The following is a 72,089-nucleotide window of genomic DNA, read 5'->3' as shown; positions in this document are numbered from 1 at the left end:
TCCTTCCTAAGAGTGGAGCACGTGCCCTGCCCTACTCATCCCCTCCTCTCTCCGTAGCTGCCAGGCTTCCGTCTCACTGCGCAGGGATCGGGTGACACTTGTATTGCCACCGGCCGCTGTGCCTGCCAGGGCCGGCTCTCCTGCTTCGCAACCGTTTCCAGACCAGAAGGCCAACGGCTCCTGCTCTTCTCCCTGGGCAGCGTGCTGCACCTTCCACAGACATGCTCCTGGGGAGCGCAGTGAAAGACGTGTCCCTTTCCTTAAGCCTCTTTCCACAGGGGCAAGCGCGCTTCTCTCTCAGGCAGAGGGGTGCTAGGGCGAAGAGGATTTCGCTCCATGCGGGTATCTTCCACCATGCTGCAGAGACGAGCTCAGGCATTCAGCTGCAGCATCGCACACATCCGATTCTGATTTCCCAACGAATGCTTTGCCTTCCCAGAGGAGATGCCCGGGCAAAGAGTCTTTCGCTGTATGCGGGTTTCTCCCACCGCGAGACTGAGCTCAGGCAAGCAGCAGAAGAGACCTCAGAACTGATTTCCCAGCGACTGCTATGTTTTCCCAGAGGTTTTCAGCTTGGCGCGAACCACACTTCGCTGCTGCTTCCTCAGCAAGGCTTTGGTCGTTCGCTCTGTCGCGGCAGGGAAGAAAAGCCACGGGAGAGCTGGTGCCTCTTGGGCCTTGCTTTCCCGGGGTCCAAGTTTGCGCCCCGGGTTCACCTTGCTAAGCCGATCTAAGCAGGCACAGTCCCAACCCTGCAGCAGCGTGCGTGGCCTAGCATGGCACTCTATGCCTATTACCATCTCCTGGGGTAGGTAAGGCTTTGCCTTTTGTTCCGGCGCTCAGGCAGACTCAGGGTCTAGGCCAGTGCCTTCACCACAGGAGAGAGGAGGCGACAGGATCCCTGTACACGGCCCGTACACTGGGATGGGGAACTGTGGGGGAGAGTCTCCACTCCTTCCTTGGCACACTCCCAGCCACCCACATAGCTGCCACATCTTGGTGGAAGACGGCATCTGACTGCCCGTTTCTCCATGGGGTTGTTTCTGCGAGTTGCGGGTATGGCACCTGGTGGCAAGCCCAAGTCTGCCCTTGGGACAGCTGGCAGAGGAGATGCTGTCCCCTTGGAACCAGAAGCACAGGACAGGCGTGACTTCTTCCCAGACTCCTTCCTCAGAGTGGAGCACACGCCCCTGCCCTAGTCTTCCCCTCATGTCTCCTTAGCAGCCAGGCTACCATCTCTCCGCACAGGGAGCGGGTGACACTTGTCTTGCTACCGGCCTGCTGTTCGGGCCACGGCAGGCTATCCTGCTTCCCGAGCATTTCCCGACCGCAAGGCCAAGGGCTCCTTCTCTCCTCCGGGGCAGCGCGCTGTGCCTTGCCCACACCTGCTCCTGGGGAACGCGGTGACAGACGTGTGCAACCACGCTTCTCTCTCAGGCAGAGGGGTGCAAGGGCAAAGAATATTTCGCTCCATGCGGTTATCTTCCACCGTGCTGCGGAGACAAGCTCAGGCAAGCAGCAGCAGCATCCCCAAACCCAACTCTGATTTACCAACGAATGCTGTGCTTTCCAAGGGCCGATGACAAGGCAAAGAGGCTTTCGCTCTATGCGGCTTTCTCCCACCACGAGACAGGGCTCAGGCAAGCAGCGGCAGCCCTCAGAACATTTCTCAGCGAATGCTGTGCTTTCGCAGAGGCTTTGGCTTGGAGGGAACAGCACTTCGCCCCTGTTTCCTCAGCAAGGCTTCAGTCGCGTCAGGGAAGAAGAGCTGCGGGAGAGCTGGTGCCTCTTGGGCCTTGCTTTCCCGGGCTCCATGTTCGCGTCCTGGGTTCACCCTGCCAGGTAAACTAAGACACAGCCACAACCCTGCAGCAACGTGCGTGGCCTAGGATGGCACTCTATGTACACTACCATCTCCCGGTGTAGCCAAACCTTGGCCTTTGGCACTGGACCTCAGGTGGACTCGCGGACTAGGTCAGTGCCTTCCTCACAGGAGAGGAGAGGCGACAGGATCCCTGAACACCGCCCGTTACTGGAATGGGGAGCTTTCAGGTTTTGTTGCCACTCCTTTCCGGCACACCCCCTGCCACCGATAACGCTGTCACATCCTGGAGGAAGATGGCATCTGACTGCCCGTTTCTCGAGGGAGCTGTTTCTGCGAGTTCAGGGTATGGTGCCTGGTAGCAAGCCCACGTCTGCCCTACGGACAGTTGTCCAAGGAGATGCTGTGCACTTGGGACCAGACGCACAGGACAGGCCCGCCTTCTTCCCAGACTCCTTCCACAGAGTGGAGCACGCGTCCCTTCCCTAGTCGTCCCTTCATGTCTCCATAGCAGCCAGGCTTCGTCTCTCCGCACAGGGAGCGGGTGACATTTGTCTTGCGACCGGCCTGCTGTTCCTAGAAGGGAAGGCTGTCCTGCTTCCCGACCGTTTCCCGACCACAAGGCCAACGGCTCCTTCTCTTCTCTGGGGGTGGCGTGCTGCGCGTTTCCCAGACTTGCTCCTGTGGAGCTCGGTGACAGACGTGTCCCTTTCCTTAAGGGCCTTTCAGATGTGCAACCATATTTCTTTATTAGGCAAAGGGGTGCTAGGGCAAAGAGTATTTCGCTCCATGCGGGTATCTTCCACCATGCTGCAGAGACTAGTTCAGGCACTCAGCTGCAGCATCCCACACATCCGATTCTGATTTCCCAACGAATGCTGTGCTTTCCCAGAGGAGATGCCCGGGGAAAGAGGCTTTCGCTGTATGCGGGTTTCTCCCACCGCGAGACTGGGCACAGGCAAGCAGCAGAAGAGCCCGCAGAACCGACTCTGATTTCTCAGCAAATGCTGTGCTTTCGCAGAGGCTTTGGCTTGAAGCGAACAGGACTTCGCCGCTGCCTCTTCAGCAAGGCTTCAGTCGCGTCAGGGAAGAAGTGCTGCGGGAGAGCTGGTGCCTCTTGGGGCCTTGCTATCCCGGGCTCCAAGTTCACATCCTGGGTTCATCCTGCCAAGCTGAAATAAGCAGACACAGCCTCGACCCTGCAGCTGCGTGCATGGCCTAGGATGGCACTCTGCTCACAATGCCATTTCTCAGCGTAGACACGGCCGGCCCCTGTGCTCAGGCATTCAGGTGGACAGGGGACTAGGCCAGTGCCTTCCCCATACTTGAGGAGACGCGAGAGGATCACTGCACACCGCCCGTGCCCTGGGATGGGGAGTAATGGATAACTGTCCCTGTTTCCCCGGGACACTCCCTGCCTCCGCCAATGCTGCCACATCCTGGAGGAAGACGGCATCTGATTGCCCGTTCCTCCAGGAGGTGTTTCTGCGAGTTCAGGGCCGGGAGCTTGGTGGCAAGCCCACGTCTGCCCTCTGGACAGGTGGCCAAGGAGATGCTTTCCACTTGGGACCAGAGGCACAGGAAAGTCCTTACTTCTGCCCAGACTCCTTCCTCAGATTGGAGCACGTTCCCCGCCCCAATCGACTTCGTCTCTCTGCACAGGGAGTGGGTGACACTTGTATTGGCACTTGCCCGCTGTTCCTGCCAGGGCCGGCTCTTCAGCTTTGTGACTGTTTCCCGACCATAAGGCCAATGGCTCCTTCTCTTCTCCTGGGGCAGCTTGCTGCACTTTCCCCAGACATGCTCCTGGGGAGCGCAGTGAAAGACGTGTCCCTTTCCTTAAGCCTATTTCCACAGGTGCAAGCGCGCTTCTCTTTCAGGCAGAGGGAATGCTAGGGCGAAGAGTATTTCGCCCCATGCTGGTATCATTCACCGTACTGTGGAGACTAGCTCAGGCAAGTAGCAGCAGCATCTCCAAACCCAACTCAGATTTCCCAACGAATGCTGTGCTTTCCAAGGGCAGATGACAAGGCAAAGAGGCTTTCGCTGTATGCGGGTTCATCCCACCGTGAGACAGGGTTCAGGCAAGCAGCAGCAGCACGCAGAACATTTCTCAGCGAATGCTGTGATTTCGCAGAGGCGTTGGCTTGGAGCGAACACACGTCACCGCTGCTTCCTCAGCAAGGCTTCAGTCGCGTCAGGGAGGAAGAGCTGCAGGAGAGCTGGTGCCTCTTGGGCCTTGCTTTCCCGGGCTCGATGTTCGCGTCCTGGGTTCACCCTGCCAGGTGACACAGCCACAACCCTGCAGTAGCGTGCGGAGCCTAGGATGGCACCCTATACACGCTGCCATCTCCCGGTGTAGGCATCGCTTCGCCTTTTACTCTGGCGATCAGGCGGACTCGCGGACTAGCCCAGTGCTTTCCCCACAGGAAAGGAGAGGTGACAGGATCCCTGCACACCGCCCGTGCACTGACTAGGGAGCCTTGGTTGACTGTCCCCACCCCTCCCCTTAAACCCCATGCCTCCTCCAACGTTCCACATCCTGGAGGAAGACGGCGTCTGACTCCCCGTTATTTCAGGGCGCTGTTTCTGCGAGTTCAAGCACATGTCTGCCCCAGGGACAGGTGGCCAAAGAGCTGCTCTCTCCTTGGGCACAGAGGGTCAGGACATGCATGCTTTCTGCCCAGACTCCTTCCTAAGAGTGGAGCACGTGCCCTGCCCTACTCATCCCCTCCTCTCTCCGTAGCTGACAGGCTTCCGTCTCACTGCGCAGGGATCGGGTGACACTTGTATTGCCACCGGCCGCTGTGCCTGCCAGGGCCGGCTCTCCTGCTTCGCAACCGTTTCCAGACCAGAAGGCCAACGGCTCCTGCTCTTCTCCCTGGGCAGCGTGCTGCACCTTCCACAGACATGCTCCTGGGGAGCGCAGTGAAAGACGTGTCCCTTTCCTTAAGCCTCTTTCCACAGGGGCAAGCGCGCTTCTCTCTCAGGCAGAGGGGTGCTAGGGCGAAGAGGATTTCGCTCCATGCGGGTATCTTCCACCATGCTGCAGAGACGAGCTCAGGCATTCAGCTGCAGCATCGCACACATCCGATTCTGATTTCCCAACGAATGCTTTGCCTTCCCAGAGGAGATGCCCGGGCAAAGAGTCTTTCGCTGTATGCGGGTTTCTCCCACCGCGAGACTGAGCTCAGGCAAGCAGCAGAAGAGACCTCAGAACTGATTTCCCAGCGACTGCTATGTTTTCCCAGAGGTTTTCAGCTTGGCGCGAACCACACTTCGCTGCTGCTTCCTCAGCAAGGCTTTGGTCGTTCGCTCTGTCGCGGCAGGGAAGAAAAGCCACGGGAGAGCTGGTGCCTCTTGGGCCTTGCTTTCCCGGGGTCCAAGTTTGCGCCCCGGGTTCACCTTGCTAAGCCGATCTAAGCAGGCACAGTCCCAACCCTGCAGCAGCGTGCGTGGCCTAGCATGGCACTCTATGCCTATTACCATCTCCTGGGGTAGGTAAGGCTTTGCCTTTTGTTCCGGCGCTCAGGCAGACTCAGGGTCTAGGCCAGTGCCTTCACCACAGGAGAGAGGAGGCGACAGGATCCCTGTACACGGCCCGTACACTGGGATGGGGAACTGTGGGGGAGAGTCTCCACTCCTTCCTTGGCACACTCCCAGCCACCCACATAGCTGCCACATCTTGGTGGAAGACGGCATCTGACTGCCCGTTTCTCCATGGGGTTGTTTCTGCGAGTTGCGGGTATGGCACCTGGTGGCAAGCCCAAGTCTGCCCTTGGGACAGCTGGCCGAGGAGATGCTGTCCCCTTGGAACCAGAAGCACAGGACAGGCGTGACTTCTTCCCAGACTCCTTCCTCAGAGTGGAGCACACGCCCCTGCCCTAGTCGTCCCCTCATGTCTCCTTAGCAGCCAGGCTACCATCTCTCCGCACAGGGAGCGGGTGACACTTGTCTTGCTACCGGCCTGCTGTTCGGGCCACGGCAGGCTATCCTGCTTCCCGAGCATTTCCCGACCGCAAGGCCAAGGGCTCCTTCTCTCCTCCGGGGCAGCGCGCTGTGCCTTGCCCACACCTGCTCCTGGGGAACGCGGTGACAGACGTGTGCAACCACGCTTCTCTCTCAGGCAGAGGGGTGCATGGGCAAAGAATATTTCGCTCCATGCGGTTATCTTCCACCGTGCTGCGGAGACAAGCTCAGGCAAGCAGCAGCAGCATCCCCAAACCCAACTCTGATTTACCAACGAATGCTGTGCTTTCCAAGGGCCGATGACAAGGCAAAGAGGCTTTCGCTCTATGCGGCTTTCTCCCACCACGAGACAGGGCTCAGGCAAGCAGCGGCAGCCCTCAGAACATTTCTCAGCGAATGCTGTGCTTTCGCAGAGGCTTTGGCTTGGAGGGAACAGCACTTCGCCCCTGTTTCCTCAGCAAGGCTTCAGTCGCGTCAGGGAAGAAGAGCTGCGGGAGAGCTGGTGCCTCTTGGGCCTTGCTTTCCCGGGCTCCATGTTCGCGTCCTGGGTTCACCCTGCCAGGTAAACTAAGACACAGCCACAACCCTGCAGCAACGTGCGTGGCCTAGGATGGCACTCTATGCACACTACCATCTCCCGGTGTAGCCAAACCTTGGCCTTTGGCACTGGACCTCAGGTGGACTCGCGGACTAGGTCAGTGCCTTCCTCACAGGAGAGGAGAGGCGACAGGATCCCTGAACACCGCCTGTTACTGGAATGGGGAGCTTTCAGGTTTTGTTGCCACTCCTTTCCGGCACACCCCCTGCCACCGACAACGCTGTCACATCCTGGAGGAAGATGGCATCTGACTGCCCGTTTCTCGAGGGAGCTGTTTCTGCGAGTTCAGGGTATGGTGCCTGGTAGCAAGCCCACGTCTGCCCTACGGACAGTTGTCCAAGGAGATGCTGTGCACTTGGGACCAGACGCACAGGACAGGCCCGCCTTCTTCCCAGACTCCTTCCACAGAGTGGAGCACGCGTCCCTTCCCTAGTCGTCCCTTCATGTCTCCATAGCAGCCAGGCTTCGTCTCTCCGCACAGGGAGCGGGTGACATTTGTCTTGCGACCGGCCTGCTGTTCCTAGAAGGGAAGGCTGTCCTGCTTCCCGACCGTTTCCCGACCACAAGGCCAACGGCTCCTTCTCTTCTCTGGGGGTGGCGTGCTGCGCGTTTCCCAGACTTGCTCCTGTGGAGCTCGGTGACAGACGTGTCCCTTTCCTTAAGGGCCTTTCAGATGTGCAACCATATTTCTTTATTAGGCAAAGGGGTGCTAGGGCAAAGAGTATTTCGCTCCATGCGGGTATCTTCCACCATGCTGCAGAGACTAGTTCAGGCACTCAGCTGCAGCATCCCACACATCCGATTCTGATTTCCCAACGAATGCTGTGCTTTCCCAGAGGAGATGCCCGGGGAAAGAGGCTTTCGCTGTATGCGGGTTTCTCCCACCGCGAGACTGGGCACAGGCAAGCAGCAGAAGAGCCCGCAGAACCGACTCTGATTTCTCAGCAAATTCTGTGCTTTCGCAGAGGCTTTGGCTTGAAGCGAACAGGACTTCGCCGCTGCCTCTTCAGCAAGGCTTCAGTCGCGTCAGGGAAGAAGTGCTGCGGGAGAGCTGGTGCCTCTTGGGGCCTTGCTATCCCGGGCTCCAAGTTCACATCCTGGGTTCATCCTGCCAAGCTGAAATAAGCAGACACAGCCTCGACCCTGCAGCTGCGTGCATGGCCTAGGATGGCACTCTGCTCACAATGCCATTTCTCAGCGTAGACACGGCCGGCCCCTGTGCTCAGGCATTCAGGTGGACAGGGGACTAGGCCAGTGCCTTCCCCATACTTGAGGAGACGCGAGAGGATCACTGCACACCGCCCGTGCCCTGGGATGGGGAGTAATGGATAACTGTCCCTGTTTCCCCGGGACATTCCCTGCCTCCGCCAATGCTGCCACATCCTGGAGGAAGACGGCATCTGATTGCCTGTTCCTCCAGGAGGTGTTTCTGCGAGTTCAGGGCCGGGAGCTTGGTGGCAAGCCCACGTCTGCCCTCTGGACAGGTGGCCAAGGAGATGCTTTCCACTTGGGACCAGAGGCACAGGAAAGTCCTTACTTCTGCCCAGACTCCTTCCTCAGATTGGAGCACGTTCCCCGCCCCAATCGACCCTCATGTCTCCTTAGCAGCCAGACTTCGTCTCTCTGCACAGGGAGTGGGTGACACTTGTATTGGCACTTGCCCGCTGTTCCTGCCAGGGCCGGCTCTTCAGCTTTGTGACTGTTTCCCGACCATAAGGCCAATGGCTCCTTCTCTTCTCCTGGGGCAGCTTGCTGCACTTTCCCCAGACATGCTCCTGGGGAGCGCAGTGAAAGACGTGTCACTTTCCTTATGCCTATTTCCACAGGTGCAAGCGCGCTTCTCTTTCAGGCAGAGGGAATGCTAGGGCGAAGAGTATTTCGCCCCATGCTGGTATCATTCACCGTACTGTGGAGACTAGCTCAGGCAAGTAGCAGCAGCATCTCCAAACCCAACTCAGATTTCCCAAAGAATGCTGTGCTTTCCAAGGGCAGATGACAAGGCAAAGAGGCTTTCGCTGTATGCGGGTTCATCCCACCGTGAGACAGGGTTCAGGCAAGCAGCAGCAGCCCGCAGAACATTTCTCAGCGAATGCTGTGATTTCGCAGAGGCGTTGGCTTGGAGCGAACACACGTCACCGCTGCTTCCTCAGCAAGGCTTCAGTCGCGTCAGGGAGGAAGAGCTGCAGGAGAGCTGGTGCCTCTTGGGCCTTGCTTTCCCGGGCTCGATGTTCGCGTCCTGGGTTCACCCTGCCAGGTGACACAGCCACAACCCTGCAGTAGCGTGCGGAGCCTAGGATGGCACCCTATACACGCTGCCATCTCCCGGTGTAGGCATCGCTTCGCCTTTTACTCTGGCGATCAGGCGGACTCGCGGACTAGTCCAGTGCTTTCCCCACAGGAAAGGAGAGGTGACAGGATCCCTGCACACCGCCCGTGCACTGACTAGGGAGCCTTGGTTGACTGTCCCCACCCCTCCCCTTAAACCCCGTGCCTCCTCCAACGTTCCACATCCTGGAGGAAGACGGCGTCTGACTCCCCGTTATTTCAGGGAGCTGTTTCTGCGAGTTCAAGCACATGTCTGCCCCAGGGACAGGTGGCCAAAGAGCTGCTCTCTCCTTGGGCCCAGAGGGTCAGGACATGCATGCTTTCTGCCCAGACTCCTTCCTAAGAGTGGAGCACGTGCCCTGCCCTACTCATCCCCTCTTCTCTCCGTAGCTGCCAGGCTTCCGTCTCACTGCGCAGGGATCGGGTGACACTTGTATTGCCACCGGCCGCTGTGCCTGCCAGGGCCGGCTCTCCTGCTTCGCAACCGTTTCCAGACCAGAAGGCCAACGGCTCCTGCTCTTCTCCCTGGGCAGCGTGCTGCACCTTCCACAGACATGCTCCTGGGGAGCGCAGTGAAAGACGTGTCCCTTTCCTTAAGCCTCTTTCCACAGGGGCAAGCGCGCTTCTCTCTCAGGCAGAGGGGTGCTAGGGCGAAGAGGATTTCGCTCCATGCGGGTATCTTCCACCATGCTGCAGAGACTAGCTCAGGCATTCAGCTGCAGCATCGCACACATCCGATTCTGATTTCCCAACGAATGCTTTGCCTTCCCAGAGGAGATGCCCGGGCAAAGAGTCTTTCGCTGTATGCGGGTTTCTCCCACCGCGAGACTGAGCTCAGGCAAGCAGCAGAAGAGACCTCAGAACTGACTCTGATTTCCCAGCGACTGCTATGTTTTCCCAGAGGTTTTCAGCTTGGCGCGAACCACACTTCGCTGCTGCTTCCTCAGCAAGGCTTTGGTCGTTCGCTCTGTCGCGGCAGGGAAGAAAAGCCACGGGAGAGCTGGTGCCTCTTGGGCCTTGCTTTCCCGGGGTCCAAGTTTGCGCCCCGGGTTCACCTTGCTAAGCCGATCTAAGCAGGCACAGTCCCAACCCTGCAGCAGCGTGCGTGGCCTAGCATGGCACTCTATGCCTATTACCATCTCCTGGGGTAGGTAAGGCTTTGCCTTTTGTTCCGGCGCTCAGGCAGACTCAGGGTCTAGGCCAGTGCCTTCACCACAGGAGAGAGGAGGCGACAGGATCCCTGTACACGGCCCGTACACTGGGATGGGGAACTGTGGGGGAGAGTCTCCACTCCTTCCTTGGCACACTCCCAGCCACCCACATAGCTGCCACATCTTGGTGGAAGACGGCATCTGACTGCCCGTTTCTCCATGGGGTTGTTTCTGCGAGTTGCGGGTATGGCACCTGGTGGCAAGCCCAAGTCTGCCCTTGGGACAGCTGGCCGAGGAGATGCTGTCCCCTTGGAACCAGAAGCACAGGACAGGCGTGACTTCTTCCCAGACTCCTTCCTCAGAGTGGAGCACACGCCCCTGCCCTAGTCGTCCCCTCATGTCTCCTTAGCAGCCAGGCTACCATCTCTCCGCACAGGGAGCGGGTGACACTTGTCTTGCTACCGGCCTGCTGTTCGGGCCACGGCAGGCTATCCTGCTTCCCGAGCATTTCCCGACCGCAAGGCCAAGGGCTCCTTCTCTCCTCCGGGGCAGCGCGCTGTGCCTTGCCCACACCTGCTCCTGGGGAACGCGGTGACAGACGTGTGCAACCACGCTTCTCTCTCAGGCAGAGGGGTGCAAGGGCAAAGAATATTTCGCTCCATGCGGTTATCTTCCACCGTGCTGCGGAGACAAGCTCAGGCAAGCAGCAGCAGCATCCCCAAACCCAACTCTGATTTACCAACGAATGCTGTGCTTTCCAAGGGCCGATGACAAGGCAAAGAGGCTTTCGCTCTATGCGGCTTTCTCCCACCACGAGACAGGGCTCAGGCAAGCAGCGGCAGCCCTCAGAACATTTCTCAGCGAATGCTGTGCTTTCGCAGAGGCTTTGGCTTGGAGGGAACAGCACTTCGCCCCTGTTTCCTCAGCAAGGCTTCAGTCGCGTCAGGGAAGAAGAGCTGCGGGAGAGCTGGTGCCTCTTGGGCCTTGCTTTCCCGGGCTCCATGTTCGCGTCCTGGGTTCACCCTGCCAGGTAAACTAAGACACAGCCACAACCCTGCAGCAACGTGCGTGGCCTAGGATGGCACTCTATGTACACTACCATCTCCCGGTGTAGCCAAACCTTGTCCTTTGGCACTGGACCTCAGGTGGACTCGCGGACTAGGTCAGTGCCTTCCTCACAGGAGAGGAGAGGCGACAGGATCCCTGAACACCGCCCGTTACTGGAATGGGGAGCTTTCAGGTTTTGTTGCCACTCCTTTCCGGCACACCCCCTGCCACCGATAACGCTGTCACATCCTGGAGGAAGATGGCATCTGACTGCCCGTTTCTCGAGGGAGCTGTTTCTGCGAGTTCAGGGTATGGTGCCTGGTAGCAAGCCCACGTCTGCCCTACGGACAGTTGTCCAAGGAGATGCTGTGCACTTGGGACCAGACGCACAGGACAGGCCCGCCTTCTTCCCAGACTCCTTCCACAGAGTGGAGCACGCGTCCCTTCCCTAGTCGTCCCTTCATGTCTCCATAGCAGCCAGGCTTCGTCTCTCCGCACAGGGAGCGGGTGACATTTGTCTTGCGACCGGCCTGCTGTTCCTAGAAGGGAAGGCTCTCCTGCTTCCCGACCGTTTCCCGACCACAAGGCCAACGGCTCCTTCTCTTCTCTGGGGGTGGCGTGCTGCGCGTTTCCCAGACTTGCTCCTGTGGAGCTCGGTGACAGACGTGTCCCTTTCCTTAAGGGCCTTTCAGATGTGCAACCATATTTCTTTATTAGGCAAAGGGGTGCTAGGGCAAAGAGTATTTCGCTCCATGCGGGTATCTTCCACCATGCTGCAGAGACTAGTTCAGGCACTCAGCTGCAGCATCCCACACATCCGATTCTGATTTCCCAACGAATGCTGTGCTTTCCCAGAGGAGATGCCCGGGGAAAGAGGCTTTCGCTGTATGCGGGTTTCTCCCACCGCGAGACTGGGCACAGGCAAGCAGCAGAAGAGCCCGCAGAACCGACTCTGATTTCTCAGCAAATGCTGTGCTTTCGCAGAGGCTTTGGCTTGAAGCGAACAGGACTTCGCCGCTGCCTCTTCAGCAAGGCTTCAGTCGCGTCAGGGAAGAAGTGCTGCGGGAGAGCTGGTGCCTCTTGGGGCCTTGCTATCCCGGGCTCCAAGTTCACATCCTGGGTTCATCCTGCCAAGCTGAAATAAGCAGACACAGCCTCGACCCTGCAGCTGCGTGCATGGCCTAGGATGGCACTCTGCTCACAATGCCATTTCTCAGCGTAGACATGGCCGGCCCCTGTGCTCAGGCATTCAGGTGGACAGGGGACTAGGCCAGTGCCTTCCCCATACTTGAGGAGACGCGAGAGGATCACTGCACACCGCCCGTGCCCTGGGATGGGGAGTAATGGATAACTGTCCCTGTTTCCCCGGGACACTCCCTGCCTCCGCCAATGCTGCCACATCCTGGAGGAAGACGGCATCTGATTGCCCGTTCCTCCAGGAGGTGTTTCTGCGAGTTCAGGGCCGGGAGCTTGGTGGCAAGCCCACGTCTGCCCTCTGGACAGGTGGCCAAGGAGATGCTTTCCACTTGGGACCAGAGGCACAGGAAAGTCCTTACTTCTGCCCAGACTCCTTCCTCAGATTGGAGCACGTTCCCCGCCCCAATCGACTTCGTCTCTCTGCACAGGGAGTGGGTGACACTTGTATTGGCACTTGCCCGCTGTTCCTGCCAGGGCCGGCTCTTCAGCTTTGTGACTGTTTCCCGACCATAAGGCCAATGGCTCCTTCTCTTCTCCTGGGGCAGCTTGCTGCACTTTCCCCAGACATGCTCCTGGGGAGCGCAGTGAAAGACGTGTCCCTTTCCTTAAGCCTATTTCCACAGGTGCAAGCGCGCTTCTCTTTCAGGCAGAGGGAATGCTAGGGCGAAGAGTATTTCGCCCCATGCTGGTATCATTCACCGTACTGTGGAGACTAGCTCAGGCAAGTAGCAGCAGCATCTCCAAACCCAACTCAGATTTCCCAACGAATGCTGTGCTTTCCAAGGGCAGATGACAAGGCAAAGAGGCTTTCGCTGTATGCGGGTTCATCCCACCGTGAGACAGGGTTCAGGCAAGCAGCAGCAGCACGCAGAACATTTCTCAGCGAATGCTGTGATTTCGCAGAGGCGTTGGCTTGGAGCGAACACACGTCACCGCTGCTTCCTCAGCAAGGCTTCAGTCGCGTCAGGGAGGAAGAGCTGCAGGAGAGCTGGTGCCTCTTGGGCCTTGCTTTCCCGGGCTCGATGTTCGCGTCCTGGGTTCACCCTGCCAGGTGACACAGCCACAACCCTGCAGTAGCGTGCGGAGCCTAGGATGGCACCCTATACACGCTGCCATCTCCCGGTGTAGGCATCGCTTCGCCTTTTACTCTGGCGATCAGGCGGACTCGCGGACTAGTCCAGTGCTTTCCCCACAGGAAAGGAGAGGTGACAGGATCCCTGCACACCGCCCGTGCACTGACTAGGGAGCCTTGGTTGACTGTCCCCACCCCTCCCCTTAAACCCCGTGCCTCCTCCAACGTTCCACATCCTGGAGGAAGACGGCGTCTGACTCCCCGTTATTTCAGGGAGCTGTTTCTGCGAGTTCAAGCACATGTCTGCCCCAGGGACAGGTGGCCAAAGAGCTGCTCTCTCCTTGGGCCCAGAGGGTCAGGACATGCATGCTTTCTGCCCAGACTCCTTCCTAAGAGTGGAGCACGTGCCCTGCCCTACTCATCCCCTCCTCTCTCCGTAGCTGCCAGGCTTCCGTCTCACTGCGCAGGGATCGGGTGACACTTGTATTGCCACCGGCCGCTGTGCCTGCCAGGGCCGGCTCTCCTGCTTCGCAACCGTTTCCAGACCAGAAGGCCAACGGCTCCTGCTCTTCTCCCTGGGCAGCGTGCTGCACCTTCCACAGACATGCTCCTGCGGAGCGCAGTGCAAGACGTGTCCCTTTCCTTAAGCCTCTTTCCACAGGGGCAAGCGCGCTTCTCTCTCAGGCAGAGGGGTGCTAGGGCGAAGAGGATTTCGCTCCATGCGGGTATCTTCCACCATGCTGCAGAGACTAGCTCAGGCATTCAGCTGCAGCATCGCACACATCCGATTCTGATTTCCCAACGAATGCTTTGCCTTCCCAGAGGAGATGCCCGGGCAAAGAGTCTTTCGCTGTATGCGGGTTTCTCCCACCGCGAGACTGAGCTCAGGCAAGCAGCAGAAGAGACCTCAGAACTCACTCTGATTTCCCAGCGACTGCTATGTTTTCCCAGAGGTTTTCAGCTTGGCGCGAACCACACTTCGCTGCTGCTTCGTCAGCAAGGCTTTGGTCGTTCGCTTTGTCGCGGCAGGGAAGAAAAGCCACGGGAGAGCTGGTGCCTCTTGGGCCTTGCTTTCCCGGGGTCCAAGTTTGCGCCCCGGGTTCACCTTGCTAAGCCGATCTAAGCAGGCACAGTCCCAACCCTGCAGCAGCGTGTGTGGCCTAGCATGGCACTCTATGCCTATTACCATCTCCTGGGGTAGGTAAGGCTTTGCCTTTTGTTCCGGCGCTCAGGCAGACTCAGGGTCTAGGCCAGTGCCTTCACCACAGGAGAGAGGAGGCGACAGGATCCCTGTACACGGCCCGTACACTGGGATGGGGAACTGTGGGGGAGAGTCTCCACTCCTTCCTTGGCACACTCCCAGCCACCCACATAGCTGCCACATCTTGGTGGAAGACGGCATCTGACTGCCCGTTTCTCCATGGGGTTGTTTCTGCGAGTTGCGGGTATGGCACCTGGTGGCAAGCCCAAGTCTGCCCTTGGGACAGCTGGCCGAGGAGATGCTGTCCCCTTGGAACCAGAAGCACAGGACAGGCGTGACTTCTTCCCAGACTCCTTCCTCAGAGTGGAGCACACGCCCCTGCCCTAGTCGTCCCCTCATGTCTCCTTAGCAGCCAGGCTACCATCTCTCCGCACAGGGAGCGGGTGACACTTGTCTTGCTACCGGCCTGCTGTTCGGGCCACGGCAGGCTATCCTGCTTCCCGAGCATTTCCCGACCGCAAGGCCAAGGGCTCCTTCTCTCCTCCGGGGCAGCGCGCTGTGCCTTCCCCACACCTGCTCCTGGGGAACGTGGTGACAGACGTGTGCAACCACGCTTCTCTCTCAGGCAGAGGGGTGCAAGGGCAAAGAATATTTCGCTCCATGCGGTTATCTTCCACCGTGCTGCGGAGACAAGCTCAGGCAAGCAGCAGCAGCATCCCCAAACCCAACTCTGATTTACCAACGAATGCTGTGCTTTCCAAGGGCCGATGACAAGGCAAAGAGGCTTTCGCTCTATGCGGCTTTCTCCCACCACGAGACAGGGCTCAGGCAAGCAGCGGCAGCCCTCAGAACATTTCTCAGCGAATGCTGTGCTTTCGCAGAGGCTTTGGCTTGGAGGGAACAGCACTTCGCCCCTGTTTCCTCAGCAAGGCTTCAGTCGCGTCAGGGAAGAAGAGCTGCGGGAGAGCTGGTGCCTCTTGGGCCTTGCTTTCCCGGGCTCCATGTTCGCGTCCTGGGTTCACCCTGCCAGGTAAACTAAGACACAGCCACAACCCTGCAGCAACGTGCGTGGCCTAGGATGGCACTCTATGCACACTACCATCTCCCGGTGTAGCCAAACCTTGGCCTTTGGCACTGGACCTCAGGTGGACTCGCGGACTAGGTCAGTGCCTTCCTCACAGGAGAGGAGAGGCGACAGGATCCCTGAACACCGCCCGTTACTGGAATGGGGAGCTTTCAGGTTTTGTTGCCACTCCTTTCCGGCACACCCCCTGCCACCGACAACGCTGTCACATCCTGGAGGAAGATGGCATCTGACTGCCCGTTTCTCGAGGGAGCTGTTTCTGCGAGTTCAGGGTATGGTGCCTGGTAGCAAGCCCACGTCTGCCCTACGGACAGTTGTCCAAGGAGATGCTGTGCACTTGGGACCAGACGCACAGGACAGGCCCGCCTTCTTCCCAGACTCCTTCCACAGAGTGGAGCACGCGTCCCTTCCCTAGTCGTCCCTTCATGTCTCCATAGCAGCCAGGCTTCGTCTCTCCGCACAGGGAGCGGGTGACATTTGTCTTGCGACAGGCCTGCTGTTCCTAGAAGGGAAGGCTCTCCTGCTTCCCGACCGTTTCCCGACCACAAGGCCAACGGCTCCTTCTCTTCTCTGGGGGTGGCGTGCTGCGCGTTTCCCAGACTTGCTCCTGTGGAGCTCGGTGACAGACGTGTCCCTTTCCTTAAGGGCCTTTCAGATGTGCAACCATATTTCTTTATTACGCAAAGGGGTGCTAGGGCAAAGAGTATTTCGCTCCATGCGGGTATCTTCCACCATGCTGCAGAGACTAGTTCAGGCACTCAGCTGCAGCATCCCACACATCTGATTCTGATTTCCCAACGAATGCTGTGCTTTCCCAGAGGAGATGCCCGGGGAAAGAGGCTTTCGCTGTATGCGGGTTTCTCCCACCGCGAGACTGGGCACAGGCAAGCAGCAGAAGAGCCCGCAGAACCGACTCTGATTTCTCAGCAAATGCTGTGCTTTCGCAGAGGCTTTGGCTTGAAGCGAACAGGACTTCGCCGCTGCCTCTTCAGCAAGGCTTCAGTCGCGTCAGGGAAGAAGTGCTGCGGGAGAGCTGGTGCCTCTTGGGGCCTTGCTATCCCGGGCTCCAAGTTCACATCCTGGGTTCATCCTGCCAAGCTGAAATAAGCAGACACAGCCTCGACCCTGCAGCTGCGTGCATGGCCTAGGATGGCACTCTGCTCACAATGCCATTTCTCAGCGTAGACACGGCCGGCCCCTGTGCTCAGGCATTCAGGTGGACAGGGGACTAGGCCAGTGCCTTCCCCATACTTGAGGAGACGCGAGAGGATCACTGCACACCGCCCGTGCCCTGGGATGGGGAGTAATGGATAACTGTCCCTGTTTCCCCGGGACACTCCCTGCCTCCGCCAATGCTGCCACATCCTGGAGGAAGACGGCATCTGATTGCCCGTTCCTCCAGGAGGTGTTTCTGCGAGTTCAGGGCCGGGAGCTTGGTGGCAAGCCCACGTCTGCCCTCTGGACAGGTGGCCAAGGAGATGCTTTCCACTTGGGACCAGAGGCACAGGAAAGTCCTTACTTCTGCCCAGACTCCTTCCTCAGATTGGAGCACGTTCCCCGCCCCAATCGACCCTCATGTCTCCTTAGCAGCCAGACTTCGTCTCTCTGCACAGGGAGTGGGTGACACTTGTATTGGCACTTGCCCGCTGTTCCTGCCAGGGCCGGCTCTTCAGCTTTGTGACTGTTTCCCGACCATAAGGCCAATGGCTCCTTCTCTTCTCCTGGGGCAGCTTGCTGCACTTTCCCCAGACATGCTCCTGGGGAGCGCAGTGAAAGACGTGTCCCTTTCCTTAAGCCTATTTCCACAGGTGCAAGCGCGCTTCTCTTTCAGGCAGAGGGAATGCTAGGGCGAAGAGTATTTCGCCCCATGCTGGTATCATTCACCGTACTGTGGAGACTAGCTCAGGCAAGTAGCAGCAGCATCTCCAAACCCAACTCAGATTTCCCAACGAATGCTGTGCTTTCCAAGGGCAGATGACAAGGCAAAGAGGCTTTCGCTGTATGCGGGTTCATTCCACCGTGAGACAGGGTTCAGGCAAGCAGCAGCAGCCCGCAGAACATTTCTCAGCGAATGCTGTGATTTCGCAGAGGCGTTGGCTTGGAGCGAACACACGTCACCGCTGCTTCCTCAGCAAGGCTTCAGTCGCGTCAGGGAGGAAGAGCTGCAGGAGAGCTGGTGCCTCTTGGGCCTTGCTTTCCCGGGCTCGATGTTCGCGTCCTGGGTTCACCCTGCCAGGTGACACAGCCACAACCCTGCAGTAGCGTGCGGAGCCTAGGATGGCACCCTATACACGCTGCCATCTCCCGGTGTAGGCATCGCTTCGCCTTTTACTCTGGCGATCAGGAGGACTCGCGGACTAGCCCAGTGCTTTCCCCACAGGAAAGGAGAGGTGACAGGATCCCTGCACACTGCCCGTGCACTGACTAGGGAGCCTTGGTTGACTGTCCCCACCCCTCCCCTTAAACCCCGTGCCTCCTCCAACGTTCCATATCCTGGAGGAAGACGGCGTCTGACTCCCCGTTATTTCAGGGAGCTGTTTCTGCGAGTTCAAGCACATGTCTGCCCCAGGGACAGGTGGCCAAAGAGCTGCTCTCTCCTTGGGCCCAGAGGGTCAGGACATGCATGCTTTCTGCCCAGACTCCTTCCTAAGAGTGGAGCACGTGCCCTGCCCTACTCATCCCCTCCTCTCTCCGTAGCTGCCAGGCTTCCGTCTCACTGCGCAGGGATCGGGTGACACTTGTATTGCCACCGGCCGCTGTGCCTGCCAGGGCCGGCTCTCCTGATTCGCAACCGTTTCCAGACCAGAAGGCCAACGGCTCCTGCTCTTCTCCCTGGGCAGCGTGCTGCACCTTCCACAGACATGCTCCTGGGGAGCGCAGTGAAAGTCGTGTCCCTTTCCTTAAGCCTCTTTCCACAGGGGCAAGCGCGCTTCTCTCTCAGGCAGAGGGGTGCTAGGGCGAAGAGGATTTCGCTCCATGCGGGTATCTTCCACCATGCTGCAGAGACTAGCTCAGGCATTCAGCTGCAGCATCGCACACATCCGATTCTGATTTCCCAACGAATGCTTTGCCTTCCCAGAGGAGATGCCCGGGCAAAGAGTCTTTCGCTGTATGCGGGTTTCTCCCACCGCGAGACTGAGCTCAGGCAAGCAGCAGAAGAGACCTCAGAACTGACTCTGATTTCCCAGCGACTGCTATGTTTTCCCAGAGGTTTTCAGCTTGGCGCGAACCACACTTCGCTGCTGCTTCCTCAGCAAGGCTTTGGTCGTTCGCTCTGTCGCGGCAGGGAAGAAAAGCCACGGGAGAGCTGGTGCCTCTTGGGCCTTGCTTTCCCGGGGTCCAAGTTTGCGCCCCGGGTTCACCTTGCTAAGCCGATCTAAGCAGGCACAGTCCCAACCCTGCAGCAGCGTGCGTGGCCTAGCATGGCACTCTATGCCTATTACCATCTCCTGGGGTAGGTAAGGCTTTGCCTTTTGTTCCGGCGCTCAGGCAGACTCAGGGTCTAGGCCAGTGCCTTCACCACAGGAGAGAGGAGGCGACAGGATCCCTGTACACGGCCCGTACACTGGGATGGGGAACTGTGGGGGAGAGTCTCCACTCCTTCCTTGGCACACTCCCAGCCACCCACATAGCTGCCACATCTTGGTGGAAGACGGCATCTGACTGCCCGTTTCTCCATGGGGTTGTTTCTGCGAGTTGCGGGTATGGCACCTGGTGGCAAGCCCAAGTCTGCCCTTGGGACAGCTGGCCGAGGAGATGCTGTCCCCTTGGAACCAGAAGCACAGGACAGGCGTGACTTCTTCCCAGACTCCTTCCTCAGAGTGGAGCACACGCCCCTGCCCTAGTCGTCCCCTCATGTCTCCTTAGCAGCCAGGCTACCATCTCTCCGCACAGGGAGCGGGTGACACTTGTCTTGCTACCGGCCTGCTGTTCGGGCCACGGCAGGCTATCCTGCTTCCCGAGCATTTCCCGACCGCAAGGCCAAGGGCTCCTTCTCTCCTCCGGGGCAGCGCGCTGTGCCTTCCCCACACCTGCTCCTGGGGAACGTGGTGACAGACGTGTGCAACCACGCTTCTCTCTCAGGCAGAGGGGTGCAAGGGCAAAGAATATTTCGCTCCATGCGGTTATCTTCCACCGTGCTGCGGAGACAAGCTCAGGCAAGCAGCAGCAGCATCCCCAAACCCAACTCTGATTTACCAACGAATGCTGTGCTTTCCAAGGGCCGATGACAAGGCAAAGAGGCTTTCGCTCTATGCGGCTTTCTCCCACCACGAGACAGGGCTCAGGCAAGCAGCGGCAGCCCTCAGAACATTTCTCAGCGAATGCTGTGCTTTCGCAGAGGCTTTGGCTTGGAGGGAACAGCACTTCGCCCCTGTTTCCTCAGCAAGGCTTCAGTCGCGTCAGGGAAGAAGAGCTGCGGGAGAGCTGGTGCCTCTTGGGCCTTGCTTTCCCGGGCTCCATGTTCGCGTCCTGGGTTCACCCTGCCAGGTAAACTAAGACACAGCCACAACCCTGCAGCAACGTGCGTGGCCTAGGATGGCACTCTATGCACACTACCATCTCCCGGTGTAGCCAAACCTTGGCCTTTGGCACTGGACCTCAGGTGGACTCGCGGACTAGGTCAGTGCCTTCCTCACAGGAGAGGAGAGGCGACAGGATCCCTGAACACCGCCCGTTACTGGAATGGGGAGCTTTCAGGTTTTGTTGCCACTCCTTTCCGGCACACCCCCTGCCACCTACAACGCTGTCACATCCTGGAGGAAGATGGCATCTGACTGCCCGTTTCTCGAGGGAGCTGTTTCTGCGAGTTCAGGGTATGGTGCCTGGTAGCAAGCCCACGTCTGCCCTACGGACAGTTGTCCAAGGAGATGCTGTGCACTTGGGACCAGACGCACAGGACAGGCCCGCCTTCTTCCCAGACTCCTTCCACAGAGTGGAGCACGCGTCCCTTCCCTTCCCTAGTCGTCCCTTCATGTCTCCATAGCAGCCAGGCTTCGTCTCTCCGCACAGGGAGCGGGTGACATTTGTCTTGCGACCGGCCTGCTGTTCCTAGAAGGGAAGGCTCTCCTGCTTCCCGACCGTTTCCCGACCACAAGGCCAACGGCTCCTTCTCTTCTCTGGGGGTGGCGTGCTGCGCGTTTCCCAGACTTGCTCCTGTGGAGCTCGGTGACAGATGTGTCCCTTTCCTTAAGGGCCTTTCAGATGTGCAACCATATTTCTTTATTAGGCAAAGGGGTGCTAGGGCAAAGAGTATTTCGCTCCATGCGGGTATCTTCCACCATGCTGCAGAGACTAGTTCAGGCACTCAGCTGCAGCATCCAACACATCTGATTCTGATTTCCCAACGAATGCTGTGCTTTCCCAGAGGAGATGCCCGGGGAAAGAGGCTTTCGCTGTATGCTGGTTTCTCCCACCGCGAGACTGGGCACAGGCAAGCAGCAGAAGAGCCCGCAGAACCGACTCTGATTTCTCAGCAAATTCTGTGCTTTCGCAGAGGCTTTGGCTTGAAGCGAACAGGACTTCGCCGCTGCCTCTTCAGCAAGGCTTCAGTCGCGTCAGGGAAGAAGTGCTGCGGGAGAGCTGGTGCCTCTTGGGGCCTTGCTATCCCGGGCTCCAAGTTCACATCCTGGGTTCATCCTGCCAAGCTGAAATAAGCAGACACAGCCTCGACCCTGCAGCAGCGTGCGTGGCCTAGGATGGCACTCTGCTCACAATGCCATTTCTCAGCGTAGGCACTGACTGCCCCATTGCTCTGGCATTCAGGTGGACAGGGGACTAGGCCAGTGCCTTCCCCATACTTGAGGAGACGCGAGAGGATCACTGCACACCGCCCGTGCCCTGGGATGGGGAGTAATGGGTAACTGTCCCTGTTTCACCGGGACACTCCCTGCCTCTGCCAATGCTGCCACATCCTGGAGGAAGACGGCATCTGATTGCCCGTTCCTCCAGGAGGTGTTTCTGCGAGTTCAGGGCCGGGAGCTTGGAGGCAAGCCCACGTCTGCCCTCTGGACAGGTGGCCAAGGAGATGCTTTCCACTTGGGACCAGAGGCACAGGAAAGGCCTTCCTTCTGCCCAGACTCCTTCCTCAGATTGGAGCACGTTCCCCGGCCCAATCGTCCCCTCATGTCTCCTTAGCAGCCAGGCTTCGTGTCTCTGCACAGGGAGTGGGTGACACTTGTATTGGCACTTGCCCGCTGTTCCTGCCAGGGCCGGCTATCCAGCTTTGCGACCGTTTCCCGACCACAAGGCCAATGGCTCCTTCTCTTCTCCTGGGGCAGCTTGCTGCACTTTCCCCAGACAAGCTCCTGAGGAGCCCAGTGACAGACATGTCCCTTTCCTTAAGGCTCTTTCCACAGGCGCAACCACGGTTCTCTCTCAGGCAGTGGGGATGCCCAGGCAAAGAGGATTTCGCTCCATGCAGGTTTATTACACCGTGCTGTGGAGTCTTGCTCAGGCAAGCAGCAGCAGCATCCCACAGACCCGACCCTCATTTCCCAAAGAATGCTGTGCTTTCCCAGAGGAGATGCCCAGGCAAAGAGCCTTTCGCTGTATGAGGGTTTCTCCCGCCGTGCTGCAAATACTAGGCTAAGGCAAGCAGCATCAGCAGCCCACAGAACCGACTCTGATTTCCCAGCGACTGCTATGCTTTCGCAGATGTTTTCAGCTTGGCGCGAACGGCACTTCGCTGCTGCTTCCTCAGCAAGGCTTTGGGTGTTCGCTCTGTCGCATCAGGGAAGAAGAGCTGCGGGAGAGCTGGTCCCTCTTGGGCCTTGCTTTCCCGGGCTCCATGTTGGTGCTCTGGGTTCACCCTGCCACGCCGAACTAAGCAGACACAGTCACAACCCTGCAGCAACGTGCGTGGCCTAGGATGGCACTCAATGCACACTACATTCTCCCAGTGTAGGCAACGCTTGGCCTTTTGCACTGGCCCTCAGGCGGACTCACGGACAAGGCCAGTGCCTTCCCCACAGGAGAGGAGAGGCGACAGGATCCCTGAACACCGCCCACCGCCCGTTCACTGGAATGGGGAGCTTTGGGGGATTGTCCCCACTCCTTCCCTGGCAAACCCCTGCCACCAAAAACGCTGTCACATCTTGGAGAAAGATGGCATCTGACTACCCGTTTCTCGAGGGAGCTATTTCTGCGATTTCCGGGTATGGCGCCTGGTAGCTAGCCCAAGTCGGCCCTGCGGACAGGTGGTCAAGGAGATGCTGTCCCCTTGGGACCAGAGGCACAGGACAGGCCTGCCTTCTGCCCAGACTCCTTCCTCAGAATGGAGCATGCTTTTCTGCCCTAGTCATCCCCTCATGTCTCCTTAGGAAACAGGCTTTGTCTCTCTGCACAGGGAACGGGTGACACTTGTCTTGCCACTGGCCTGCTGTTCCTGCCACGGCAGGCTATTCTGCTTCCCGACCTTTCCCGACCACAAGGCCAATGGCTCATTCTCTTCTCCTGGGGTGGCGTGCTGTGCCTTCCCCAGACATGCTCCTGGGGAGCGCAGTGACAGACGTGTGCAACCACGCTTCTCTCTCAGATCTCAAATACACAACATAACCCTACACCTGAAGGAGATGGAGAAAGAACAACAAAGAAAGCCTAAACCCAGCAGAAGAGGAATAATAAAGATCAGAGCAGAAATCAATTAAATAGAAACAAATAAACAAACAAAAACCACAAAAACCCAACAACAACAACAAAAAACAATAGAACAAATCAACGAAACTAGGAGCTGGTTCTTTGAAAGAATTTATAAGATTGATAAACCCCTTTCCAGACTTATCAAAAAGAAAAGAGAAAGAACCCAAATAAATAAATTCATGAATGAAAGAGGAGAGATCACAACCAACAAACACCAAAGAAATACAAACAATTATAGGAACATACTATGACAACTCTACGCCAACAAATTCAACAATCTGGAAGAAATGGATACATTCCTAGAGACATATAAACTACCACAACTGAACCAGGAAAAAATAGGAAACCTGAACAGACCCAAAACCAGTACAGAGATTGAAACAGTCATCAAAAATCTCCAAACAAACAAAAGCCCCGGGCCAGATGCTTCCCAGGGGAATTCTACCAAACATTTACAGAAGAATTAATTCATATTCTCACGATACTGTTCCAAAAAAATAGAAATGGAAGGAAAACTTCCAAACTCTTTTTTTTCTGAGGCCAGCATCATCTTGATCCCAAAACCAGACAAGGATCCCATCAAAAAAGAGAACTACAAACCAATGTCCTTGATGAACACAGATGCGAAAATTCTCACCAAAATACTAGCCAATAAGATTCAACAGTATATTAAAAGGATTATTCACCACGACCAAGTGGGATTTATTCCAGGGCTACAAGGTTGGTTCAACATCTGCAAATCAATCAATGTGATACAACACATTAATAAAAGAAAGAACAAGAACCATATGATACTCTCCATAGATGCTGAAAAAGCATTTGGCAAAGTGCAGTGTCCCTTCCTGATTAAAACTCTTCAAAGTGTAGGGATAGAGGGCACATATTATTAATATTATCAAAGCCATCTATGAAAAACCCACTGCAAATATCATTCTCAATGGAGAAAAACTAAATACTTTTCTGCTGAGGTCAGGAACACGGCAGGGATGTCCTTTATCACCACTGCTATTCAAAATCGTACTAGAAGTCTTAGACACAGCAATCAGACAACAAAAAGAAATTAAGGGCATCCAAACTTTGCCAAATTGGCAAAAGAGAAGTCAAACTATCCCTGTTTGCAGACGATATGACACTGTATGTGGAAAGCTTAAAGGACTCCATTCCAAATCTGCTATAACTTGTATAGAAATTCTTTAAAGTGTCAGAATATAAAATCAATGCACAGAAATTGGTTGCATTTTTTTATACCAACAAGACTGAAGAAATAGAAATTAAGGAGTGAATACCATTTACAATTGCACCCAAAACCCTAAGATACCTAGGAATAAACCTAACCAAAGAGACAAAGAATCTATACTCAGAAAACTCTAAAGTACTCATGAAAGAAATTGAAGAAGACACAAAGAAATGGAAAAAAGTTCCATGCTCCTGTATTGGAAGAACAAATATTGTGAAAATGTCTATGATACCTAAAACAATCTACACATTTAATGCAATCCCTATCAAAATCCCATCCATTTTTTTCAAAGAAATGGGATAAATCATCCTAAAATATATATGGAACCAGAAAATACCTCGAATAGCCAGAGGAATATAGAAAAAGAAAGCCAAAGTTGTTGGCATCACAATTCCAGACTTCAAGCTCTATTACAAAGTTGTCATCATCAAGATAGTAGGGAACTGTCCCCCAAACAGACATAGATCAATGGAACAGAATAGAGAGCCCAGAAATACACCCTCAACTCTATGTTCAACTAATCTTCAACAAAGCAGGAAGGAATGTCCTATGGAAAAGAGACAGCCGCTTCAACAAATGGTGTTGGGAAAATTGAACAGCCACATGCAGAAAAATGAAGTTGGACCTTTTCCTTACACCATACATGAAAATAGACTGGAAATGGATGAAGAAGCATAATGTGAGAAAGGAATCCATCAAAATCCTTGAGGAGAGAACAGGTAGCAACCTCTTTGACCTCAGCAGCAGCAACTTCTTCCTAGGAACATCGCCAAAGGCAAGGGAAGCAAGGGCAAGAATGAACTATTGGGATTTCATCAGATCAAAAAGCTTTTGCACAGCAAAGGAAACAGTTAACAAAGCCAAAAGATGACTGTCAGAAGTTATCTGGGAGAAGATATTTGCAAATGACATACCAGATAAAGGGCCAGTATCTATCCAAAATCTATAAAGAGCTTATCAAACTCAACACCCTAAGAACAAAAAATCCAATGAAGAAATGGGCAGAGGACATGAACAGACATTTCTGCAAAGAATACATCCAAATGGCCAACAGACACATGAAAAAATGCTCCACATCACTCGGCATCAGGGAATTACAAATCAAAACCAGAATGAGATACCACCTCACACCTTTCAGAATGGCTAAAATGAACAAGTCAGTCAATGACAGATGCTGGCGAGGATGTGGAGAAAGGGCAACACTCCTACACTGTACGTGGGAATGCAAGATGGTGCAACCACTCTGGACAACAGCGTGGAGGTGCCTCAAAAAGCTGAAAAGAGAACTAGCCTATGACCCAGTGATTGTAGTACTGGGTATATACCCTAAAGATACAAACGTGGCATTCTGAAGGGGCACATGCACCCAAATGTTTATAGCAGCAATGTCCACCATAGTTAAACTATGGAAAAAACCTAAATGTCCTTCAACAGATGAATCAATAAATAAGATGTGGTATATATGTACAATGGGATACTATGCAGCCATCAAAAGAAATGAAATCCTGCTATTTGTGATGATGTGGATGGAACTAGAGGGTATTATGCTTGGCGAAATAAATCAATCTGAGAAAGACAACTATCATATGATCTCCCTGATATGATGAAGTGGAGATGCAACATAGGCGGTTTCGGGCGTACGAAAAGAAAAATAAAAGAAGATGGGATTGGGAGGGAGACAAACCATAAAAGACTGAATCTCACAAAACAGACTGAGGGTTGCTGGGGGGGGGGTGTGTTGGGAGAGGATGGTGGGGGTATGGACATTGGGGAGGGCAGGTGCTATGGTGAGTGATGTTGAGTGCTGTGAAATGTGTAAACCTGGTGATTCACAGACCTGTACCCCTAGGGTAAAAACACATTATATGTTTATAAAAAATTTAAAAAAATAATTTAAAAAATCCATTAAAGAAAAAACACATATTGCAAGCCCAGAGCTAATCTCATATTCAATCAAAAAAGTTTGAAAGTTTTCCCCTTAAAGATCAGAAAAAAGACAAGTGTGTCCACTTTCACTACTCTCATTTGACATAGTACTGGATATCCTAGCCAGAGAAACAAGGAACACAAAGAAATAAAAGACTCCAAAAAAAAAAGGAAGAAGTAAAATTTTCTTTTTTTGGATAACATGAACTTACATGTAAAAGAATCCTAAAAAATTCATAAAAGTTTTGAATAAACAAATTTTGTAAAGCTGCCAAATACAAGATCAATATATAAAAGACAAGAATTTTGTTTTGTTTCGTTTTTTTAATAGTTTTTCAAGTCATCCTTGCTCAGTGATCACGCTAATCTTCTCTGCATCATTCCAATTTTAGTATATGTGCTGCCAAAGTAAGCACAAGACAGGAGCATTTTAACCCTCTAATGATGAACTATCTGAAAAAATAAAGAAAACAATCTAATTCACACTAGCATCAAAACTAATAAAATACTTAGGATAAGATTTAACTAAGACGATGAAAGATCTGTACCCCATAATCTATGACATTGATAAAGAAATTGAAGGAGACACAAATGGAAAGATAGCTCATATTTATGAATGGTAAGAATTAACATTGTTAAAATGTCCATACTACCGAAAACCATCTGTAAATTCAATTCCTATCAAAAATCCAATGTTAGGGGCACCAGGGTGGCTCAGTGGGTTAAGCTGCTGCCTTCGGCTCAGGACATGATCCCAGGGTCCTGGGATCGAGCCCTGCATCAGCCTCTCTGCTCAGCAGGAAGCTGCTACCTCTTCTCTCTTCTCTCTCTGCCTGCCTCTCTGCCTGCTTGTCATCTCTCTCTCTCAAATAAATAAATAATCTTTTAAAAAATCCAATATTGTGTTTTTACAGAAATAAGTAAAGAATCCTAAAATTTATATGAGACAAACAAATAATCAAAGCAGTTCTGAGAAAGAATGAAGAAGCGAAATTACACTTCTTGATTTGAAACTATACTACAAAGTCCCCATGCTCAAAACAATAAAGTATACTGGCATAAAAACAGACCAATAAACAAGTAGAACAGAATTAAGAGTCCAGAAATAAATCCTTTCATACAGTCACCTAATATTTGACAGGGGCCAACATATGTAATGGGTAAAGATAGTCTGTTTCAGTAAATGATATTTAAAACTGAATAGTCACATAAGCCAGCATGAAACTGGAACTCATAAATCTTAACTTGAAATAGATTAAAGACTTAAATGTGATGCATGAAACTAAATTTCCTAAAGGAAAACAGGAAAAATTCTCCTTGACATTGGTCTTGCCAATAGTTTTTTGGATACCAGACAAAAACACAAGCAAAAAAAGCAAAAATTAATAAATGGTATTACATCAAACTAAAGTTTCTGCATTGCCAAAAAAAAGGGAATGAAAACACAATCCACAGAATGGAAGAAAATACTTACAAATCTTATATCTGAAAAGAGGTTAATAACCAACAGATACAAAAAGAAAAAATATATATAATTAAAAAATAGCAAAAGGATCTCAATAGACTTTTTATTCAAAAAAGTTATATAAATGACGAACAGGAGCATTAAAAAGTGCTCAACGTAAAAAACTCAGGGCAAAGTCATTATGTTGTTGTTTTTGTTTACCTCTGAAAAACACAGCAAGATATTACTACCTATTAGAATATATACTACCAAAAAATTAAAACTAACAAATTTTGGTAAATATTGGGGAAAATGGGGAACTTATGCACTGTGATAGGGATATAAATTTGTATGGAAAACAGTATGGAGACTATTCGTATTATTAAAAGTAAAATTACCATATGATTCAGTAATCCCACTTCTAGGTATATATCTAAAGGAAGCGAAGTCACTATTCGAAGACATATCTGCACTCTTATGTTCATTATAAAATTATTAACTCTAAGCAAGAGATGGAAATAACTTCAGTATCCATTAATGGATGAATGAATAAAATAAGTATGGTAAATATATACTATGGAATACTACTTAACCATGAAAAATTAAGAAATACTGCCATTTACAATACCATGGATGGATCTTGAAGGTATTATACTAAGTGAAATATTTCAAAGATTTTATATATTTTTTAATTTATGTATTACGATAAACCTTACATACAGAATCTGAAGAAAAAGCAAACTAATGGAAACTTAGAGTTGAGTTGACAAGGGGTGAACCTGGGGTGGAATAAGGTGGTCAAAGGGTACAAACTTGCAACTATAATAGGAAAAAGTTCTGGGGATCTAATGTACAGCATGATGATCACAGTTAATAATATATACATACTTTTTTTTATTGTGCTTCCCTTTATTAAACTTTGCATATATCACATTCTTACAAGTTGAAAGTTTATAGCAATCTTGTATAAAATAGGTCTGCTGCCACCATTTTTCTAACAACATTTGTTCATTTTGTGTCTCTCTGTCACATGTTGGTAATTCTTGCAATATTTCAAGTTTTTTCATTATTATTGTATTTGTTATGGTGATCTGTGATCAGTAATTATGACCCACTGAAAACTCAGAACTAGTTTACTTAAAGTATATGAATTGTTTTTCCTTAAAGGCATAATGCTTTTGAACAGTACAGTATGGTGTTTTTTATATGCACTGGGAAACATAGTTTTTTATTTGCACTGGGAAACCAAAAAAAAATAATAATGATTTGACTTAGTTTATTGAGATAATCACTTTATTGAGGCGGTCTGGAACAAAACCCACAAGACCTCTGAAGTTTATCTCTACTGTACTATATACATTAAAGTTGCTAAGAGAGTAGATCTTAAAATTCCTTACAATACATGCATAAAAAACAGAGGCAACTATATGAGATAGTAGATGTATTAACATTTTTATGTAGATTATATTGCAATACAGATGTATACCAATTTATCAAATGGTACAAAATTAACACAATGTTAAAAGTTTGCAGTGTTATAAGAAATCATTTCTCAAATTTACAAATTATAATATGTCAATTATTTTTCAATAAAGCTGGAAATAACTTTTTGTAGAATTAATCTATTTTTCAAAAAAGGAAGTAAGGAAATAGAAACTGCAACTAACTCTGAAATAATGAAATACAAAATCCATTTTAGTTATATACACTGTGACAAACACTATTAGTTAGTTTACAATGAAGGAATACTTATGAAGCATGAAGGATGGTCTATAAATAAGGCTGAAAGAGCTCAGTTTTAAGGTTTAAATTTAAAATCTTCTTTTGAAATACTAAACTGACCACCCAGTTTTCCAAACTTAAATGTCTTAACTGCATGAATTTATTTCATACAACTCTATAATCTAGTTTCATAAGAAAGCAGCATGCAAATTTTGAATAAGACAGACTTGCTTAAGTTTCTTTATGTTCAACAGTAAAGGACACTTCCCTAAAATAAATAGAAGAAAAATCAGCATATTTATCATGGTAATTATTATTCATAATAAGATTCATATTGAATTAAGGAATATATAGCCTCAGAGGGGGTAAAGTAAAATGAAATTTATTTTGGTAAATGTGTCTATGAATAGTCAATACAATGCCTCAATATAAATGAATATTATCATTTTGAACAATTTAATTACTATTATTAGAATTATTATAAGTATAAAAATAGCTATCATTTTAGCATGGAATAAGAGACTCTCATGCTCCATGCTTCATTACATCCACACAACAACTCTGCATAATAAGTATTATCATCACCATTTCATGGGTGAAAAAACTGAGGCTAACACATTTAGATAACTGGTTTATGATTACATGGCTGATAAAGATGCATCACACTAATTTAGGCTTTATGATTTCAGAATTGTACCCTTTCCACTGCACATTCTATTACTCTGTAAATACTTGGCTTGTTTTCATTTAGTTCTTTAATTTTATTCATGTGGTGATGGCTTAAAGCTTCATTTAAAGGAAGCTTAAAAAAATTCATTTAACCAAAAGCTCCCAAGAATTAAAAATGTCATGGAGCTAATGTAGACATGGATATCATTAGTTAATGGGTAACCATATATTTTCCACTCTAGTGAGATAAAAATCAGAGTATTTTTCTAAGTTTTAGTCTCTGAGTATTAAAAAGGACTTTGTTAAAATAGAAATATTTAGACAAAGGTGATCAAAAGTCTGGATCAGGTCACCTTAAGATAAATATTAGAAAACTGAGGAAACAAATGGAGATTTGAACACTGAGCTATGATATAATGAATGGTTTAAAGTATTTAGTACTGCATAGAAAAGCCCTTTAAAGCCTGGTCTTAGCCTAGCATTGCAGCTTCTGGGATATCTGTCTATCTATCATCTATCTATCTATCTATTTAGATATAAATTTGAAAATTTTTTAACTTAAAGATTTTGAGAAATAGAACATAATCGGCACCATAGAAGATCTGTTTATGATAACAACCTAGCCCCTTCTCCCAGTTTGTTAATATTCTCTCTTATTTAATGTAACATTGTGCAAATATACCACTGCTGATCTGCCGTTATGAGTGAAATAACTATAATCATCTGTTTTCATATCCTGGTGAAAATCTTCATTTAGTTCAATGTTTTATTTCTAGGAATGGACCAAATTTTTTTTTAATTTTTAAGTTTTCTAAATATTGTCCAACTTACCTGAAATGTTTTATTATGGGCACTGTCATTCTTTCACATTCTTGCAAGACATTTTTACTGTTTCCCAATATGGTAAGTGTGTAATAGTATGCCATTCTAGGTTTTAATTTATTTTTAATTTAATTTAATTTAATTCCAGATTCATAATAAAGATAAACAGTTTTTACATATGAGTGGCCATTTGGATTACCCTTTCTGTAAAGTACATGCTCAAATCTTTTGATATCTTAACATTGTGTCATACTGACTTCTTTAATAGTAGATTTTCTGAATGAACTTTTAGCTGTGTAGGTCTTCTCTATTTTATTTTGAACTTGCTTTCATTTCAAAAACTTTATATTTATTTTCATAATCTGCTTTTATTTTGCTTTGTTTATTATCTATATATCTATCTATTTATTTATTTGCAAGCAAGAGAGAGCGAGCGAGTGAGAGCGCAGGGAGGGATAGAAAAAGAAGGGAAAAGAATCTTAAGCAGGCTCCACGCTCAGCACAGAGCCCAACTCTGGGCTCTATTTCACAACCCTGAAATCATGACCTGAGCCAAAATGAAAGAAATGAAATAAAATTAAGGTGTTAAAAAAAAAAAGGAAAAAGAATTGGAAGTTTAATTAAGTGAGCCACCCAGGCACCCCTGTGGTATCTTAAATTGGCTGTCATATCTTTAAAGTTCTAGAGTATCCATTTGGTTCATTTATAAAATCTTTCTCAATATCATTTTTTAGTTTCAGTTTTTTGTTCACTTTGCTTCCCCTCTCATTTCTTTGAGCAGAGTAATCAAGCCATTTTACAATCTTTATTGATCATTTTAATATCATACTTAATCCCATTTTGTCTATCAAATCTTGTTAATGATTTTTCTTTGTGTGCTTTGTTACATTTTGCTAACTACAAGACATTATATTTGAAACTCTTATTGAGTAGGGATAATTAAGAGCTATAATAATGGTATGGTCCTTGGCAGGATTTTCTCTTATATCTGAGACTCTACAAGACAATCATACTCCAAATTCAGTGGTTGACTTTCTCAGTTTACACAGAAGGCAAGGTAGGCTATAGTCTTACTTCTGCTTCTCCTTGTGCTTTGGGGATCTCAACTTAAATTTGGGTTGTACCAAAGTCCTCAAATTTGATTGCTGCTGGATTTTGAATTTTGTTTCTCTAGTATCAAGTGTCTATTAAAAACACAGCTCAGTGTGTTTTAGCAGTTTCTAATGCTCTCATAGCTAAAATGGCTTCAGGGCATATATCTCTAGACTCTCATTGTGTTTCGTATTTTGGCCCAGTAATCCCTCATTTATTTTTATAATCATTCTGATATTTTTAACTTTAAAAGCTATTTTGTCTGGATTTTTAAGTTGTCTTAGTAGGAAGTTTTAGATCACCATTACTAGAAGCAACAACAAATATACATGAAAATATCTGCAGTAGTTTATCACATCTTTGAACTTCCATAAGTCGAGGCATCCTTCTCTAATCACTTAGGCAAACTCCAATTTACCCTTTAAAACAACACAAGAATTGCTTCATTTAAGAACATGTTCAGGGATGACTCTTCCCCACTGTTCTTACCAACATTCCCACACACTCTTTGCTACCCACACCTTGTTTATGAACTTTCATTAGGTATATCAGCGTCACCAGCATTTTGCTCTATTGTATTTTTGTCCTTTAGAGCTTTAATTAAATATTAATTCCATAGAAAGTCTGTCCCTTTTCTTTCAAACCTGGGTTAGTTATTTCTTCTCATTCTTTGTCAGAAGTTACTTTATTAGAGAAACTTACAGCTGTATTGTGACTTTGGAGCCTTTACAGTTTTTTGACTGGAAAAATCACCCATCTCTGAGATTTATACGCAGCTTCCTAGCTGATATTATTCAGAAATCTGTTCAAAACATACTTTTTCAGGGAGGCCCTTTCGGACCACTCAGTTACAAAACCTCTTCTCAATCACTGCTCTTTTTAAAATGTGCTTATTTAGTTCAAATATGCATCACTATTAAAGGAAAACCCAGTACAATTATTTTCTTTTTAAAGTTGGCTTACCTATTATCTATCTCTCCCATTAAAATGATTCCTCTGGGCTGGGGTTTTGTTGTGCTTATCTTAGGCCATGCACTCAATAAATTGTCTCTGAATGATTGAATTGTTTGACTCCCTTGCTAGATTCTCAACTTCATGAGGCCAAGGATTGTTCTATTCAGTCCTTTATCCTCAATATCTGTTATATTGCAGTCACTTACGTGACTAATGGGAAAAATCACAGAAAGAAAGAGTTAAAACTACAGAAAAACACCGTAGGTTCAATAACACAAAGCTTTCTAAAATTATTTAGCCCAGGAATTGAATACTGGCTGCACTTTTGATTTTTTTTTAATGGTATTGAATTTAATTTAAATGGAAGTACTTGAATGGTAGAATAATAAAAAAAAATTATAAAAGCAACTTGCTCCTTAAAGTAAGAATTATATAGGGCATCTCTTCTAGAAGCAGAATTTTCAAATGTCAAACATCTGAAAGCATAGAAGGAGAAGTAAGAGTGTGAATTGTACTTCAATGCTCTTTTCTTTATATTCAGCAAACAGCTTCATTCACACCTTTCCAATTTTTTCAACTCTTTTGACAAAGCCTTCAGAGGAGTTACTGCTGATGACAACCATCACAGCCTAACAGGAGAAATTTTATGAAGAAAAATAATAGCGTGTTTTTCCCAAATTGTTAAGGATATGGTGAAGCTCTGTCGGATTCAAAGGAGGAATGTGCAATTCCATGCTATATATAATAATAACTTATTTTAATAGTGGCTTTGCAATTTTTCAGATATATCCATTTACTTAAAGCACTATCAAATAAACAAAAACAAACAAATTAAGAGGGGTTCGAGACAGGAATTATCTAATCTAAAAATAGCACATGTTCACAGAATACACAACACATATCCCAAGTACTACTATAGGTTTCAAGTAAGAGTCAAAACAATAGTAAACATGATTCAGACCCTACCAGTCAAATCATAAATGGGACCTTAACTGTAAATCCTTATCTTTAGATCAAAGCGGGTAATTGGGTGCTGAAGATACATTATAGAACTAATATGTTATAGAACTCCTCTGAAATGAGTCATTTATTCCATCACTTTTCCTGCACAGCTGCTGACCCATGTTTTGGTTCCTGGAAATAGCTGCTACCCTGTCATACTTCTTAAAAGCACATATATTGATAACTCTACTCATTCCTCCATTCCTCTGTGACTGTCACTATGTTAAAACGTGGAGTGAGCTGACTCACTTGTGGTGGTAATAAAGTACATGAGTTTGCAAAGTATTTTGTTATTTCTAAAAATGCAAAAACCAAATTACATTGAAATCCTAAGGGGTGTTTCCGGGAGAGCTGTAGGATGTGGTTTCTTGTGTAATCCACAGAGATTAGCTCCAACACATATTTAAACTCTCCTCTAGGAGCAACCTTAGTGGTAAAGCAAGAAGATAAACAGATGTATACACACCCTGGCACAAAATTATCACTTATGTTTGGCTTCCTAGTCTCCTCGTGTTACTTATTTATCTTAACTTCTCTCTGAAATCAGGGTACACAGAATCTCAATCAGTTGATATTTTTCTGCTGAATTACCCAATAGTCTGATCATACCCCTAAGACTTTTTTAAATTATTTCACTCATAATCCCAAATCTGCTTTGCCTCCTCAGCTCAGTACACTGTAATTTGATTTCAAAATGAGGACGGATGTCAGTAATGCCACACTCATTAATCTATTTTACAATTCCATGTACTTAGAACTATGAAAATATGTTAATAACATCCATTCCAATAAGCCACCCTAAATTTATTATCATGAAACAAGACCTCAAGAAAGAGAATTCAAAATCATCCATGTATTTGCAATTTATTGCAATAAAGCCTTTATCAATAGACTTCCCTGTGCACATGGTGGTCAAATTGCTGGTGAAAGCCAGCCAAATCTATTACAAGCTTTCTCATGGCTTCTAGGTAACCCAAGTGAGCCTTTATTGATAAAGGGAAGGGATAAAGCAGGGAAGGGATAAACAATGATGTAAGAATTGGCTAGACAAAAGTAATGACTCTCATTACAGAGTGAGTATTTTAAAGCAAAAGAGCCTGTTGGGAATATTGTTTTATAAAATAGTGGATTTTTTTATGAACTTTTTAAAATTCAATTAGTTAACATATAGTGTACCATTAGTTTCAAATGTAGATTTCAGTTATTCATCCATAGCATATAATAGCTAATGCTCAGTACTTACTGTTATAGCTTCTTGAAAGAATTTTAACCCACTGAGCCACCCAGGCGCCCTTGAAAGCAGAAATTTAGATCATATTTTCTGATTACTTCCATGAAGTACAACACTTTCCTGCTACCAACCTTCAAAACATACTGTTTGTTAGAGGAATTTCTTTAATAATAAATAAATAGGAATTTATTTAAATTTATTTAAATATTGCACACTGTTTCATTGTTCATAAATAAGGTGATGATATTATAGCCATTAGTTGGTAGCACTGATATATCACATTCCTTTTACTTCTCAGTGCATTCTCTTTACACAAAATAGATATATATTTTAAAAGAATCTGAATCTGTGTCAAACTTTTAAAAACCCTATACAGTAAAGTTTATCACTTTAAGTAATCTCAATTATCTTCCTCAATTGTGATAGTATATCCTTCTATCTAGGCCAGATATTGTATGTGGGATTTGAAGAGACATACTTTTCTAAATTTCACTTTTCTCATCTGCAAAATGCTGATCATGATCCTACAATAAAATACACTTACAATTTTTTGATGAAAATTTATTTATTTATTTTAAGATTTTATTTATTTATCAGAGAGAGTGGGCGAGAGAGCAAGCACAGGCAGACAGAATGGTAGGCAGAGGCAGAGGGAGAAGCAGGCTCCCGGCCGAGCAAGGAGCCCGATGTGGGACTCAATCCCAGGACGCTGGGATCATGACCTGAGCCAAAGGCAGCTGCTTAACCAACTGAGCCACCCAGGCGTCCCTTTTGATAAAAATTTATTCTGTATAAACAATATATTTGCTGTAATGCGTGGTTCATGATAAACATCTTATTTAATTATAAGCAACAACAGTATTAGAAATTAAGTAAATGTGTCTATAATATTTAAAGTTTTAACACATAATTCCAGTGCTTTGTCTTATTTTCTCAAATCCCTTTACCACTTTCACTGACAGAGTCAAATGTACTTTTTCTACTAGTAGCCAGCTCTTTGTCTTTTGTCAGAAAGATGCCCTTGTGAATTATTTATAATAGAGATATTAGCAATAATAATAATAATAATAATAAATAGCAATGAAAATGTTAAAAAAAGTTTTCTTAACTAATTAAGGTTCTTAGACATCAATTAGAGGAACCACCTCTGGCAAGCAAATTAATCTGCAAGACATTCCCAGAATTAACAAGTCAGTCAGATACAGGGTTGTCCGTAGACTGAAAGGTGAAGCAAAAGGACTAGGTTTGGAAAATAGGTAAGGACAGTGAAAAAAATGATCAAATTTTTGGGCAAAATAAATTCTTAAGTGTCCTTTCAATGGAGTCCGGGGCATTATGTAGCAGAAACTCTGGAGATTATCTCAATTCATTGGAGTCACCCTGTTTATTAGCTTGCTATTGACAAAGTTATTTACAAACTGTAGAACAAGAGGTTATAATGTAGAAAACTGATGGTAATGCACAAGATTCTTGTTAACAATAATGCAAGTTAGTGATATTTCATTAGAAAACATAAATTCTATAACCCAAATTATGGGCCCAGAGCACTTCTGCTGCACAACTCTGCTTATATCCCAATTAACCATGTGAACTAGTTTTAATATCTGCTTCTTATTAATTTTTGAATAAAAATTCTTGACACAAGTATTTTATAATTGTGTGATAATCATGCATTTAATTTCTTGGAGAACAATACACACTTTAGCGTAACTATGTTCGTTCACAGAACCAGCCTTGATAACACACTTCTATATGTTAGAAATGATGTAATACATGTAGAATATTGGGCACTCGTTTGGTATTCTTTGACATGTTTTGCACTATCTAAAAAGAGATCAGTGAACTTGGACTGGAGTTAGTAGACATGGAAGAAAATAAAATATTACAGAGAAGAATAATCTGTGGTCTACAACCTAAACGGGCTGGGATTCCCATCATATGGATCCCTGTAGCTTTACAAAAGTCAATTAAATTTTTGTATCTCCGATTAAAGTTGATTCCCCAGTACTTTTTCAAACATCTCTTGTAAAGTATTGTTTCCCAGAAAAAAAGGGATTTTGCACATGTATCTGCCTTTGTCTCTGGTCATGATCTCAGTCAGGATCCTGGGATCGAGCTCCATATCGGGCTTCAAATGTAGTCTCTCTCTGCAGCTACCTCCCCCTGCCCCACTCATGCTCTCTCTCTCAAATAAATAAATACAATCTTTAATTTTTTAATTAAAAATAAGATAAATAAAATAAAATAAAAAGTCTGGTCTTACTGCCCCATTTAGCTCCTTTTTTTTTTTTTGAGTTGTATTTAAAGCAGCATGAGAGAACATGAGGCTCTCAAACTTAAAAAAAAAAAAAAGGAAAAAATTGAGTTTTGTTAGGATTTAAGATCTTGTCTGCTAGACAAAAACGTTGTCTTTGTTAACATGTGAAAATTAACAAAAGAGAATAAGATAGAATTCTAATAATTTTTGTAGAAATTAAAAATTTCCTCCAACCCAGTTACATACAGACCCATTAAGTAAATTCATTCCAATGTCCCAAACCAACCTTTTCTAATACTAATGCATCTGTGTAAACAGAGTCAACCCAAGGAATAAATAAATAGTATTATTTTTTTCCTGTCTCTTCCACAGTCACATCTGGGTATATTGGTAGCAAGCCAATTATCTATCTTATCTTATAAGACATGATATCATAAGGAAGGGTATTCTGTCCATTTGGAACAACTGAAAATCATTGTAATTTTATCTTGGTGCAGTAACTTGAGATGGCACAGTGTGGGTTATGATTATATTTTATTTTATTTTTTTACTGGGAAGAAGAGATTATAGAGATATTGGTTATCCAAGAGAGACTGACAGGTGTTCATAGCTGCCAGGTCAATATCCACCTACTTATTCCTTTAATATCAGAAAGCACTGAGGGATTGACAACAAGGAAACTTAAAACAACATCAAATATTTTATTGTCTCTTTTCTAGTTATATTGTAACCATATGACAAAGTATCAGTCGTACAAGATATCATTCTCTTTTACCTCTATCTTTCTGCCAGAAATGTGAGCTTAATAGTGAGAACTCCAACAGCAATTTTTGCAACTGTGAATAAAAAGACATGAAAACCTCTAAGATAGTTCACTTGACTTTCTTAAGACACTGAACCAACACCAGAAATCACTCTCTGTAGTCTTCTTGTTAAATGAAAAAATATGGTTAAACCACTTTTGAAAGTCTACTACATACAGCAAAATGTAAATCTTAATTGAAATATGTCCTCTCAGCTGTGCTTAAGCAACTGAGTCCTGAGCTTTTCAGGTTTTCAGTCTGAAAGAGTACACGGCTGGTGCTCTGAAAGGGAAGAGAAAGGACACCCTGTTCTCCATATAAATTAAAGAAGAGAAATCTGTGCATTTAAGTGGGCCATATAAAATTTATCAAGCAATTATATCCTAACTGCTTCCTATCCAAAATACCTGATATGCGCTCCCTACTACTTTATTCCATGTTACTGCCTTTTCCAGGATTCTGTATCACATGACAACATGTCTTCTGTTATTTCCTTCTTGCAAGCTACTTTTGTTTTCTCCATCTAAAAAAATCAACAATCATTGTGTATTTCAATTCCCATTTTCCTCAAATGCATTGATTCTTCTTATCTATTACTCTTTTCTCATACTCACTGTCTTTGTCTTTATGGGGTTTGTACTTTGCTTTTCCCCATCCTTTACTGACATTATATAATCAAATCTAATAACTTCTTAGAGAAAGTTAAAAATTCCTGCATAGGCACACGTGAACACAAAGTCACTGATTTTTAGCAAACCTATAAGATAGTCAGACATCCATTCAATTTCTTTTTTTTAAGATTTTATTTATTTATTTGACAGAGAGAGATGACAAGCAGGCAGAGAGGCAGGCAGAGAGAGAGGAGGAAGCAGGCTCCCTGCTGAGCAGAGAGCCCGATTTGGAGCTCGGTCCCAGGACCCTGGAATCATGAACTGAGCCGAAGACAGTGGCTTAACCCACTGAGCCACCCAGGCGTCCCTCCATTCAATTTCTTAACTGAGTCTCAAATGCATCCTGAGTTCTAACCTAAACCTAAGTTCTACTTCTTACATGTTGTTATATGACCAAATTCTTTCAGTTCAGTATTTTGTAACATTTAAATATTAATCAATTGATGCTTTGTCTGTGTATTTCTATGAAAATAATTTGAATACTGTAGATTTATTGTTATATTTATAGATTTATAATCAAAGTTTCATCAGTTGAAGTTTTTCGAAATTTCAGATATAATGATTAACCTAAAATGATACTGCCTCAAATCCCTCTGATATCAAGGCCCAACACGTGATTATAGCCAAACCTGTGGTGGATAGTTCCATGGGAAATTGCAGGTACTTAACACTGATAGCATCTCATGTTCTCTCTCTCATTTTAGAATGTCTCCAACACAACCCAAAAGTGTAGGAGAGTTAATGTCCTCTGAGGACAGCTCTCAGTGAAGTGGAAATAAGGACCATAGATAAAATTGTCAGATTTCAGGTCTTCATGAGGACAACTTAAAGAAGTTTCTCAGGACCTTTCAGTAAAAGCAAGCCTTCATTTTCTATCCACAACAATTATATCAACAATGTACCTCTTTGACAAAGTTGCTTCTTCACTGTCCCACTTTCCCATTCTTTTCTACCTTGGATAATCTCCCAGATAAACTAACAGTACTCAAATCCTTTGTCCTACTCTTTGCTCTCAGGATAAATGGAGCCAAAAGACTTAGATTAATATCAAGTTCTCAATGGGATCGTAGAGCTATTTCTGTCCAGATTTTCATAAACATAGGGAACTTTGAATTATCAGGCTATAAATAAGTTCTAAATGGAGGGGGCAAAAGCAAAAAGTAGAATTTTTATGTTTGATTTTAAATCATGATTAATTGACTTTATTGATTATTAGAAATACTAACATTATAAAAGTGTGGATCTTTGTAAAACAATGTCATAATGTAAGAAATAAGTTGCATAGACCTTTGGAGAATATTAAACCAAGTGTTCAGGTTCCATCTAATTTCTTGTTTAATCCAGAACTTTGGTGTGCATTATCTTGAGGAATAGGATTCTGAAGTCCAGACAGACTAACAGAAAACTGATCCAAATGTGTGTGTTTATATTTCTGCATTTGTTGTAAAAATCAAAGTGTGATTGCTGGTTTAAAATGGTAAAACTAATAATGTTCATGGACTCTATTATAAATTTTCTAATTGTATGGGAAGAATCCAATAAACATAGAATTAATTGATTTGCAAATCCTCAAAGAGCTAGCTACAGGATCAGGTAGTGGTATGTTCTGATTGAACAGCATCATAATGCAGCATTTTATATGTGTGGCTAATGGATATTTTCATTAATGTTTGCTAGATAGTCAGCCAATACAGAGAAATATTAGGTAGGGTAATTACTCACAGTTTTGTTTAATAAAATGAGAGAAAATTATCAAATGACACTAATAATAATAATCCTATAGCAGTCTAAATAATTCAATGATAATTACAAGTATTAATCTAGCTTTCTTCCCTGATTATGACTCTTCTCTCCTTTATCATAATGGGAGTAGCAGATTGTCTGCAATGAATTGTGAAAACCCAGCAGTGACTTTGGCAGTGAAGACCTCCCATCAATTTTGATAGGTTAAAATGATTCTGGATGGTCTTGAGCAAATGTGTCAATTTTTTTTTCTGTATGTGTCATAAAAGAAAGAAGCAATAGTACATTCTTGCTGTTATTCCATGGAGCCAATAAAATCATACTGCCAACAAGAGGCTGTTGACACCGTAAGTGTGGTTAACTGTCTTGAAATACTAGGCCTCTAAATAAAATTCCAATATTTCACATAACCTCTTTTTTTTTAAAGAAAAAAAAAAACAACTATACTGCTTACATTTAGGGCCCTGCTGTTGTGTAACTATTTTTGAACATGTCTACTGTAAGTGTATATATATATATATATATATATATATATATATATATTTTCTGTGCAATAAATACATTTAGAGATAAATTTGGATTGCAAATTATTTTGGGGGAGGCATGGTATTTGTGGCTAGTCTTACAAGTAAAAAGGACTAAAAGAAAGAAGAAAAACATTTTTTATTACAGCATATTTACATCTGTCCAAGGTACTTATTTACTAAAATACTGACTAATGTATAATACTGGACACAAAGAAAGAAGTTAAATGAGTTATAATTCAGTCGAAGTATAGCTGGCCATTTTAAAACTTACCACTGAATCTTTCTGGTATGAAATGTGATATCTAGCAATCTGGTCCAGTTCATTACATCAGGTCATTTGTATGTTCTTATTACCATTTTGATAGCATAGCTCATTTTATAACCCAGACATTTTACAATGGAACTATGATGCATGTATTTTCAAAAGTATAGACATATATGAAGCTATGAGTTCAAAAAAGATGAATGTCCGTAGTGCCATATAGACTCAACAAATAAAAGTGTCCAAGGCTCTGAGTGAGATTTATGAATATTGTGTAAGTTTAGACCAACATGTGGTTTTGATATAAATAATCTGTTCTTAAATTAGAATTACAGTCGTTGAGTACAGTGTTGAAAATGGCAGATAGATTTTAGCTATCTTTGCTCACTAGGGAAAATGGAAAAATGTTTAGTTTGGTCAGATTTTCACTTAACTTCTGAAAAATCTTACGTTTGAGAGAACCCTTCTGAAATAAGAATCCTTAAAGATATAACCCCTTTGGCACAAGTTTTCAAGAAACTTCTTTGATGTTGTAGACAATCATATGGCACACGTACTGTTCTAGATGTTTCATGCCAATAATATGTAAGCCATACCAAGGCTACATATACATATAGAGATGTTCCTCAGCTTACAATGGGGCTATGTACAGAGAAACACATAAAAAATTGAAAATGCATTTAATACCCCTAAACTATCAAATATCATAGCTTACCTTAAGCTTATTTAAACATACTCAGAACACTTACATTTGCCTGCATTTGGGCAAAATCATCTTAAGCAAAGCCTATTTTATAACAAAGTATCAAATATCACATGCAATTTATTAAATATTACACTAAAAAAAAAGAAGAATGGTTATATATAGAGTGGTTGTAAGAATATCAGGTGTTCACCCCTGTAATCTTCTAGCTTACTGGGAGCTGTGGCTCACTGCCCCTGCCCAACATCACAAGACGGCACCATACCACATGTCACTGGCCCATTTTATAAAGACACAAATTCAAAATTCAAAGTACAGTTTCTACTGAATCACTTTCACTTTCACTTCATTGCCAAATATATCGTAAGTTGAATCATTGTAAATCAGGAGCCATCTTATTTGAAAGTTAAATCACAGTCACCCGTATACACAGACAGAATGGCCTTCATGTAGGGCCATCTATGTATCTCTAAACAACATAGCATGACATATCAACAGCAAAAAATGGATGTGAAGGGGACAATTGCTTTGCGTCAGTACTCTGAGCAGTAACATACATGGCCTTACTCACCTAGCAGAACTCCAGAGCTAGCTGATGGCAAGGAATTTTAAAATGTTTGCTGAACAGCTTAAGCACTATTATTTTTAACTTAGTGTGCATATCTGTTTTCTCAAGATATGTTAATTTATTTTATTGACTTATTACAAAACCAAATAACTTCCTCTTATTTAAGTGGCAGGTAAATAGAATTCTTTTTAATTTAAATCAAATGGCTTTTTAGGGAAAATATACTAAAAATTCTGAAACTTGTATTGCTTATGAATCTTTTATTGGAATCCTTATCAAGTGGTACTTTTCAAGTTTTTCCTAAATAATCTTCAATGAATTGAAAATATTTTTTGGATTTTACTCAAGGCTATTAACACACAATTTCACTTTGTTAAATATAGTGCTAAACGTTCAACCAATACGTTGTGTCTTTTTTTTTTCCACTACCACATCCTGCATCTACTGACTGGATTCTCTCCCCAACTAGCACATATATACCATTGTCTATCTTTAGGATAAGTAAGGGTCATCTTTTGTCTTTATTCTATTCCTTGTATGCTTCTGAACTTGTTGAATTTTAATATAGTCACACCATAAGCATCACATATTTGATTCCCCTTTCAATAGTAAACAGTGCACAACCAGAGCATACCTTCAAAGCTATCAATAGAATTACTCTGATATATTATTTTTGTATTTTTGTCAATTAAAATAATTAAATTATAGAACAAGAGTTTCAGGTGGTTGGTGTTGTAAGTTTTACCCAAACTGACTTTGGTCAAACTCGTTTTTGTCATCATATATGTCAAGTAGTTTTCTCAGGTTTATTTTTAGAATATCCTTGTATAATGAATATTTACACTGATATCTAGTATAAAAATCTTGCAATTTATTTTAGAAACATTAAGATATTGAAATTCAATCTATTTCTTTAATTCATTAAAGACATTTTTGGCTTGTTTCCAGTACTTTCTTACTGGTTAAAAATTGAATTTGAAGTAGTCTGAATTTCATTATTATATGGCACTTTCGCTTTGATGAATACAAAGACGATATTCTATATTAGCTATCTGAGAAGAATTTATTTTTTTAATTTTATTCATTTGTGAGTGAGAGAGAGCAGAAGCAGGGGGAGCAGCAGGGTGAGGGAGAAGCAAACTCCCGGCTAAGCAGGGAATCTGTTGCAGAACTGAGTCCCAGGACCCTAAGATCATGACCTGATCTAAAGGCTCAGGCGTTTAACTGATTGAGCCACCCACATGACCCAATCTGAGAAGAGTTCTGTATGTTATTCCTATTAATATGCAGTTTAAAGTCTAGGTGATTAACTTAATATTTTAGTGGCTATTACATAGATAGCACTATGTTCCAGGCAGAGAGTAAGAAAGAAATATTAAATCAACCATATTCTATGCATTCTAAATGAAAATAATTAATCAATCATAATAAATCCTTCTATTTATGGAATATCAACTTATAAGCTTTCCTCCATATGAACAATGCCAAATACCATAACAAAGGGTCATCTAATACAAATAAAGGATAGAATTAAAGAATTCTTGTAAGCCATTTAATTTTGAAAAATGGTGCTATATTGTTGCTGAGTTGTGGTTTTCAGTTACATAATATCTGATAAGTGTAGAAGTAACATGAGTGTTATGTGAGATGAGAAATGGTATATAATTAAGATATTTTAAAAAGTACAGATAAATACAAATTTGTAAACATAGCATTATGGAGGAATAAAAATAAATGATAGCTACACACTCTAAAGTGAATAAATCTTGGAAAGTTAATAGAGAAGTAAAACAAGGGCAGTGCAAAAAGTATGGTACATTTTTATGAAGTTCAAACAAATTCTGTGAAACCATAGATGGACTTAAAGATACTATTATGTATCAAATATTGTAAAAATTAAGCAAGGAAATAGCAAACATACAATAACCAAAGCATACAAACTTGGGTAGATACAATAGGTGTGATCATGTTCTACTTCATAAAGAGATGAGTTAATAGATAAATAGAAGTAACTAGACTTTTTAGAAGTTAATAAAACTTTGCCTGTTATTTCTTAGTAATATAAAATATATGGTTTTCAAACAAAAACGTTTATCTTAAAAATATTTAAAAATAAATTTCAGGCTACTCATAAGGTTACATTTACTTTCCAACTGAAGGAAAAGCTGGTTGTTGTAGTTGTAGTTGTTTGTTTGTTTTAGTCTCCTCCTAGTTTTTATTATTATAATGTGGAATGAGGAATGTTAGATTGAAAAGTGAATTATTTTATAGACAAAAATCATTACTTGATTCGCCTTCTGGTACATCAGATGGACCTCCTGAAAACATGCCCTTTTGCCTTACAGAAGAGTAACAGTTATGCTTACTTCTGAAACATGCTTGGTGGTGGCTCTAAATAGTCACACCATAGTAAACATTTTGAATATTTGCAATTAATTTTTATAGTCATAGGGCTCCAAAAGTCACTGCTGGTATCTTAGCAGGTATTTCAATAAAGCTATAAGTTGCCTGACTGTTTAAAATATTAACAAAACATGGCAGAAGTATTGTCCTTAGATATTATTTGTTTCCATATGCTCCTGATTCCAGACATGACAAGTTATTTTTTTAAATTTTTTTTATAAAAGATTTTATTTATTTATTTGACAGAGATCACAAGTAGGCAGAGTCAGGCAGAGAGAGAGGAAGAAGCAGGCTCCCTGCTGAGCTGAGAGCCCCGTGTGGGACTCAATCCAAGGATCCTGGGATCATGACCTGAGCCGAAGGCAGAGGCTTTAACCCACTGAGACACCCAGGCGCCCCCATGACAAGTTATTTTTTTTTTAAGGTTTTATTTATTTATTTGACTGAGAGAGATTACAAGTAGGCAGAGAGGCAGGCAGAGATAGAGAGGAGGTAGCAGTCTCCCCGCTGAGCAGAGAGATCGATTTGGGGCTCGATCCCTGGACCCTGAGATCATGACCTGAGCCAAAGGCAGTGGCTTAACCCACTGAGCCACCCAGGCGCCTGACAAGTTATTTTTGATAGATATATATACAATGTATTTTCCAGTTATAAGAAAAATGGTTCTGCTATTTTTAACATTTTTTAAAAATTACATTTTTTTTAATTAAAATTTTATTTTTTAATGTTATACTTTTTTAAATTTTTTTTAAAGATTTTATTTATTTATTTGACAGACAGAGATCACAAGTAGGCATAGAGGCAGGCAGAGAGAGAGAGAGAGATAGAAAGAGGGAAGCAGGCTTCCTGCGGAGCAGAGAGCCCAATGCGGGGCTCGATCCCAGGACCCTGAGATCATGACCCGAGCCGAAGGGAGCAGCCCAAACCACTGAGCCACCCAGGCGCCCCAATGTTTTACTTTTCAATATACTATTTAGAATATAAAACCTGTTCCATTTTGTAAGAAGTTTACCATTTAAAAAATGGTAATTTTCTCATTGTGTCTTCCCCTCTCATTGCTTTATTTTGAATAAAAAATTTCACTATAAACATAACGGAGGCTTTCCTTTTGATGGTCCCTCTGTTGGTCATACTGTATATGAGCCATGACAATTAGTTTTACAAAATTTATTCATGTTTGTTGATATGTTTTATCATAACTAATTTTCCCTCCCTTATCTAGATTCCCCAGCTTTCAGACAGGTGGACACTTCAATAAACCATACCAAGGGATGTATCAAGTACTTCTTAGACATTCTCTCAGATCCTTGAGGTCTCATTTTCCCTAGGGATTTGCAATAGGTTCTGCCAGAGGCACCACTGTGACAACTGATGTCCATGGTCTATCTCCTGCTAAGCTCAAGAGGTCACTGGTTTCCAAGTTTATCTATACAATTAATGCATTCCAGAAAGTTCTTTTTTTACTATTAACAAACTTACTTTAAAGTTTATATGGAGAGGCAAAGACTCACAATTGTCAACATAGTGTTAAAGGGTAACAAACACTGAGGACTGACTTCAAAGTTTACCAAAATGATGGGATGCCTGGGTGGCTCAGTGGGTTAAGCTTCTACCTTTGGCTCAGGTCATGATCCCAGGGGCCTGGGATCGAGTCCCGCATCGGGCTCTCTGCTCAGCAGGGAGCCTGCTTCACCTCATCTCTCTCTCTGTCTGTCTCTCTGCCTATTTGTGATCTCTCTCTCTGTCAAATAAATAAATAAAATCTTTTAAAAAAGTTTACCATAACGATAATTGTAAGCAAGATATTGTAATACCACAGAAAGACTAGATTAAAGGAACAGAATATATATTATCAATTATAATTTATATTTAATATAAAAGCAAAAGCAATACAAGAGAGCAAAATACAATCTTTTAAACAAATGGTTCTGGAGTAATGGTGAAGCTAAATGTAAAAATATAAAATAAAAATACAATAAAATAATAAAATAAAATAAATCCAGGCAGATACCATACACTCTTCACAAAAATTAACTCAGATTGGATTATAAACCTAAACATTAAACATGTAGAAGGTAATATAGAAGAAAATTTAAATAACCTTGGTTTGGGCAATAACTTTAGCTACAAAAGCACAAGCACTGAATTTAAAAATGTCTACTCTGTGAAACACAATGCCAAGAGAATGAAAAGGCAAAGCACAGACTATGAGAAAAAATTTGCAAAATACACATCTGGCAAAGGACTGTTAATCAAAAATACACAAAGACCCCTTAAAACTCAACAATGGGGGAAAAACCTGATTAAAAATGAGCCAAAGACCTTAGCCGATACCTCACAAAAGAAAATATTCAGATGGCAAATAAGCATATAAAAAGATGCTTCACATCATATGTCATCAGGAAAATGCAAATTAAAACAAAAAAGAGACACCAGTACATACCCAGAATCCAGAACACTGACAACAGAACACGAAATGTTGGTGAGGATGTGGAGCAACAGGAATGTTCTTCCATGTCTATTGAGAATAAAGAATGGAAAACAACGTGGCAGTTTCTTACAAAACTAAACATATTCTTGCCAGATGATTCAGCAGTAGCAGTTGTTGGTATGTATCCAAAGAAGATAAAATCTATACCCACAAAGATGTCTATAGTAGTTTTATTCATAACTGACAAAAGCTTGGAAGCAACCAAGATATCCTTCCATAGGTGAAAGGTCAAATAAAGTGTAGTACATGCAAACAATGGAATATTATTTAATGCTAGAGAAATGAATTACCACGCCATGAAAAGATATGGATATAAATATTTAATAAATATTTGATTTTAGGCTTCTACCAGTCTATCAATAGTATTAGTATATTTTAACAGTGAATGCTCAGCATTCACGAATTTACCTAATAAAATGTTTTGGGTTCAATATTTTAAATACTTCAACCTCTATGATTATATTCCTAATAATTTTGAATTGGGGTAAATAAACCTTAATTTTATTTTTTATTTTTTATTTTTTTTTAATTTTTTTTATTTTTTATAAACATATATTTTTATCCCCAGGGGTACAGGTCTGTGAATCACCAGGTTTACACACTTCACAGCACTCACCAAATCACATACCCTCCCCAATGTCCATAATCCCACCCCCTTCTCCCAAACCCCCTCCCCCCGGCAACCCTCAGTTTGTTTCGTGAGATTAAGAGTCACTTATGGTTTGTCTCCCTCCCAATCCCATCTTGTTTCATTTATTCTTCTTCTACCCACTTAAGCCTCCATGTTGCATCACCACTTCCTCATATCAGGGAGATCATATGATAGTTGTCTTTCTCTGCTTGACTTATTTCGCTAAGCATGATACGCTCTAGTTCCATCCATGTTGTTGCAAATGGCAAGATTTCATTTCTTTTGATGGCTGCATAGTATTCCATTGTGTATATATACCACATCTTCTTGATCCATTCATCTGTTGATGGACATCTAGGTTCTTTCCATAGTTTGGCTATTGTGGACATTGCTGCTATAAACATTCGGGTGCACGTGCCCCTTTGGATCACCACGTTTGTATCTTTAGGGTAAATACCCAATAGTGCAATTGCTGGGTCATAGGGCAGTTCTATTTTCAACATTTTGAGGAACCTCCATGCTGTTTTCCAGAGTGGCTGCACCAGCTTGCATTCCCACCAACAGTGTAGGAGGGTTCCCCTTTCTCCGCATCCTTGCCAGCATCTGTCATTTCCTGATTTGTTGATTTTAGCCATTCTGACTGGTGTGAGGTGATATCTCATTGTGGTTTTGATTTGTATTTCCCTGATGCCGAGTGATATGGAGCACTTTTTCATGTGTCTGTTCGCCATCTGGATGTCTTCTTTGCAGAAATGTCTGTTCATGTCTTCTGCCCATTTCTTGATTGGATTATTTGTTCTTTGGGTGTTGAGTTTGCTAAGTTCTTTATAGATTCTGGACACTAGTCCTTTATCTGATATGTCGTTTGCAAATATCTTCTCCCATTCTGTCAGTTGTCTTTTGATTTTGTTAACTGTTTCCTTTGCTGTGCAAAAGCTTTTGATCTTGATGAAATCCCAGTAGTTCATTTTTTCCCTTGCTTCCCTTGCCTTTTGCGTTGTTCCTAGGAAGATGTTGCTGCGGCAGAGGTCGAAGAGGTTGCTGCCCGTGTTCTCCTCAAGGATTTTGATGGATTCCTTTCGTACATTGAGGTCCTTCATCCATTTTGAGTCTATTTTTGTGTCTGGTGTAAGGAAATGGTCCAATTTCATTTTTCTGCATGTGGCTGTCCAATTTTCCCAGCACCATTTATTGAAAAGGCTGTCTTTTTTCCATTGGACATTCTTTCCTGCTTTGTCGAAGATTATTTGACCATAGATTTGAGGGTCTATTTCTGGGCTCTCTATTCTGTTCCATTGATCTATGTGTCTGTTTTTGTGCCAGTACCATGCTGTCTTGATGATGACAGCTTTGTAATAGAGCTTGAAGTCCGGAATTGTGATGCCACCAACGTTGGCTTTCTTTTTCAATATCCCTTTGGCTATTCGAGGTCTTTTCTGGTTCCATATAAACTTTAGAATTATTTGTTCCATTTCTTTGAAAAAGATGGATGGTACTTTGATAGGAATTGCATTAAATGTGTAGATTGCTTTAGGTAGCATAGACATTTTCACAATATTTATTCTTCCAATCCAGGAGCATGGAACATTTTTCCATTTCTTTGTGTCTTCTTCAATTTCTTTCATGAGTACTTTATAGTTTTCTGAGTATAGATTCTGTGTCTCTTTGGTTAGGTTTATTCCTAGGTATCTTATGGTTTTGGATGCAATTGTAAATGGGATTGACTCCTTAATATCTCTTTCTTCTGTCTTGCTGTTGGTGTAGAGAAATGCAACTGATTTCTGTGCATTGATTTTATATCCTGACACTTTACTGAATTCCTGTATAAGTTCTAGCAGTTTTGGAGTGGAGTCTTTTGGGTTTTCCACATATAGTATCATATCATCTGCGAAGAGTGATAATTTGACTTCTTCTTTGCCGATTTGGATGCCTTTAATTTCCTTTTGTTGTCTGATTGCTGAGGCTAGGACCTCTAGTACGATGTTGAATAGCAGTGGTGATAATGGACATCCCTGCCGTGTTCCTGACCTTAGCGGAAAAGCTTTCAGTTTTTCTCCATTGAGAATGATATTTGCGGTGGGTTTTTCATAGATGGCTTTGATGATATTGAGGTATGTGCCCTCTATCCCTACACTTTGAAGAGTTTTGATCAGGAAGGGATGCTGTACTTTGTCAAATGCTTTTTCAGCATCTATTGAGAGTATCATATGGTTCTTGTTCTTTCTTTTATTGATGTGTTGTATCACATTGACTGATTTGCGGATGTTGAACCAACCTTGCAGCCCTGGAATAAATCCCACTTGGTCGTGGTGAATAATCTTTTTAATGTACTGTTGAATCCTATTGGCTAGTATTTTGTTGAGTATTTTCGCATCTGTGTTCATCAAGGATATCAGTCTATAGCTCTCTTTTTTGCTGGGATCATTGTCTGGTTTTGGGATCAAGGTGATGCTGGCCTCATAAAATGAGTTTGGAAGTTTTCCTTCCATTTCTATTTTTTGGAACATTTTCAGGAGAATAGGAATTAGTTCTTCTTTAAATGTTTGGTAGAATTCCCCTGGGAAGCCGTCTGGCCCTGGGCTTTTGTTTGTTTGGAGATTTTTAATGACTGTTTCAATCTCCTTACTGGTTATGGGTCTGTTCAGGCTTTCTATTTCTTCCTGGTTCAGTTGTGGTAGTTTATATGTTTCTAGGAATGCATCCATTTCTTCCAGATTGTCAAATTTATTGCCGTAGAGTTGCTCATAGTATGTTCTTATAATAGTTTGTATTTCTTTGGTGTTAGTTGTGATATCTCCTCTTTCATTCATGATTTTATTTATTTGGGTCCTTTCTCTTTTCTTTTTGATAAGTCGGGCCAGGGGTTTATCAATTTTATTAATTCTTTCAAAGAACCAGCTCCTAGTTTCGTTGATTTGTTCTATTGTTTTTTTGGTTTCTATTTCATTGATTTCTGCTCTGATCTTTATGATTTCTCTTCTCCTGCTGGGCTTAGGGTTTCTTTCTTGTTCTTTCTCCAGCTCCTTTAGGTGTAGGGTTAGGTTGTGTACCTGACACCCCCTCACTTTAAATCTGGAGGTGTCTTCGGGCTTAAAATGTGTTTCTTGGAGGCAACATATAGATGGGTTTTGTTTTTTTATCCATTCTGATACCCTGTGTCTTTTGACAGGGGCATTTAGCCCATTCACATTCAGGGTAACTATTGAGAGATATGAATTTAGTGCCATTGTATTGCCTGTAAGGTGACTGTTACTGTATAGGTCTCTGTTCCTTTCTGATCTACCACTTGTAGGCTCTCTCTTTGCTTAGAGGACCCCTTTCAATATTTCCTGTAGAGCTGGTTTGGTATTTGCAAATTCTTTCAGTTGTTGTTTGTCCTGGAAGCTTTTAATCTCTCCTTCTATTTTCAATGATAGCCTAGCTGGATATAGTATTCTTGGCTGCAGGTTTTTCTCGTTTAGTGCTCTGAAAATATCATGCCAGCTCTTTCTGGCCTGCCAGGTCTCTGTGGATAAGTCAGCTGCCAATCTAATATTTTTACCATTGTATGTTACAGACTTCTTTTCCCGGGCTGCTTTCAGGATTTTCTCTTTGTCATTGAGACTTGTAAATTTTACTATTAGGTGACGGGGTGTGGGCCTATTCTTATTGATTTTGAGGGGCATTCTCTGAACCTCCTGAATTTTGATGCTCGTTCCCTTTGCCATATTGGGGAAATTCTCCCCAATAATTCTCTCCAGTATACCTTCTGCTCCCCTCTCACTTTCTTCTTCTTCTGGAATCCCAATTATTCTAATGCTGTTTCGTCTTATGGTGTCACTTATCTCTCGAATTCTCCCCTCGTGGTCCAGTAGCTGTTTGTCCCTCTTTTGCTCAGCTTCTTTATTCTCTGTCATTTGGTCTTCTATATCACTAATTCTTTCTTCTGCCTCATTTATCCTAGCAGTTAGAGCCTCCATTTTTGATTGCACCTCATTAATAGCTTTTTTGATTTCACCTTGGTTAGATTTTAGTTCTTTTATTTCTCCAGAAAGGGCTTTTATATCTCTCGAGAGGGTTTCTCTCATATCTTCCATGCCTTTTTCGAGCCCGGCTAGAACCTTGAGAATTGTCATTCTGAACTCTAGATCTGACATATTACCGATGTCTGTATTGATTAGGTCCCTAGCCTTCGGTACTGCCTCTTGTTCTTTTTTTTGTGTTGAATTTTTCCGTCTTGTCATTTTGTCCAGATAAGAGTAAATGAAGGGGCAAGTAAAATACTAAAAGGGTGGCAACAACCCCACGAAAATATGCTTTAACCAAATTAGAAGAGATCCAAAATCGTGAGTGGGGAGAAAGGGGATAAAAAGAGGTTCAAAAAGGAAGAAAGAAAAAAGAAGAAAAAAAAAAAGAAAAGAAAAGAATATTTTTAAAGAAAGAAAACAACTAAGAAAAATGTAAAAATATATATATATATATATATATATATATATATATATATATATATATTAGATAAACTAGTAAAAAATCGTTAAAAAAGAAAAAGGTAACAGTTAAAAAAAAATTTTACCCGAAGGCGAGAAAAAAAAAAAATGAAAAAGAAAAAATTAAATTAACTGCAAGACTAAAAAAAATCACAGGAAAAAAGCCATGAGTTCCGTGCTTGGCTTTCTCCTCCTCTGGAATTCTGCTGCTCTCCTTGGTATTGAAACCGCACTCCTTGGTAGGTGAACTTGGTCTCGGCTGGATTTCTTGTTGATCTTCTGGGGGAGGGGCCTGTTGTAGTGATTCTCAAGTGTCTTTGCCCCTGGCGGAATTACACCGCCCTTACCCGGGGCCGGGGTGAGTAATCCGCTCGGGTTTGCTTTCAGGAGCTTTTGTTCCCTGAGCGCTTTCCGTAGAGTTCCAGAGGACGGGAATACAAATGGCGGCCTCCTGGTCTCCGGCCCGGAGGAGCCGAGAGCCCAGGGCCCCACTCCTCAGTGCGCCCTCAGAGAACAGCGCCCAGTTACTCCCGTCTGCCTGACCTCCGGCCGCGCTCCGAGCTCACCGAGCCTGCGACCGGTTCAAGGTAACACCGAGCTGCGAGCTTACTGTCGGCTCTGTCTCTGTAGCCGGCTTTCCCGTTCCAATACCCGCAAGCTCTGCGACACTCAGACACCCCCGATCCTTCTGTGACCCTGCGGGACCTGAGGCCACGCTGACCCCGCGTGGGCTTCGCCCCGGTTTAGCCTCTGGAGCGATGTCCCTCAGCGGAACAGACTTTTAAAAGTCCTGATTTTGTGCGCGGTTGCTCCGCCGCTTGCCGGGAGCCGGCCCCTCCCCCCGGGGTCTATCTTCCCGTCGCTTTGGATTCACTTCTCCGCCGGTCCTACCTTTCAGAAAGTGGTTGTTTTTCTGTTTCCAGAATTGCTGTTCTTCTTCTCTTCGATCTGCCGATGGATTTTCAGGTGTTTGCAATCTTTAGATAAGCGATCTAGCTGATCTCCGGCTAGCTGAAGCAGTCTCAGCTTGCTACTTCTCCGCCATCTTGACTCCTCCCGTCAATAAACATTAATTTTTTGTAACTTGTTTCTTATTGCAAAAGAGCTCAATGAAATTTTAGAAAATAAAAATTTACAAAAAAATTTAGTTTACTATTGCCAAATAATTTAAAACTTTATCTTATATTCAAATAAATATATTTTTCTAAATTGATTTATATGCTACTAAAACCAAAAACCTTTAGTTATACTAGATTTCATATCATGCAATCAATGCCAGAAAGCCATCTGGCGATGACGTGCCTTAAATAGAGTTAAGATGGGCGTTATTACAATGCAAGATGGAAACAAAGATAGTATAACAATTGAGTGTTACATAACTTTTCTGTTTTGATTAAGTTACTAATCTACAAAAGGCTTTTATCGGTGACAGACTTGGGAATTTAACAAAACTTTTAAACTAGCATGTGCGACTCATTCCTAGAAAACAACACAATCAATAACACTTTATTTAGATTAAATCATGACTAATTCTCCATTTGAATAAAAAAGGTAGCAACCCCAATAAGTTTATTGAACAGGAAAAGTTGAAATGCTGTAATGCTCCTAAGGAATTAAATGATCCAGTCATGAATTACAAAAAAGGGATATAAATTACCAAAGTGTTTGTATAATTGTAATGTACAACTGCCCATTATCGTTCAATAGTGTAGGCTTGTACAAGAACTCTATAAAAGAACTCCACTTCTAAACTGTGGAAAATATGTTCCCTTTTCCCCTATATACAACTATTAAGCCATTCATTTAGCTTTTAAAATATCCACTTAATACAGGCTTTTTACTCATTTGCTTACATCTGAAGGATAGACTTCTAGAGTAAGAGGTAAAGCCCATAATGGACCACAATAATAACAACAAAATACAGTTTAGTGATCCCTTACAATCTGCCAGCTACCTTTCTGAGAATACTTCAATTAATAAAACATATAAAATACCTGACCACAAAGAGCTTACATTCTTTTGAAATATAATAATGAAATAAACCAATAATAGAGGGGCACCTCAGTGGCTCAGTCCATTGAGTGACTGCCTCTGGCTTGGGTCATGATCTCATGGTCTTGGGATGTAACTCCCCAGCAGGCTTTCTAGGCAGTGGGGTGTTTTCTTCTTCCTCTGTGCCCCCTCCCAATTCTCTCTCTCTCTGTCTCAAATAAGGAAATAAACCAGGAATAGAATAATGATTGAGGTTGATGGTGATAAGTGTTACAAAGAAATACAAGAAAGGTAAAAGCCATTGGAGAATGCTGGGAGGAAAGTTAATTTTATTTTGTGTTGGGTGGTTATATCTCATTTATGAGATGTTATTTGCACAAAGACCCAGGAAGTGAAGGAGGGTGTTATACACATATTAAAGGAAAAGATTGCTCTAGGCAGAGCAAGTAAGTATATAGACTTTGTGTGAACAGCTGGTCTGTTACTTTTGAGGAAAAGCAAGGAGGCCAATGAGGAGTTCATAGTGGTGCAGAGAGGAAGAATGTATTGATGTATGACCTTCCAGTACATTGAAACGCCTTCAGTTTTTATTTAATATGAAAGGGGAAGATACCAATAGACTTTCAACAGCAGAATAAAATCATCTGACATGATTTTTAGGTTAAGTTGCTGTACCAAAATAAATTTGCAAGGAGAAAGGAGTGCAGTAGTTGTGGAAGTGGGGCTATCAATCAAGTCAATAATTCAGGAACTTATGATGGTGTTTTTAGCATACTGGGTGGTAATAGAAGTGGTGAGGTATGGTTTTTATTTTGTATATATTTTGATGGTGAATATTCTGGTGAACAGGATGGGGTATGTGCAGGACAGACAATATCAACATTTATTTTACCTGCACAAACAGTAGGGTGGAGTCTTCATTCCCTGATTTGGAGAGAACTCTGAGTTCAAATGTTCTTTCTGATTAAATGGCATAGTGATGATGAGGATTTAGTCAGACAGTGAAAGAGAGCAGTAAGCATAGTGTTAAGCGGTAAGACAGAATACATTTGAACATCAAAAAACGTTGTGTTGGATCATCTGTTTATGTGAGTAAATAAATAAACAAAGCTTCCTGGGGTTCTGATAGAGGTAAAAAAGACTACTATATGATCCAAAGGGGCACGTGCACCAAATATTTATAGCAGCAATATCCACAATAGCCAAACTATGGAAAGAACCTAGATGTCCATCAACAAATGAAATATATATATATATATATATATATATATATATATATATATATATGATGGAATACTATGCAGCCATCAAAAGAAATGAAATCTTGCCATTTGCGATGACATGGATGGAACTAGAGGGTATTATGCTTAGCAAAATAAGTCAACCAGAGAAAGACACTATCATATGATCTCCCTGATATGAGGAAATGGAGGTGCAATATGGGGGTTTGGGGGACAGGAAAAGAGTAAATGAAACAAGATGGGCTCAGGAGGCAGACAAACCATAACAGACTCTGAATCTCACAAAACAAACTGAGAGTTGCCGGGGTGGTGGGGAGGGTAGGGAGAGGGTGGTGGGGTTATGAACTTTGGGGAGGGTATGTGCTGTTGAGTGCTGTGAAGTGTGTAAACCTGGCGATTCACAGACCTGTACCCCTGGGGCTAATAATACATTATATGATAATTTAAAAAAAAGAGGAAGAAGAAGACTACTATAAATCAAATGCTATGGTTATCAGCAAAGAGTGTGTAATCAGGCATATTTTATTAATTAACCAAGTAAAATGATGGTCGAAAATTGGAATAGCAGAAAACATAAAAATCAGAGATTTTAAGAAGAGATATGGGACAGTGTAGAGAATATAGTGAATGATATTATAATAGTGTTATATGGTGACAGAGGGTGGCTATATTTGTAGTGATCATAGAATAATGTATGGAGATATTGAAAACCTGAAACCAATGTAACACTTAATATCAACTATACTCAAATAAAAGAATAGTAAAAAAAAAACATTTTAATTTAAAACGATAAAAAGAGGGACAAGAATTTGTAAAGTGAATTTCAAAAAGAGTAAAGATGAGGCTAAGACATACTCTGAACCTTGAGGAAAACACCATTTTGAAAATTCTTCCCATTTTGAGAAAACTCAAATGAATCAATACCATAAAAGAACCCATTTTAACTGAGAGATGTAATGAATGCTCAAGAAATAATTTTATGACAGGATAACTCTTCCCTATGAAACAGCATACAGAAACCAGGGGAAACACCTGGAAGCAAAATAAACTATACTGAAAATAAGAATTAGGAAAAAGATAAATAATGAAGGATAAGAAAATTAGATCTGCGACAGAGACCTAGTGAAGAGAATTTTTAGCTTGTGGTTTAATGTATTTGAGGATAATCTAGAGTTCATAACTGCCTTGAGACAGGCTGGTTATAAGCAGTTCAGGCAGACCCCTAAGACAGGCCTATTTTGGGCAGGTGGTGTTGGAGGGGGCCATTGGGCTGGACAAAGACAAATCCAACCATTTGACTAAAGTGTCTGTGAAGATGTTGAAGTCAGATTCAACAGAGAAAGACCTGTCAAACCTAATCTCAGAAATGGAGATGATGAAGATGATTGGAAAGCACAAGGACACCATCAACCTGCTGGGTTCTGCACACAGGATGGTTCTTCGTACACTCTCATGGAATATGCCTCCAAAGACAACATACAGGAGTACCTGCAGGCCCAGAGGCCTCCTAACCTGGAGTACTGTTACAATATCAGCCACAGTGCAGCAGAGCAACTCTCCTCCAAGGACCTGGTATCCTGTGCCTATCAGGTAGCCTGAGGTATGGAGTACCTTGCCTCCAAGAAGTGCATACACCAAGACCTGGCCACCAGGGAAGTGCTGGTGACAAAGGACAACATGATGAAGATCTCAGACTTCAGCTTTGCCAGAGATATCACCACATCAGGTACTATAAAAAGACAACCAACAGTGGACTGCCTGTGAAGTGGATGGTCCCTAAGGCCATGTTTGACCAGATCTACATCCACCAGAGTGACTTCTGGTCCTTTGGGGTGATCCTGTGCAAAATCTTCACTCTGGAAGCCTCCCATATCCTGGAGTGCCTGTTGACGTGGTTTTCAAGCTGCTGAAGGAGTCATTTGATGGATAAGCCAATAAGTGTACCAGAGAGTTATACACAATAATGAGAGGTGGCTGGCATGTGATACCTTCAAGCAGCTGGTAGAAGACCTGGATCATACTGTGGCCTTGACCTCCAACCAGGAGTACCCGGACCTGTCCTTGGCCCTGGAACAATACTGTCCATGCTTTCCCAACACCCAAAGCTCCACCTGCTCCTTAGAGAAGAATTCCACCTTCTCTGATGTGCCGTTGCCCAGGGAGGCCTATCTGCCCTAACACCCAGCCCAGCTTGCCAATGGTGGACTCAAAAGAATAGTATCCCTATTCCTCCTGTCCAGATTCCGTCATAAGCTAGCTGTCACCCTTTCCCCCCACCCTCCCTGCAAGACTCACTGCCTTCTCCTTTGTCCCTTTCCTACTGGAAGGAGCCAGCTGCCTACCTGAGGCCTTCACCCCTTGAAGTTCACCTCTCTTCCCCTTCCTCTTCCTCCTCCTTACAACCTGCTCATGAAAGAAAGGCACAGAGAGGCAGGTACTTGCTTGTGGCTACTTCCTTCCCTCCCATATGTTGGACCAAGACCCCTCCCTGGCATCTGGTACTGCCTGGACATCGAGGGAGTGGTAGATGAGGCCTGCCAGTGAAAGGTGTGGGAGCTTTCCTGTTTTGGTTTTGTCTGCTTAGCATAACATGTAAGACTGAGTTCTGGTGGCAGGGACCTAGTCCTTGGGGCTATAGCACTAGCGAGGGGAAATAAACTGCTCTGGGCCTTGGCTAAGAGCAACCCCTGCTCCAGAGATATGGTGCCAAGGGCTTATTAATTTTGATACTAATTTGCTTTGCTGACCAAATACCTGGTATCCAAAGATGGGAAGGCAAAGACTGGAAGCAGTGTTGTGACCTGGGGTCCAGCCCCAAACTATGAAGAAAACACAAAGTGTATAAATCTGAGTAAGTATATATTTACACACCTTTTTTAATAGGTTGTTATCAAAGATTTAATCAATGGGTAATATGCTCCTTGTGGCTGGGAAGCATCAGTTGCCATATATGAAAAACAGAGAAAAGAGGTGTCTGGGTGGCTTCCTCCATAAGTGTCCCTTCTTTTCAGGTCATGATCCCAGGGTCCTGGGATGGAGCCCCACATCAGGCTCTCTGCTCAGTGGCAAACCTGCTTCTCCTTTTCCATCTGCCCTGCTTATAGTTCCTCTTCCTGTCTCTCTGTCTGTCAAATAAATAAAATATTAAAAAAAAGAAAGAAACAAAATGTTTTTAAAAGGTCTTTTTTTTTTTTTAATTTTCTAGGGGTGCCTGGATGACTCAGTTGTTTAAGCAGATGTTTGCCTTTGGCTGAGGTCATGATTCCAGTGTACAGGGATCCAGCCCTGCATGGGACTACTTGCACCCCAAGGAGCTTGCTTCTTCCTCTCCCTTTGCACGTGATTCCCCCTGCTTGTGCACTTCCTTTCTCTCTCTCTCTCTCTCTCTCTCTCTCTCTCTTGCTGTCAATAAACAAAATAAAATCTTTTACTATATAAATAAATAAATAAATAAATTTTAAACCTACTTTCAGTTTAGGTCCCTTAACAAAAATTGCTACTCCTTCATTAAAAAAAAAAAAAAAGATAATTTAGAAAGATGTTTCCATAACTAAAAACCTGTTTTGTTTCTTGTCATGATTAAATATAGAAGTGCTTTAAAAAGTAAAGGAAAAAATATGCTATATTAACACTAATCACACTATAACTTTGGTGGTTATATCAAGATAATGAAAAGTGATTTTAAAGCAAATTTCATTATCAGACATAAAGATCAAGTCAAAATTACAGAAGAGTAAAAGGATGAATTCCTCAGAGAGTATAATAATTCTTGACTTTTAATACTTAATAACAGATTTGGGGATATATAGGGAAAAACTAAGAACAAAAATCATAACTTCTACCTTAGAAGAGAAATGGAAAAAAATTTCAACACCTTTATTTTAAGATTATATAGACAAATGGTCATCAAATTGGTAAGATATGTAAGACTTGAACAAAATTATCAACTAACTAGATATGCTTGATATTACACAACACTCCCAACAACCGCAGACTACATATATCTTAAGCCATGATTTTCTTTGCAAAGGTCAACATTGATAATGTTCTAGTTATACCTCCGTGTACCAGGAAAGAAGTAGCATATTTCTTGAAACACACAGCTATCAAAGCTCCATTGAGAAACCGTAAAGATGGAGAAGGGATTTGCAAATTATATATCTGATAATGGACATCTACTCTGATTATTAAAAAATGAATAAAAATAAAAAACCTTACCAATAACCAAACAGAGTATCCAATTTTTCATGTGAAGAAAATTATTGAAGAGACATGTCACCAAAAGGATATGGATGGCTAATAAGCACATGACAAATTTCTCAACATTTAGACATTAAAGAAATACAAATTAAAATCATAATGAGACATGCTTACATATCTATTAGAATGGCTAAAATTATAAAGGCTAATTGTACTTCGTCTGAGCTAGATTGAGAAGAAACAAAAAATCTAAACTGTTGTTGGCATATATCATGATACCACCACTTTGGAAAATAATTTGGAAATTTTTTTAAATGCAAAATATCTTGCAGTTACACGAATAGCCATTTTAATTCTAGGCATTTAACCAAGAGAAACAAACCCTATGTTTGTACAAGGACTTGTATATGAATTTCATAGCAGCTTTATTTTTAAGAATTGAAAACAGTGGAAATGTTCATCAATGTCCATCAATAGAGCAAAGACAAATGATGATCTATTCATTAAAGAGATTACTATTCAACATCAAAATGAACTATTTACAATTGGAGATTCTCAAAGTAATGATGCTGAGAAAAGAAAAGCCAGGCAATTAATAGTATATACTGTGTGATTCCATGACTATAAAAAATCTAGAAAATACAAATTTATATACAGTCACAGTCATCAAATATATTGGTGTGATATCAGTGCCTTCTCCTGTGCTCCCATAGCTTCCTACACTTGGATATCCGAGCATTTGTTACACCATGTGAAATTATGAACTCTTTTTTTTTATTCTGTCTTACTAGAATAAGAATCCTTGAAATTTTATGGACATTTGATCTCTCAGTTATTAGCAGAAATTCTATCACACAGTAAGTTTCCAAATATAAAAGCCAGAGTTTTACAATGACTTCTAAACTTTTACATGATCTAGCCACCCATTTAACCTCTGTGACCTCTTTCCCTGCTACTCTTCAGTCACTCACAGTGGCCTCCTTGCTATTCCTCAGATATGCCAGACACGATCTAACCTTATGGCCTTCAATATAGCCAATTCCTTTGTCTGGAGTGACCTTATTGCTGATAGTTCTGGGCAAATTCATCACCTTTCCATACCTTTGTTCAATTGTCAGCTTCATTGTAACTTCCCTGATCTTCCTATTAAAATTTTTAACTCCCCATCCCCTGCCTAACAACCTTGATTTTTCTCACCCTGATCTAAATTTTCTTTTTCCCCATTGTACTCATCATTTTTGAATACACTATGCAATTTTTATTAAGGTTTATAGCTTTTAATTGTCTCACCCATTAAAATAAAAGTTCTACAAAGCCAAGTATTTCATTTACCAGTGTAGTCTCAAGTAATATATGCCATATAATAGGTTGAATAGACAATTGGTAAATTTCAGAAAAAATTAATGTTGAGAGTATGCTGAATTTCATAAGTCATTTCAATATTTTTTTCCAAAAAATAAACTATGTAAAACATACCTTAAATTTACTTTCAAAATATTTTATAGCATATAATGGACAATATACATAAGCCTTAAAGAATCAATCATATAAATAACCATTTCATACCTACTTAAAAATTGCATAATACCACACTCCTAGATCCTCTCTCAATGCTCTAAAATAACCCTTCAAAGGAAATACATTTTTAAAAATAACAGATTTTTGGCGAATAATTTAATAAAATAAAAGTTTCATTCATCTATTAAAACATAAATAAATCTATTAAAACATTAAAACATAAAAACATAAATGTTTTTAATAAGCATGAAATTATAACTCTGAAGTGTGCTTAAATGAAACCACCTGCTAAGGGTGAGAGAACAAAAATAAACATCATTTTTCCAAATAAGAGGAATTTATTACCTTTGAATCAAAGCATGTAGATTTGTTCAAACTGGCAATAAAGGAATAAGGAAACACAAACCATAGAATGTCATATTTTAGATTTCTAAAAGACGTCAAAGTGAAGAGTATATATTTTTTAAATGCTACATAATGCTACATAATGACAAGATGACAGGTTGTGACAAATAGCGTTTTAAAAGCTCTACTCATAATGGAACGGAAGGTGTCATTTCCCTATAATTTTATATATGTCATTAAATTGCTGTATCTGGATACACATATTACCAAACAGATGTTCATCAAAGACTAAATCATTTTTAATGGAACATAATAATTTGAACGTACATCTATTATTCATTTTTTCGATCTAACATTTATAGTCTCGCTAAACAATTTATCAGTTGTAGACAAAATTTTAAAAAATAGGATAGGGGAGGAGTCAAGATGGCGGAGAAGTAGCAAGCTGAGACTGCTTCAGCTAGCCGGAGATCAGCTAGATAGCTTATCTAAAGATTGCAAACACCTGAAAATCCATCGGCAGATCGAAGAGAAGAAGAACAGCAATTCTGGAAACAGAAAAACAACCACTTTCTGAAAGGTAGGACCGGCGGAGAAGTGAATCCAAAGCGACGGGAAGATAGACCCCGGGGGGAGGGGCCGGCTTCCGGCAAGCGGCGGAGCAACCGCGCACAAAATCAGGACTTTTAAAAGTCTGTTCCGCTGAGGGACATCGCTCCAGAGGCTAAACCGGGGCGAAGCCCACGCGGGGTCAGCGTGGCCTCAGGTCCCGCAGGGTCACAGAAGGATCGGGGGTGTCTGAGTGTCGCAGAGCTTGCGGGTATTGGAACGGGAAAGCCGGCTACAGAGACAGAGCTGACAGTAAGCTCGCAGCTCGGTGTTACCTTGAACCGGTCGCAGGCTCGGTGAGCTCGGAGCGTGGCCAGAGGTCAGGCAGACGGGAGTAACTGGCGCTGTTCTCTGAGGGCGCACTGAGGAGTGGGGCCCTGGGCTCTCGGCTCCTCCAGGCCGGAGACCAGGAGGCCGCCATTTGTATTCCCGTCCTCTGGAACTCTACGGAAAGCGCTCAGGGAACAAAAGCTCCTGAAAGCAAACCCGAGCGGATTACTCACCCCGGCCCCGGGTAAGGGCGGTGTAATTCCGCCAGGGGCAAAGACACTTGAGAATCACTACAACAGGCCCCTCCCCCAGAAGATCAACAAGAAATCCAGCCGAGACCAAGTTCACCTACCAAGGAGTGCGGTTTCAATACCAAGGAGAGCAGCAGAATTCCAGAGGAGGAGAAAGCCAAGCACGGAACTCATGGCTTTTTTCCTGTGATTTTTTTTAGTCTTGCAGTTAATTTAATTTTTTCTTTTTCATTTTTTTTTTTTTCTCTCGCCTTCGGGTAAAATTTTTTTTAACTGTTACCTTTTTCTTTTTTAACGATTTTCTACTAGTTTATCTAATATATATATATATATATATATATATATATATATATATATTACATTTTTCTTAGGTGTTTTCTTTTTTTAAAAAATTCTTTTCTTTTCTTTTTTTTTTCTTTTTCTTTTCTTTTTGTTTTTTTTTCTTTCTTCCTTTTTGAACCTCTTTTTATCCCCTTTCCCCCCACTCACGATTTTGGATCTCTTCTAATTTGGTTAAAGCATATTTTCCTGGGGTTGTTGCCACCCTTTTAGTATTTTACTTGCCCCTTCATTTACTCTTATCTGGACAAAATGACAAGACGTAAAAATTCAACACAAAAAAAAGAACAAGAGGCAGTACCGAAGGCTAGGGAACTAATCAATACAGACATCGGTAATATGTCAGATCTAGAGTTCAGAATGACAATTCTCAAGGTTCTAGCCGGGCTCGAAAAAGGCATGGAAGATATGAGAGAAACCCTCTCGAGAGATATAAAAGCCCTTTCTGGAGAAATAAAAGAACTAAAATCTAACCAAGGTGAAATCAAAAAAGCTATTAATGAGGTGCAATCAAAAATGGAGGCTCTAACTGCTAGGATAAATGAGGCAGAAGAAAGAATTAGTGATATAGAAGACCAAATGACAGAGAATAAAGAAGCTGAGCAAAAAAAGGAAAAACAGCTACTGGACCACGAGGGGAGAATTCGAGAGATAAGTGACACCATAAGACGAAACAACATTAGAATAATTGGGATTCCAGAAGAAGAAGAAAGTGAGAAGGGAGCAGAAGGTATACTGGAGAGAATTATTGGGGAGAATTTCCCCAATATGGCAAAGGGAATGAGCATCAAAATTCAGGAGGTTCAGAGAATGCCCCTCAAAATCAATAAGAATAGGCCCACACCCCGTCACCTAATAGTAAAATTTACAAGTCTCAACGACAAAGAGAAAATACTGAAAGCAGCCCGGGAAAAGAAGTCTGTAACATACAATGGTAAAAATATTAGATTGGCAGCTGACTTGTCCACAGAGACCTGGCAGGCCAGAAAGAGCTGGCATGATATTTTCAGAGCACTAAACGAGAAAAACATGCAGCCAAGAATACTATATCCAGCTAGGCTATCATTGAAAATAGAAGGAGAGATTAAAAGCTTCCAGGACAAACAACAACTGAAAGAATTTGCAAATACCAAACCAGCTCTACAGGAAATATTGAAAGGGGTCCTCTAAGCAAAGAGAGAGCCTACAAGTGGTAGATCAGAAAGGAACAGAGACCATATACAGTAGCAGTCACCTTACAGGCAATACAATGGCACTAAATTCATATCTCTCAATAGTTACCCTGAATGTGAATGGGCTAAATGCCCCTGTCAAAAGACACAGGGTATCAGAATGGATAAAAAAACAAAACCCATCTATATGTTGCCTCCAAGAAACACATTTTAAGCCCGAAGACACCTCCAGATTTAAAGTGAGGGGGTGGAAAAGAATTTACCATGCTAATGGACATCAGAAGAAAGCAGGAGTGGCAATCCTTATATCAGATCAATTAGATTTTAAGCCAAAGATTATAATAAGAGATGAGGAAGGACACTATATCATACTCAAAGGGTCTGTCCAACAAGAAGATTTAACAATTTTAAATATCTATGCCCCCAATGTGGGAGCAGCCAACTATATAAACCAATTAATAACAAAATCAAAGAAACACATCAACAATAATACAATAATAGTAGGGGACTTTAACACTCCCCTCACTGAAATGGACAGGTCATCCAAGCAAAAGATCAGCAAGGAAATAAAGGCCTTAAATGACACACTGGACCAGATGGACATCACAGATATATTCAGAATATTTCATCCCAAAGCAACAGAATACACATTCTTCTCTAGTGCACATGGAACATTCTCCAGAATAGATCACATCCTCGGTCCTAAATCAGGACTCAACCGGTATCAAAAGATTGGGATCATTCCCTGCATATTTTCAGACCACAATGCTCTAAAGCTAGAACTCAACCACAAAAGGAAGTTTGGAAAGAACCCAAATACATGGAGACTAAACAGTATCCTACTAAAGAATGAATGGGTCAACCGGGAAATTAAAGAAGAATTGAAAAAAATCATGGAAACAAATGATAATGAAAATACAATGGTTCAAAATCTGTGGGACACAACAAAGGTAGTCCTGAGAGGAAAATATATAGCGGTACAAGCCTTTCTCAAGAAACAAGAAAGGTCTCAGGTACACAACCTAACCCTACACCTAAAGGAGCTGGAGAAAGAACAAGAAAGAAAACCTAAGCCCAGCAGGAGAAGAGAAATCATAAAGATCAGAGCAGAAATCAATGAAATAGAAACCAAAAAAACAATAGAACAAATCAACGAAACTAGGAGCTGGTTCTTTGAAAGAATTAATAAAATTGATAAACCCCTGTCCCGACTTATCAAAAAGAAAAGAGAAAGGACCCAAATAAATAAAATCATGAATGAAAGAGGAGAGATCACAACTAACACCAAAGAAATACAAACTATTATAAGAACATACTATGAGCAACTCTACGGCAATAAATTTGATAATCTGGAAGAAATGGATGCATTCCTAGAAACATATAAACTACCACAACTGAACCAGGAAGAAATAGAAAGCCTGAACAGACCCATAACCAGTAAGGAGATTGAAACAGTCATTAAAAATCTCCAAACAAACAAAAGCCCAGGGCCAGACGGCTTCCCGGGGGAATTCTACCAAACATTTAAAGAAGAACTAATTCCTATTCTCCTGAAACTGTTCCAAAAAATAGAAATGGAAGGAAAACTTCCAAACTCATTTTATGAAGCCAGCATCACCTTGATCCCAAAACCAGACAAGGATCCCACCAAAAAAGAGAGCTATAGACCGATATCCTTGATGAACACAGATGCGAAACTACTCAACAAAATACTAGCCAATAGGATCCAACAGTACATTAAAAAGATTATTCACCACGACCAAGTGGGATTTATTCCAGGGCTGCAAGGTTGGTTCAACATCCGCAAATCAGTCAATGTGATACAACACATCAATAAAAGAAAGAACAAGAACCATATGATACTCTCAATAGATGCTGAAAAAGCATTTGACAAAGTACAGCATCCCTTCCTGATCAAAACTCTTCAAAGTGTAGGGATAGAGGGCACATACCTCAATATCATCAAAGCCATCTATGAAAAACCCACCGCAAATATCATTCTCAATGGAGAAAAACTGAAAGCTTTTCCGCTAAGGTCAGGAACACGGCAGGGATGTCCATTATCACCACTGCTATTCAACATCGTACTAGAGGTCCTAGCCTCAGCAATCAGACAACAAAAGGAAATTAAAGGCATCCAAATCGGCAAAGAAGAAGTCAAATTATCACTCTTCGCAGATGATATGATACTATATGTGGAAAACCCAAAAGACTCCACTCCAAAACTGCTAGAACTTATACAGGAATTCAGTAAAGTGTCAGGATATAAAATCAATGCACAGAAATCAGTTGCATTTCTCTACACCAACAGCAAGACAGAAGAAAGAGATATTAAGGAGTCAATCCCATTTACAATTGCATCCAAAACCATAAGATACCTAGGAATAAACCTAACCAAAGAGACACAGAATCTATACTCAGAAAACTATAAAGTACTCATGAAAGAAATTGAGGAAGACACAAAGAAATGGAAAAATGTTCCATGCTCCTGGATTGGAAGAATAAATATTGTGAAAATGTCTATGCTACCTAAAGCAATCTACACATTTAATGCAATTCCTATCAAAGTACCATCCATCTTTTTCAAAGAAATGGAACAAATAATTCTAAAATTTATATGGAACCAGAAAAGACCTCGAATAGCCAAAGGGATATTGAAAAAGAAAGCCAACGTTGGTGGCATCACAATTCCGGACTTCAAGCTCTATTACAAAGCTGTCATCATCAAGACAGCATGGTACTGGCACAAAAACAGACACATAGATCAATGGAACAGAATAGAGAGCCCAGAAATAGACCCTCAAATCTATGGTCATCTAATCTTCGACAAAGCAGGAAAGAATGTCCAATGGAAAAAAGACAGCCTTTTCAATAAATGGTGCTGGGAAAATTGGACAGCCACATGCAGAAAAATGAAATTGGACCATTTCCTTACACCACACACAAAAATAGACTCAAAATGGATGAAGGACCTCAATGTACGAAAGGAATCCATCAAAATCCTTGAGGAGAACACGGGCAGCAACCTCTTCGACCTCTGCCGCAGCAACATCTTCCTAGGAACAACGCAAAAGGCAAGGGAAGCAAGGGAAAAAATGAACTACTGGGATTTCATCAAGATCAAAAGCTTTTGCACAGCAAAGGAAACAGTTAACAAAATCAAAAGACAACTGACAGAATGGGAGAAGATATTTGCAAACGACATATCAGATAAAGGACTAGTGTCCAGAATCTATAAAGAACTTAGCAAACTCAACATCCAAAGAACAAATAATCCAATCAAGAAATGGGCAGAGGACATGAACAGACATTTCTGCAAAGAAGACATCCAGATGGCGAACAGACACATGAAAAAGTGCTCCATATCACTCGGCATCAGGGAAATGCAAATCAAAACCACAATGAGATATCACCTCACACCAGTCAGAATGGCTACAATCAACAAGTCAGGAAATGACAGATGCTGGCGAGGATGCGGAGAAAGGGGAACCCTCCTACACTGTTGGTGGGAATGCAAGCTGGTGCAGCCACTCTGGAAAACAGCATGGAGGTTCCTCAAAATGTTGAAAATAGAACTGCCCTATGACCCAGCAATTGCACTATTGGGTATTTACCCTAAAGATACAAATGTAGTGATCCAAAGGGGCACATGCACCCGAATGTTTATAGCAGCAATGTCCACAATAGCCAAACTATGGAAAGAACCTAGATGTCCATCAACAGATGAATGGATCAAGAAGATGTGGTATATATACACAATGGAATACTATGCAGCCATTAAAAGAAATGAAATCTTGCCATTTGCAACAACATGGATGGAACTAGAGCGTATCATGCTTAGCGAAATAAGTCAAGCAGAGAAAGACAACTATCATATGATCTCCCTGATATGAGGAAGTGGTGATGCAACATGGAGGCTTAAGTGGGTAGAAGAAGAATAAATGAAACAAGATGGGATTGGGAGGGAGACAAACCATAAGTGACTCTTAATCTCACAAAACAAACTGAGGGTTGCCGGGGGGAGGGGGTTTGGGAGAAGGGGGAGGGATTATGGACATTGGGGAGGGTATGTGATTTGGTGAGTGCTGTGAAGTGTGTAAACCTGGTGATTCACAGACCTGTACCCCTGGGGATAAAAATATATGTTTATAAAAAATAAAAAATTAAAAAAAAATAGGATAAAAAGTCGTGTGTGGAAAAGTAGATATTCTTTGAAATTGGCATTTAAATGAAAATATTTGCTGATATTTTAAAAACTTTAAATGTAATTTTATATATATCTGACCTATCAGATGATATAAAATTTTTGGAGAAAATATGACATATTTTTTTGTTCTTGGTTGAAGGTATTAATAAAGAGCAACTGTTTGTATTATTTGTATTGTGATATCTTAGTTAATAAACATAAATAACTGGTATAAAATATGTTTTTTTTAATTTTATTTATTTCCTTGACAGAGATCACAGGAAGGCAGAGAGGCAGGCAGAGAGAGAGGAATGGAAGCAGGCTCCCTGCTGAGAAGAGAGCCCACTGTGGGACTCAATCCCAGGAACCTGGAATCATAACCTGAGCCGAAGGCAGAGATTTTAACCCACTGAGCCACCCAGGCGCTCTAAAATATGTTTTTTTTTTAATATAGAATTATAGTTCTTGCCAAAATATGGAACTAGCTGGAACTGAATGCCTCCTTCAAAGTCAGCTCTGGAGAAATTATGCAAGTGTAATATAGAACTATTTCGGATATGAACCAAAAACAAAGAAATGATGATAAATTCCTTAAAAGACTCAAAGTTGCTCTTGACTGGTATGTTTCATGCTCTATTCCTGGTTTGAGGACAAGTTTTAACAGGCCTGTCACTGTGGAAATCAGCTGGATGTTTAGAGGCTATCAGAACTGTGCAAAAACCTTGAAGGAGTAAAGACTTGAAAATTCTTTAGAGAGATTAGCTCCCTAAGGCATTATTCATGCACACATTTTCCTCCAAACAATTAAGACTGATGGATGAGGGGCACCTGAGGGGCTCTCTCATCACGTGGGTGGTGGGTTAAGCCTCTGCCTTCATCTCAAGTCATGTTCTCTGGGTCCTGGGATCCAGCCCCACATCGGGCTCTGCTCAAAAGGAAGCCTGCTTCCCTCCCCGCTTGCCTGCCTCTCTGCTTACTTGTAATCTCTCTCTCTCTCTCTCTCTGTGTCCAATAAATAAATAAAATCTTATAAAAAGGCTGATGAATGATAAATTATGACAACTACTCCCTCCAAATGATGCTTCTTCATAAGGATTTAAGAATTTAAAATTGTAAGAATTTAAAATTAAAACTTGATCGTAGGATTTAACTTATAGAATAACATCAAGTAAAGGCAGTTATTATTAGTTCTGAAGTATTTGTGATTCTGAATTCTTGGCCTCATTAGTAAATTTGTTTTTAAATTCTCCCATGGAGTGGTGATTGGCCTTCAGTCTTTCATTCATGTACATCATTGGGTCAAATGAGATGTGTGTGCCCAGAACTATATATAATCTTCTTTGTATTTCACTGGAGATGGCATTTCTGAGTTTTGTTCAATTGAATTTGGACAGATGTTTTAATAGTCACTTCTAGAGTTGGCCCTGGAGAATATCTTCCTTTTTTTTTCTCTTCCCGATTCTCTGAAAAACCCTGACTAATTCACATTATCACAGTGATATCACAATTCAAGTTTTTCCAAACACTATATCTGCAAAATAGAAGGAAGCTACTCAGAATGTAATGCTATTGTGAATGATTGAGAAAGAAAACATTATTATAATTAAGCTACCAGGTTTCAATGTATTTTATTGTTGCTTAGAAAATCCTAGCATATGCAGACTTTACAGAGATTTGATGATCCTAAGAGGAGCTGAACTCATGGACCAAAATAGCTATGCACATAAAAAGTACAATTACTTACCTAAAAAAGATGATGTGTTTAACTTTATATGGCAATCCAAGTGTTATTGGAACAGGAATTTTAAAAATAGCTTAGGGGCGCCTAGGTGGCTCAGTGGATTAAGCCACTGCCTTCAGCTCAGGTCATGATCTCAGGGTCCTGGGATCAAATCCTGCCTCAGGCTCTCTGCTCAGCAGGGCGTCTGCTTCTCTCTCTCTCTGCCTGCCCTCCGTCTACTTGTGATCTCTCTCTGTCAAATAAATAAATAAATAAAATCTTTAAAAAAAAGAATGACTGTACTTTTTAAAAATAGCTTAAAAGGGGCACCTGGGTGGCTCAGTGGGTTAAGCCGCTGCCTTCGTTTCAAGTCATGATCTCAGGGTCCTGGGATCAAGCCCCACATCAGGCTTTCTGCTCAGCAGGTAGCCTGCTTCCCTTCCTCTCTCTCTGCCCGCCTCTCTGCCTACTTGTGATTTCTCAATGTCAAATATATAAATTAAATATTTTTAAAATTTTTTTTAATTTATTTATCAGAGAGAGGGGGAGAGAGTGAGCACAGGCAGACAGAATGGCAGGCAGAGGCAGAGGGAGAAGCAGGCTCCCTGCTGAGCAAGGAGCCCGATGTGGGACTGGATCCCAGGATGCTGGGATCATGACCTGAGCCGAAGGCAGCTGCTTAACCAACTGAGCCACCCAGGCGTCCCAAATTAAATATTTTTAAAAATATCTTAAAAGTATATGATAAAATAATGATATACATATACAAAGAAAAGAAAGATACTATACTGTGAATATAAATTAAGTGAAAATTGTTGAAATAAAGAATACAATAAATGGAGACTAAGATGAATATAGCTGTAAAATGAATAAGTGAGTTGGGAAAAACAAACAAACCAACAAATTAATGACTTCTGCCCAAATGCAGCAGAAGAGAAAAAAAATAAAGAAAATATTTAAATGAGTACTGAGATAAATTTTGAAGAATTAAAGAAAGATAAAAGATACCAGACTTAAAATGATGCCAAACATGAGAAATCAGAAACAAAACAAAACAAAAACCACACTCACAAAAAACCACTCATATAGGGCGCCTGGGTGACTCAGTGGGTTAAGCCGCTGCATTTGGCTCAGGTCATGATCTCAGGGTCCTGGGATCGAGTCCCGCATGGGGCTCTCTGCTCGGCGGGGAGCCTGCTTCCTCCTCTCTCTCTCTGTGCCTGCCTCTCCAACTACTTGTGATTTCTCTCCGTCAAATAAATAAATAAAATCTTAAAAAAAAAACACTCATATATATTATGGTGAGTTTTAAAAATATCAAAAACAGAGAAGAGCATAAATGATGCCCAAGAGAAGAACAGATCACCTAAAATGTACAAGAATAATACTGACAGCAGAATTCTCAATAGTAATAGCATATAAAGGAGACAGCTGGGTGTTTGTATAGATGGAAAAGATATTTGAAACTAGATATTCTACATCAAGCCAAATTATTGATTAAATTTGAGAGCACAGAAA

General features: G+C 43.2%; 1 pseudogene; it reads right to left on the bottom strand.

Moving 5' to 3' along the window:
- Positions 1 to 26,566: 26,566 nt before the first annotated feature.
- LOC131818999 (U6 spliceosomal RNA) lies at positions 26,567 to 26,683 on the bottom strand (annotated as a pseudogene).
- Between the last annotated feature and the right edge of the window lie 45,406 nt (positions 26,684 to 72,089).

The sequence above is a fragment of the Mustela lutreola genome, chromosome 16 (assembly GCF_030435805.1).
Source record: "Mustela lutreola isolate mMusLut2 chromosome 16, mMusLut2.pri, whole genome shotgun sequence".
NCBI lineage: Eukaryota > Metazoa > Chordata > Mammalia > Carnivora > Mustelidae > Mustela > Mustela lutreola.
Note: the sequence above shows the minus strand (reverse complement) of the source record. Positions and strands in the feature narration are given on the sequence as shown.